We start from the raw sequence: 71,387 nt of genomic DNA, 5'->3' as shown, positions 1-71,387 counted from the left end.
TCATCCGTTACACCCCAATTTTGAAGGGAAACCGATTCTATTAATTATAATGATGCAAGGTTAAACCTTTCACCTCCTATATCCTTCACCTCCGACATAATTTTAACAACCAAACACGATTCAATAAAAAGTTTTTATTTCTTTCCATTCCCTCCCTTCCTCTACTCTCCATCCAAACAAGGTGTAAAACCAGACGGTTTCAAAAGATTCATTGAATTTGGATCTCCAAAAGTGATCCAAACTTTGAGTTTGAATATGAACCGTCCGATCAGAATTTGCACAAATATTAAACAAATATGTAAATTTTAATTTGGACCGGATTAATTCGGATTCTGATCAGACGGCCCGCGTCCAAGTTTAAAATTTGAATTAGTTTAGGAGATCCGGACACCGATTAATTTGGCACAAAAATAGGCTTGTAACGCAATACATTTCTTGCATGCTTTAGATGTCCCTGACTACAGTAGCACTGTCAATTTCTGTCTTCTTTCATAGAAGCGTGTTGGAGAAAAGCCCCGCACGACTGGAGACTTGATTTTGATTCTTTTTGTGACATTAAACAAGCTTTATTCTAGACCTCTGATTTAGCTTTCTAATCTCTTCCTGGAAAGTTAGTGTGAAACTTCTAGGAGAAGATAAGGTTTTTTCATGGTACCTAGCTAACTAGCTTGATACCTTCTAGCTGGTGCTTTGCTAGCCAGTGAAAAGAATCCAGTAAAAGAGAAAAGGGAAGAAAGACTAGTAGGTCTACTCTCTCCGGTAGTCGACTAACAGGAGACATACAATATTTCTTCAAAAAATAAAAATATATTTAAAAAAGGGATCAGGTGATTTTTTTTTTTTTTTTTTCTCATGTGTCCGGTGACTATTCGGGGATAGCGCAGGGGCAGTATTATTTTGAGCTTTTGAGTTCGTGCAGAACGTATTTGAACGGTTGAGATTTTCCAAATAGTCACGTAATAAAAATATATGAGATATCTCAGAGGATGAGATAAAATTTTAACAGAGAAGGTTTCACTTCATGCAGTGCATCTACTGTAGGATGAAAACAGCGTTGCATATGGTTGGTCTGCTGCATGAAGCAAAAGCTACTCTGTTAAAATATTTACCAGGTTGTTTGGATCATCTCCAACAACGGATGAATGGAGTAGAAACCGGTCGAGTCAAAATTGATGTATTCAATTTTTTTTTTAAATGAGAGTTGTGATTTTGTTTGGGTCTTCATAGGATCTCTGGTGCGGCAAGGTCATATCATAGACAACCTATCCAAAATCACTGGAATATATAGATATTTTTAAAAAGAATTAGGAACCAGCCATCGTTTTAACAAGAAGAAAAAAAATGTACATTTGATCAAAGAATTTTGACGCTTTCATTAACATGCGAGAATATAATTCTCATATCGATGCAAAGGTATGAGATGTTATATGTGTACAAATTTGTATTCGAATATTGGTATACTATGAATAATTGCATATGCATATGCATGTTGACTATAAAATCAACTGCTCTACTTCACGAAAGATATATTTATATATCAAATTTATAAAAATTTGAATTTATTCAATACAAAGTCGGACAACTAAAAAAAGAAAAGTAGAAAGTTTACAAGTTATTTTAATATATTTATTTTCTATAATTTTCGATAGCTTGATTTTACATTGTATAAAATTAGAAAAAAAAATAGCATATTAAAAACATTATCCATCAAATATATAGATTGGTTTTAACAATTTGAATTCGCAATCTGAAACCGATCCAATAAATTTTCGAGTTAACTACACTAACCACTTTGGTAAAATTAAAACTTTAAGTACATACTAATTTCACTCCAAGTTTATATACTTTAATTAAGATTTGAGATTCAATTGTGCATTGTGACTAATAATATGATAAAAAAAAATAGCTAATACAAAACTTCTAACTGAAAACATAATTTTGTTAAAACTATAATGTATATAATATGTATACGTTACTTTGTTTGAAATATGTGATATTCGGTCGTAATAGTCGAATTATATTATCATTTATATCGATACTTTTAAATATTCGACCATATTTAATTTACATTCATTGAACATTCAATATGTATTTGTATATGAATTATATGGTGTGCATGTATTAATTATTATTTGCCCGTATTCGGTCCATTTGAATCAATTGCTCGCAGGGGCGGATCTACTATAGCACAGGGAGGGGCGGCGGCCGTCTTTCCTGGATTTTGAGTTTTAGTTGTGATTTATTAGTACTGGTCAACTTTGGTCCTTTCTGGAATTTTTTTTTGCCCCTTCTGAATGTTTGATTTGTAATTCAGGTTAAATTTAGTGTTAAAATCAAAATAATTTTTTTGAATTATGATTGATAATATTAATTATAAGTTATAGGATCATAAATTATAAGTCATGATATTGGAAGATATAAGTCAAGACATTGTTTTTTTTTTATCAAATATTCATTTAGTTAATAGGTTTGAATCCGATTCGATATTTTTTATCTCCCTCACGGAAATCCTGAGTCCACTCCTGCTTGTTCGTATATTCTGTTTATTACCTTGAGATCTCGCATGACAAGAGGCATATACGTTACTTCTCGAAATTTTTATATAATTTATGTTTCGACCAGGAAATTTCCTGAAAACACCCAAGGCAATTTTCTTTCACATCAATGATCAATCTATCTTTATTCCATTTATGTTATCTGGAAAGAAAAGGAACATCCGAGTTACCCATTAATTCATTATAACCCCATTTTGCTAATTACTTTAGTTATTCGATCTGACCCCACAAACTTTTTATCGTCACTGAAAAAAAGATAACAAAGCCATTAGTTTCTCTATCCGTCCCTACAAACTTTTATCTTACAAAGATAACCCTCTCTTTTGTCGTCAGCAAATCTTCTTTTCCTTTTTAAAAACAAAAAGTTCATGTGAACTTATTAAAACAACTAATACCTTTTATCACGAGACACCTCGTTGGAAATTCGTCACCACTCTTTTTTACTACAATTATATCCACCCCGCATTATCTCAATATCTCTCGATCTCTGATCAGGTCAAGTTTACACTAAAAAATGACATGCCACGTTTATCTTTTCTTTCATTTTCGATTTGTTTTGGTGAATCACAGCTCACTGAGAAATTGATTGCTTGGCTAATCATGTTCTTAGATTTCCTCATGTTGCACAGGTGGTACCCACTCATCCCCTGACAACGCGTCTTGACCGTCAACGACCTGTATGGTAACCTGCATTGTATGCATTTATTTATGTTAAAAATGATACTTTCTTACAATCTTTTTATAAAAACATATGACCTTTGTTTGTATCAATCAACTTGGATCAGCAATTCAACGCTCTTCATGCATTCAACGATCGATGGATTGATTAGATGTGTTTTTTAGTACAAGCCCGTAGGTCGTCTGAAGTTTCCTTTGGAAATTTAATCCGCCGTTCAACTAATGAGCTGGACAGAAATATAATTAATTATTTGTTTTTTTTTCTTATTGCATACATTCCTGTCAGTCCATCAGTTTACTTTCACAGACTGCGGGTCAAGCTTCTTCCTCAAGTCATACGCTCATCATTATTAATTAGTTTATTGCTTTGTCCAGTTTAATTTCCAATCTCTTTCTTTCTAGAAAAAGGGTTTTCTAAATGAAGGTAGAAGACATTTAAAAAACATGGCATATTCCATGGGGAATCCGTATCACCCAGGTACGTGAGGTGCAAGCTACAAATCTGAACCGTTCTTTTTTATGTTGCACGAATCTCAAAGCAGACCCCTACAATACCAAGTCAACTGGTTCCGAATTGAGTTTGGCTCAGCTGAAATTAATCTGAACCGTCCAATTTTTTTCTAGTTGAAAAATTAATCTTTGTATTAATCTCTACCCTTTCAGAACATAATCAGACTCAAAAAAACAAAGCAGCAATTCGCCACATGGAAATACACATTGAACATGACCCATAAGACCCCGGGTTACAGGATAAGCACACTGCTCACGCAGCTCACCTTCGAACCGGAGTTCACCACAGCAGCACTCCTTGGCTTCCCCAGTACGCCCTTCCTCACTGTCGCGCCACATGTCCCCCTGACGCGTTTTCTCGTCCCGCACCGCCTCTTTATTAACCCCTTACTTCCCCGAACTAATTCCAAGAAATCTACTTTTGTGGCGGGTCATTTTTCTATGAAGTATTAGGACTTGCTTCATGTTTGGATATATTTTAAAGATGCGGAAAATCACAACAACTCGGTATCAAATCTCTCCTTCCCACTCAACTTCTCTTTAAAAAGCCAAACAAATCCCCTAATTCTCTCTCACTTTATCCCTTCACTTATACCCTAACAACTCCTCCAAAAGAAATAAAACCATAACAACTACAATTAACGAGATTTTAATCCATGGCGGATAGCTCCTCTGTTCTCGACTCCTTATTCCCGTTCCATTCCAGTTTTCTTTCTCGTGACAACGAGGCGCTTACCAGGGCTCTGCAGATCTCCATTTCTGAGCCTAACACCACCATCAATTCTCCCTGCTCCTCGATTTCCACCTCGGATTCAATCCTTAACACGTTCCAGTGGGTGGACCCGACACCGCATATCGAAACCCGACCCGTTAAGGGAACGCTGGTTCCCTCCGGTCGGGTCACGAAGAGAAAATCCCGTGCAAGTAAGCGGAGTCAAGTTACGTACATAAATGCAGATCCGGCTAATTTCAGACAGATGGTGCAGCAGGTTACTGGGATCCATTTTGAACCGGGTTTAGTCGATGCACCACTGCTTAAACCCGAACCGCAAAGGATTCCAGTGATGATGCAACAAGGGTGTCTCTTGCCGACGCTTGACACGTCAGCACATATGCTGAATCAGGCAAGAGAGAGTAGCCTGGCTGCACCAGTGCGGGCTGAGAGAACGGGTACTGGGTTCGGGTTGGAGCCCGGTATGAGCTTTCCTACATTGGAATCTTGGGGAATGATTGTGTGAGAGTTTTTTTTCCTTGCATTTTTATTTTGGGGAAGCTCTGCTTTTTTTCACTTTTCCTCCCGTGGTGTGTGTATAAGCAGTGGGAAGGGCCAAGCAGATTATCTCTCTAGTTTTTGCTTGTTAGGAGTTTGTTATTGGTAATTACTAATTACTGATTTGCACCATCTTAGTTTACTAAATTTGTTTTGCTACTCACTTTTTGTATGACTTTCTATTTGTACTGCTACGATTGCTCAGATAGAACAAACGGCTTATATTTAATCCGTAATATATACAAAAGCAGAGTGCAAGATAGGAAAATTATCCAACTGCAATCACGGATGAGGTCTTTTATTTAATCGATAATATATACGTAATCACTGCGCCTTTTTTTAAATACATCCTTCATTTTGTTCCGAATAGCATTTTAAATTTAAATTTGGAATATTTGAGGCGGCTGAAACCGTTTAATAATTAATAGTCATGTTTGTGGTTTATACTAATACCTAGTCTATGATGGGACCGAATATTGTAATGTCATTGTAACTTGCAAGTTGCAAGGTGCGTCTAGCTACTAGCTAGAAACTAGAGGCTATTTAAATCAATAAAATTAAATAAAACTTTAGGGGGTAATTTATAAATTTTGAAATTTTCTGGAGCTTGATTGTGGCCGGAATCCAGATAGTTTAGTGGCCACTTGTTTCACGTGCCAATCAATAATGTCACTTGATATTACTTAGAGGGAAACAGAGTAGTTCCGATGGACATCGGACCTATTTTGATTTTAACGAATTCACTCGCCGTCGGATTGACTTTAGGATTCGCGTCAAAATTTTTGTGTTTGCTTTAATATTTGTGCACATAATTCATGAAGCAAATTAGATGGTATATCTGTCCATCGGAACCAAACTAGGTCCGATGGACATCGGACCTACACCTTTCTCTACTTAGAGACTTATTATCCAATTTAAAATAAATGCTAAAATAATCTCTGAAATGCCTCGGAGGAAATTATCCAGCAAATAGAGGAAGTTTTTGTGCTGAAAATAAAATGAATATAGCACTTTGTTTGCAAAAAAAAATAGTTATGAAGTTATTCTAGATGGTCAAAAATCAAAATTCAAAGACAAACCGAATGGATAATGAAATGTCATGCCACTTCAGCGCCTAGTCTCTTTCCCTTTCTCTATCTCTTCTCTTCTCTTCTCTTTATTTGAAAAAAGCTGAGTCAAGATGTCAAACCGTTGGACGGAGATTTGTACCGGGTCAAAGAAGGCGAGCTGAGTTGTACGGAAACGGGCCTCTTAAGTCTCAACCAACAGCACTACGTGTGATCTCATCTTGTATGATCAGCTTTTCGTAAAACCATCTGTGGCGCCGTTTGGTGTAGTGTTTCGTACAGTGCAGATTAATGTGAGATTAATACTGGTACCACGCAGTGTTGTAAATAACAGTATGCAGTCGGACAGATATGATACCGCCAAGCGATTAATTGGAAATAATCAAGAATAATTGAAAATAATCGGCCGATTAGTCCGCCAAGCGATAAATTGGAAATAATCATGGATAATTGGAAATAATTGGCCGATTAGTCGAGAAAATCCGTGACAGTTTGATTACTGCTAACGACTAATCGGCCTAAACGGACGTTTTTTACAACACTAGTACGACGTATGTCTTGGTAATATAAGTAGAGAATTATCTGAATTTCAATAGGGACGTGTTGTCTTTTTCTTTTCCTTTATTTTTAGAGGAGCATTTTTTCGTGCACAGTATAAATACTGTAGACTTGATTGTCTATACATATGCATAGAGTGAGAAAAATAGCACAACGAAGTTGGCTCCGTCACGGAATGACACAATTTAGGCATGGAACGGCACGGCACGCATGTCAATTACGTGTCATGACTCTCATATCCCGTGTTGTGACCATTCGCGTGCCGTGATCATATTTTAAAACTTTGGCACGACACGTGAAAGATCTAATCATGGCACGACACGTGTAATTAGGACCATTAGATATTAATCAAATAGTGAATATTGAATAAACTAGCTTAAATTATGATTAAATAGTCATGTGAGTCACGCGAGGCACATTTGGGTACGCGTGACCATTTGCGTGTTGTGACCATCCCTTGACATTATGGACACGACACGACGCAGCATGTGAAAAATCAACTTGATCACGACACAACACCAAAGTTACGATGTGTTAGTTACGGGACAACACGTTTTTTCCACTCTACATATGCATGATGCTATAAATATTTATATTAGAGATTATTTTTTGTCTTATATAATTGCGGCTAACTCATTTTTTGAAATTATTTATGTTGTTGAGAAAATTATGTTATAATTATGGTAGATATTAAATTTTTTTATGTGAGATAAATAATTTGTTATGGATTCGGAAAAAGTAAGACAGTAGAAAGTTAGAGAGGGAGAGAAAATAATATAAAAAAGTTTTATTGTCTTTCTTAAATTTTCATATTACAAACTATATATTAAAACAAAATAGAAGATACATAATAGATTAATCAAGAGGTTCAATTAATAATAATTTTAATCACAACATAACGAAACAACATAATGAAACGATCTGTTGTACAAATGAAATATTTATTTATTTTTTATTTACAAAAGACACAACAACACATCTAGCTTTTATTAATAGATACATATGTCACTTTTAAAATATAAATCTTCAAAACAAATAAAATTATAATTTAACATACATTACAACCCAAGAGCAACTTTAGCTTTATTTTACATTTCTTTAACTTTCACACGCACACAAAAAAAAAAAATCTAATTTTACGCTTTCTTAGTAATGAGATGGATTTCTTTAGCTATTGCACTCATCTCGGCATCAATGAATTTACAACATGTTTACATCTAACAATAATGCTGCACGTGTCAATATATTTATCCATGTCCAATAATATAATTAAATTACCGTAGTATCTAATGGCTTTGTTTGTTTAAAATTTTCTTTTATCAATTATAGTTATATTTCTTTCTAAACAAACTGATCATAGCAACGATGGACACTATTTCAATATGTTTCTTTTGATTGCTTCAAAAATTAACAATAGCCAAACACATTTCTCTAATACGATATTATTTTGTACACTATTTTTAATATGAGGAGGGATCAAATTACATCATGTTTCGGTGACACCGAATTACACCCTATGTTTACAAAGTCCAAACAGTCGATCTAAACCGTTCAACTCGATGGATATGTTAAAATGTGCTTGCAAATCAAATTTTACATTTTTCTGAATTTTTTTACTATTTATTAAGATGGGTACAAAAATTCAACGGTCTGAATATAGCGATTTTGTTAAATACTTAATAAATAGTAAAAAAATTTCAAAAAATGTAAAATTTGATCTGCAAGCACATTTTAACACATCCATTATGTTGAATGGTTTGAATCGACTGTTTGAAATTTGAAAACTTTGAAAATAGAGTGTAATTTGGTGTCACCAAAAAATGGTGCAATTGGATCCCTCCTCTTTTAATATTTGCTTTTATATATATGGTGAGAAAGAGAGTATTTGTCACATAAATACTATAAGTCAAATAAAATATATAATTATACATCTTAATATCGATTACGTAAGAAAAGCATTCAATTCAACGTAATTAAATGATATCAAAAATCACATTCGCATGAAACAATAAATGAATGTGGAATCTGATGCAAGGTAGAAGGGACACACGGTTCTCGTGTAAAACAGTAAATCTCCCATAAATACATACATAATACCCCGTCACAAAACTTCTTGAGCTACACAGTGGTGTCCCCCACGAAGGACAACATGTGAAGGTTGTTTTCGCGACGGGGATTGGGAGGCATGGCCGCATGGCGCAGCTGATGACGTGTGCTGTTGACATGGATACGAGTCAAATCTTTTAATACTAAAATAAATAAATAAAATTAAACACTGATACCAGTCGTACCTTACCACACCACACCAGCCACATGCTGCGCTAATGCTATTGCTTGATTGCTTGTGCAGTTGGGCTATCCCAATAAAGTCACCGCCTAATTTATTTGCTAGAGGCTGATTGTTTGGCATTCTCCAGGCGACCTTGGTCTGTGCGGGACGTCTGATCTGATGTCGATGTAATCCTTTTTATATTCTGATTATTCTCCCGCAAAATTTGTGGTAGTTGGGTTGCTAACGCACTGCTCGCGTCGCAGTGACGTCAGGTTTGTCAGGTAACCAGGACAGGTTTGATATGGGCTCGCTGGACTGGACTTGGTTCAACTAGGCCGAATCTTTTAGGAAGGTTTATACGATGTATACAGTGGGAAAAACGTGTTGTGCAGTGTTCTCATTAACACGATGTGACTTAGATTTCGTGTTGTGTCAAGTTAATTTTTTATATGTTATGGTGTACCGTGATTAAAATATTAAGGAATGATCAAGCCACGTGGGTTACGTTATGCCCAAACATGAGTTAAGGGACCATTTGATTATATTTTAGATTAGTTTATTTAAGATTCATTATTTGATCAGTATATAATGGTCCTAATTATACGTGACTAGATCTTTCGCGTGACATATTATGATGTGCCAAAATTTTGAAAAATGGCCACAGCACGGGACACGCGAGTCACGGTACGTAACCGACACTTGTATTGTAACCGTGTCGTTTCGTAACGAAGTCGACTCCGCCATATTATTTTTCCCACTCTAGATACAACTAGAGACTATTCATCGGGTCCAGTTTAATTGGTTTTAAAACGAACCGAGAAAATCCGGATTAAATGATTATATTTTTTGGTTAAATGGATCAAAACGGTTTATTTTTTTTTAAATTGATTTAATTGGTTTGTTCAGTACGGTTGGATTTATAAACTTTTAAAACCAGTTAAACCGAGCAAATGAAAAAAAGAAGTATAATTCTTTCTCAAATAACCAAACCGTAAATTCTAATTCAATTTTGTGTATTGAAATAAATATTTATTTGGAGCCTGTAAAAAATTAAAAAAATTAAAAAAAATGTATTTTTCATTAATCTTCTTATTTCGGTTCAATCGATCAAACCTCAATTTATTTCGATTTTAATTCGATTGATAAGTTTATTTTAATTTATCTATTTTATTTCAGTTATAATCAAATCCAACTGATGAACATTCCTAAATACAACAACAAACCATTTAATATCATTCAAAGATGCATCATGTCTTCTATGGGACTATATAACATACTTTTTGCGGTCATTTTTATTAATACCCTAAAAAAAAGATTTTTTTAAAACTGCTCCCGTATTCTGTTTTTTTTTTTTAAACTGTCCTGACCGCCAGGCCCACGGGCGGCCCAGATCCTCTAGCAGACTGCCCGGGCCAGGGCCGGTCCGTTAGGGACCAAACCACGTGGAGGCCGGGCGGTTCTCTGTTTTTTTTTACCGTTAGTTATGAATTTCCAAAGTTTAGCTTTCGAAAAAACTTTAAACAGCCATAACTTTGGCTATGAAAGTCGGATCTGCGCGTATGACCACTTTTTGGAACGGGGGGGGGACGAGACGGATTCGAATATGACCCGGAAAAAACCTCGGGCATTTGAAGCATCAGAATTTCAAAAAAATATCATTTAGTGCCTCAAAAATTCAGTTTAAGTTTTCATTCAACAGTAGGCATACAACGATCGGTATTTTGTTTAGTTAAAAGCCTAAGAGATTATTTAAAAATCATCCATATAATTATTTTAAAATGCATTTACTATTTATTGTGTTTGTTTGCCTATCTCCAAGCAAACAGTATATGTTGACAATAATCAAATAATTCAATTATTCTCTCTCTCGCTCTCCAATTATTCTCTAAAAAAATAAAGAAGTTGACATCATTGATGTAATCTAACCATATTTTCTTGTGTATATTTGAATAAAATAAATTATTAAGAATCAATGCCAAGTCCTTAATTAGTGTTATCTTTAGACTTGTGATATCCAACTGACAAATCAAATCAAAGTTATAAAGAGTTACGACATCACTTCATAAATATATCAAATGTCTTATTTTTTGGCATACAAGAAATTTTTTTCTTCACAAAATTATTTAAATCAAAATATTAAAATCTCTAAAAAAATAAACAGAGGACCGCCCGGCCCCCAGGTGGTCTAGTCCCTAGCGGACCGCCCCTGGCCCGGGCGGTCTTCTAGAGGATCTGGGCCGCCCGTGGGCCTGACGGTTGGAGCAGTTAAAAAAAAAAAAAAAAGAACGCGGAGGCAATTTTAAAAAATCTTTTTTTTTAGGGTATTAATAAAAATGACCGTACTTTTTGCAACTCACGCAAAAAATAAATTAATTAGATTTTTAAAATAATTCATTCAATATCCGACTTATTTTTAAAATTTTACGAATAATACTCTTATTATTCATAATTTACACCTGAATTATTGGCGTAATGTACGGAAATTTTTTGTTCGCTTTCTAAGAATATCACTATTTTTGTAATTTATTTATACTAGTGATACTTATTTTATGATTAAATCATGGCTTTAAAACCTTGTCATATTATTTTCTAATTTGAATTTGTCATTACGGCTAAAGGCGGTAAGTCTACGCTATTTCAATTACGAATTTATATAAATATGGTTAGGTTTTAAAAATCCTAGGTGCATGTCGGAACAGAAATATAAGATATTAATTATATAATTATATATTCATAATAATTATTAATAATAAGATACTAATTATATAATATTAATATCTTACTAACTATAATATATTATTATATTATCATAATAGTTATTTAATATATTAACAATATAAGATATTAATTATATAATTATATATCAATAATAATGACTAATAATAAGATACTAATTATATAATATTAATTAATATATTAATAATAATTACAATATATTAAATATTATTATTATAATTATGTAATATATTAACAATATAAGATATTAATTATATAATAATATTTTATTAATAATAATATACTAATCATATAATATTAATAATTACTACAATATATTATAATAATTATTTAATATATTAACAATATAACATATTAATTATATAATTATTAATAAAAAGATGCTAATTATATAATATTATTATAATAATTATTTAATATATTAACAACACAAGATATTAATTATATAATTATATACAAATAATAATTATTAATAATAATATACTAATTATATACTAATAATATATTATTATAATAATTCGAGTTAGTTCATGACTTGCAATAAAATTAAACTACCATGTGAAGTGGTTTAATTTAGCCGGTCTAAAGATCTGCTTATATCATCTTAGTCCGGCTTAATTAATACTCGTTTGATGAAATAATAAGAACTAAACTCCTTGTTCCACCCTTTAGGCCACAACCAAACATAATTAAGTTGGAAGGTGTATTTCAAAAAGTTTCTCAATTATGTCAAAATAAGTAAATAGCAATTCTAGCTACTGAGGTTGATGGTCTCCGGTTCTCAATAAAAAAAGAAAAAGGAGGTTATAGTCTCCATAACGACCCCTCTAAATCTATCATTACGTAACGAGCAACAATTTTCCTTTTTTCTTTTTTTTTGCGGGCCATAAGGGATGCAATGCATGATTCCGGATCCTCTGCATTGCCTCACTGTTTGAGTTTGAATCCGGACCATCCAATTAGAATTTGGATCAACCCTTATCTTTTTCTTTCTTTTTTGCTTTTTGAGAAGTTAGCAAAGAATGCTGTTAACCTACTAAAACCAAAGCAATTAATTAAAAAATTAAACAATATCTAGTGCAGTTAAATATACCAATGTTTTATGTAACTCAATCAATTCGAGTTTGATGAAAAACAACTTTCCATTACTCAACAGGGAAAAAAAAATACAATTCTCACGAATATTAAAGAATCCCCATGCATTCCACCTCAGGCCGGATTGGTCCAGATTTTGATCGAACAGTCTGATTCTAAACATAAATATTCTGTTACCTCAGAGGATATGGAGTTGGGGTTTCTCTGGGAAACCAAGAGAAAACGGGGAAAGGGTTAATGTCGTTGACGGCTCATTTAAACATTTAGCAGCGATTCTGATAGCGCAGATCACAAGGAAAATCGAACGGTGATGATCACTCTACTTCAACACTCAAAATTTGTTGATTAATAATAGGGGTGCCAATGGGTACGATACAGATACAGATAGGGTGGAACTATTTTCATACCCATATCCACTAAGAATTGATATTATCCATACTCTACTCATATTTGTTAAGAATTTGTTTTACCTTACCATACTAATACCCGTTAAGATTAGCTGGTAACGAAATGATAGTGGACGAATAACGAATAATACAAATAAAATAGTTTTATTATTTTTACAAATAAACTATCAAAACTTATCATGTCATACATACGCAATCACAATTACTAATATATAAAATTAAAATACAAATATACAATCAATTCTAACTAATAATTTTTTTATGAAGTAAAACAAATCAAAATCACAAATAACTCTTCTAACAAATTCAATTCGTTAACTAAATAACAAAACATTCAAATAAAAAAATAACATGTTTAGCATAATATTCTTCTTACAGTAACATGCATACATTTTCTCATGGTGTAATTTGTTTTATATAACTATCCGTTATCCAATAAGCTAACAAAAAAATCCTTACGAAATAGCATTTACCCGTATCCATACCCGTTTATCTAACGGAAAAAAAATCCTTACCCATACCCAATAAGCTAACAAAAAAAAAAAAAATCTTGCCCATACCCGTCTTATCGAATGCGATACGGGTAGGATAAACGGGTATCATTGACACCCCTAATTAATAACTTCTCTCTTCCTAACGGATGACTAAATAAAAATTAATTTGCTAGTTCGAATATAACTGTGCAGACTCAGGCCGACAAGACGGATAATTATATTGGCAAGAAGTCCAGCCTAAAAATACGATGTTGGGTCTAGTGTTGTTTGTAGAATAGGCCCGTTTAAAGCCCAAAAAGATCCACAATTTTGTAATTGAACCAGTAACTTCTTTCTTGTCGTGTTTTATGGGAGACGTGCACTCAACCTAGAAGAACATATTGGCAAGAAGTATTGTTTGAAAATCCGATATGCAGTTTTCAGACTTTTTTCTTGTATATATGTAATTTTTTTTTTCCAAACTATGTTCGATCAATTTTTTGTTCATCCATGTATTAGATTTAATTCTGAGAAATATTATTGTAAGTCAAAAGGATGCAAAATGAAAATTAAGATGAACAAAAAACAATTATTCCCGTGCTGAAAATAAAAAAAACGTCATGAAGTAGGTAAATAAAATAAAATTTAAGCATTTGTTTCATAATTAAATAATATAATCATACTATTATATGACAAGTCTAATAGTAAATACAAGAAAATAAAATTAAACACAATGCTTTATGCTTCGGAATGAAATCCGCTATTATCCAAATTTGCTGCTCTCCCTGCTATCCTCTCTATCTCTCTACCTTTTCTCTCCCCTCTCTCTCCTCCTCTTTTAAAGACAGAGATAGACACACAAATGAAGAGCAGGAAGTTGCTATTTTTAGAAGAATAGCAGCAGATTTGTATCCTTATACTTCAATTAATGATTAATATTAAAATTCATCATTTTGACAATCTTTTTTTCATAAGTATATTTTTTATATTGAACATTATTATATATATACGAACTTCATTTAATTTGCTTAATTTTGATTCTATTAAATTGAATGTTAATTCTATTTTTTATTATAATTTATATTAATTGTTTTTGTTTTTATAATTAAATAAATAACATCAGTTCATACAAAATAAAATAAGAATATTTTCGAATTTGTATAATTTTTCATCACAATTATTACAGATCGGATAGTTAATTAATTTTGTCTCTGAGTTACTAGACGCATACATATATACATTGTCAAGTGAGAAGCTTTTTTGTTTCAGAAAAGCCAAGTGAGATTCTTCTTAGAGTGGCTTAAAAAAATGTGCACGCATATCATTAAATTAGTACAATTATGACCTAGATATACTCATTATCTCTTCTCCTTATTAAGAAGCTTAATGTCTAGATCCTGTAAGAGTTCTAATTTACTGTTTTTTTTTTCGAAATGATACTCAGCCGTTGAATTTTCAAATCGCACATAGATGAATTTTCCAAATTATGAGCTTCAACACTTAAGTATGCATTGGTCGCACCGCATATGATCCCAGTGCCCGTAGACCACGCGCCGCACCTGTAGACCACGCTTCTGAACCACGCACGGCACCTGCGGACCGAGCCTGTGCACCGCGCACCCTTTTTCTTTTTCTTTTTTCTGTTGAATGCGGGATTCTGTTGGTGTCAAAATTCTTACCACTACACTAGAGTTCACATGTGTTATCTTGTAGATAAATATATCATTTAACTATTTTTCTCTACAAATTTAATTTAAATTATCTCTCATGCTTATTAAGAAGCTTAATATTTTCTACTACATAATTTGCTCCTGTTGCTGTGCACGAGCACGATTACTAGTAACTAATAAGGATATTTACGATGAACCACAAACTTTTCTCTTGTCATGTATGTGAGACGTGCGCGCAACCTAGAGGACACATTTGCAAGCATTGTTTGAAAATATGTAAATGCACTATAAATTTTAATAGCGTATGTACGTACACATGTGATTTCCTTTACTACATTCATGAGATTTTATGAATTTGACGACCTACAGCATAATTTTTCCCAAATTGTGGTTAGACTGACACCAACTTTCTACATCTTTCTATTGGAAAAAATAGGGAAAAAAAATAATTAAAGTGGACCCAAAAATAAAAAGTCGGGGAAACTAATTTAAAGTCAAAACAATTGGGAAAAAAATTTAAGTGGACACCATCTTTCTACATCTTTTTCCAAACCTTTCCACACGTAATCAAATTATTAAAATCCTTCGTCTGAAAAATACTGTCAAATACATTGTCCTGAATTATTACACAAGAAGTTTTTTTTGTTTGTTTGAGAAAAACCAAGTCAGAAAATTAACTCTGATCAGGGAGATTTTCATAGTGACTTAATAATAAACTGTGCATGTATATCATTAAATGATACAATTATAACCGAGATACACTCATTAAATCATTGTACATCGTTTACATTTATTATTTCTTAAATCACCAGTTTGCAATCGTTGAATTTTTTTACTTGTGTCACCGTAGACAATGTTAAATGGACTCGTATCCTCTGTTATTAAATTTCAGCTGAGCGATTAAAATTCAGTGTCTATTTAAACATAAGGGATCTGTTTTGAGATTCGTGCCAAGTGAAAACGACTTAGATCCAATTGTACTCAGTCAGGTATTGCACTGGATATGAATCCATGTAAATGATATTTTTTTACATCTGTGTGTTCTTATCTTGAAAAAGTGCCATCACTAAATAATAATATTTTTTTTGTGATTTTTCAAAGTAATTCAAAGAAAATTGAAAACTAAAAAGTAAATTTAGAAGTGTATTTTTATTTTTTCTTACATATAAATGATCTAACAGTCAAATTTTCATAAAATTTGAGTAATGATTGACATTGCATAAAAAATTGTAAATTTCAGACCATTGAATTTCAAGTAACTTGATATAAAGGAAAACATGTATGGATTTTCTCATTTTTTTTTTATAGACATGATATTTTTGTTGTTGTTCATATCATGTCTATAATTGTTGGATTTCAATTTTAAGCTTTATTTTTTAAAAACTAGTATGGAATTCGTCACATTAAGAGGGTTCGTGAACTTAAACTGTTATAATAGCTTTAAAAGATGAATTTGAATCATTTAACATTTTGAGAATGCACAATACTATTATACTTCTATTCCAAATTATACTATTCTATCAGAAAATTTAATTTATTATTCAGAGCATCCCACTATCACTATTCCAACGTCATATCCTAGTTTACCAAACAAGATTTTAATTATTAAAAAATGCTAAAATCAATTAAAGTTTGTACTATGCTAATGATAATAATCGCGACTTGAATATTAGCACTTGAACACCCTCCCCCTCCCAAAAAATAAAATAAATAAATAAATAAATACCAGCACTTGCAAAATGTAGACATGTTGGTCCAGACACGCAACATGACATGGTAGACGAAGAAAACCCAAAAATTTAATCTCAAGCGTAGGGACGCACTGTCAGTCACGCTACAACAGAGGTAAAGATATTAACAGAGTAGTTTTTGCTTCCTCCAGCGCACTATTCATATTCGGTTCTGTTTTGATTCTATAGTCCGTGCGCTGTCTGACGTCAAATCTACTCTGTTAAAATCTTTACCCCTGTGTATCGAAATTGGCGATTAACGATTCTATCGCTCGCTGTTTTTTTTCTTTGGGGGAATTTCACGTATACCCCTCAAAAACTTCAAAATTACGTATTCCCCCCTCTAAAGTTTGAAATTACGTATTTCCCCCTCTAAACTTCAAAAAATCACAAATTTACCCATTTTATTGTATTTTATATTAAAACTCATTCTAAAATCTTAAAATACCTATTTTACCCTTTATTAAAAGCATATAAAGCCCATCAAACTCAAAATTGAATCTGGAAATTTTTTCTACCATCCAAATTGCTTTTAAATATGCATGCGCAAGATCAGCACGAATCTTGATGTGAACACGCACGTATATTGATGTGATCTGCACAGATCTTAATGCGATGCGCACCAATCAATATTGCTTTAAGATCCGTGCATGCTAGATCAACACAAAATTGAAGCACTATGCACAGATCTTAATGCGATGCACACGGATCAAACGGTAGATGAACCCTTTAGATTTAAATTTGAGTTTGATGGGCTTTATATGATTTTAATAAAGGGTAAAATGGGTATTTTAAGATTTTAGAATGAGTTTTAATATAAAATACAATAAAATGGGTAAATTTGTGAGTTTTTGAAGTTTAGAGGGGGAAATACGTAATTTCAAACTTTAGAGGGGGAAATACGTAATTTTGAAGTTTTTGAGGGGTATACGTGAAATTCCCCCTTTTTCTTTTTTCTCTCGCTTGCGTTTGTTCCAGGCCTCAAAGGGACTCCCTTTTAATTTTATTTTGCTATCTTTCTGTAAGCTGGATACACAGCCCCGCACACAAACGCATCGTACTATTCACGCCACACCTCTCAGGCTCAGCCTCTCTCTCCTCTCCCCGGATCTGAGCCTCAACTATTTAAATCCTTTCTTCCGACAGCTATACGATCTAGACAGAGAGAAAACAAAAGAGAGAAGAAAAAATAGAGCGAAAGAGATAGTAACGAACTAACAAGGGTCTCCTCTCAACAAGGTATCCACCTTCTCCCCAATCCGACAAGTACCTCATCTACTATTTCTACCGATTGGAGATTGCGCCTCTGATCGTGTACTGGATTGAGGTCTTAGAATCGTGCTGAATTTTATTGTTTGAGGAAATTCTTTGATCGAGAGATGGGAACTTTTCTTTAGATTTCGTCTGGTAATGTTAATTTTGGGGTTTTTTTTAATCAACCCAGGCAAATGTGGGGGAAATTTGTTGGCTGATTGGGCAAAGAAGGCCGAAATAACAGAATTTGTTATACAGTAAACACTGGAGATCTCAAAAAGAACGAAATTTGATCATAGTTGATTAAAAGTTTCGACTAACTTTTTAACCAAGTTGAAGCGCAAGGCTGATGCAAGTTTGATGAAAGTGAAAATGGGGTTTTCTTTGGATATTTGATTAGTCTTGCCATGAAAGGAACTAAACAAAGTGATGCTCTTTTAGTTTCTGTTTTCATCAAGAATAGAAAGAATGGCAAAATTCTAGTTTCAATCAACTCAAGTTAATGGAGATAAATCATTTTTTTAATTCATTTTTCAAATGTGCATGAGTGTGAGTTCTTTCTTCACTAAATTGATAAAGAGACATCTGAAATCTCTCAAGCAATCAACCATATTTAGAAAATAATCATATTTCCAAAAAAGTTTTGTTAACCAATTAGAACTTATTCTTGATTATGCCTTAGATATTTTTTCAAATGCTATTTGGTATTTTCTAAAATGTGTTTTACTGAGCCTTGTTAGGACTATAGGTATAGGTTTACACTGACGATTATATTTTCTAACTTTTGATATTCAAATCAACATTGGAGAACGTGATAGTATTTCATGGAGTTACATTTGGCCCCAAATTCTTAATCCTCAACGATGTATGGTACGAAATAAACCATAGATAGGAATAAGTTTTCACACTATTGACTGAATATCATTTCCTTTACTTTTGCAGATTTGTATATTTTCCTCTCGAGCATTGCACTGAGGATTCATTTAGGAAACAATTACTTGACGGGGCCTTTTTCTCTTTTTCTTTGAGCTTCTCTTGATAGTGTATTGAAATTGAAAGTATTATTGTTGTACACTAATGTAATGCAACAATCCTGAATAAGTAAACTTGTTCTTTTTTGAAATAGTTTCCCTTCCTGAATCCATTTGTTTTTGCTCTTGCAACTTGCATTTCTCACTGGTACTTGTAACAGCAATTGGTTTGCATTGCGTGTTGGTACAATGGAGAGCCTAGCACAGCTGGAAGTGCTATGTCAGAGGCTCTACACTTCACAGGACTCGGTGGAAAGAGCACATGCTGAAAGTGCACTCAAGTGCTTTTCTGAGAACTCAGATTACATTGCACAATGCCAATACATTCTAGACAATGCTTCAACTCCTTATGCGCTCATGTTGGCCAGTTCAAGCCTCTTGAAGCAAGTTGCCGGTCAAACTCTTTCTCTGCAACTGCGCCTTGATATCCGTAAATTTCTTTTTTTCTGATTACATATAATTGTTACATGCTTTTTGAGTCCATGCAAAAATATAATTTTTTTGTTTGTTTGTGAATGTCTTTGATAGAAATATAGGATTACCTACTTTGTATATTAACCATAATACCCTTTACATATTGTTCTGGTTATTTATAATTGCATAAATTTGTAGCTGTCTATGTATATTTATTATGCACATGCATGTGGATTAATATTTTCGATGCTTAAGTCAGATTATGCATTATGCTTGACTTCTATGATTGATCTTTCAACAGCACATTCTACGATTTATCTATTTTAGACATCAAAATTAGGTCCCATAAATTAACACAGTATTGACAGGTTAAGTGAAGTTCACCTATTTCTCGAGCTCCTTTACATAGACTTCTCTATTTTTTTTTTTTTTGTGTTTAAAATTGATCCATTTGTGGTCTATGTGAAGGGAATTATGTTGTAAACTATCTAGCTACCAGAGGATCCGAGTTGCAGAGCTTTGTGACAGGATCGCTAATACAGCTTTTATGTCGCATCACAAAATCTGGGTGGTTGGAGGAGGAACGGTTTAGAGATATTGCTAAGGAAGCCACAAATTTCCTGAGCCAGGTTCATTTGTTATTTCGATGAAATTAATTAACAACTTAAGAAAAAAATATAACATCCTGCAAATAAGAAACCTTGCTATTTTTTTGGTGCTAAAAATTAGAAAAATGCCTGGCACTATTTCTCAGGTGAAACCTAGCTTATGAGAGAGAAGTATTTTAGGGTCTCTGTTTAAAGCTTATTCAAATTTGATCTGACCCTAATATTGCTGTTATTATTTGTTGTTTTATGAATATACGGATGCATACTCTTTCTTTTTCAAGAATTTCTTGGTCGTTCTAGTTACGAAAATAATGATGCACATTTTTTTATAATTTTGTTAGGCACTTTGTATGACAGAGGATTTTTAAGAAATATCTTCATTTTTGAAAGTTAGTGACGGTCAAATAATTCCTTTTCTAAGTCCAGACAAGGCATCCACAAATTGCTTGTCAGATCTAACAGTGAATATTTGGAAATCTGATCAAGCAACTAAGTATGTGGGAGGCCATTCTCATAACCAGAAAGCTGGATATTCTAAAGCTAAAGAACATTACATAGCAACTGAGCACGTGGGAGCTCATTTCTGGGAAATCTAGAAAAAATAAAATAATTAAAGTAATATGAAGGAGATCGAGCTTACCTTAGAGAGAGTCTGAATACCAAGATTAGGTTTTCTTGCAAATCATGAAACCATATAAACTGAGATTAGGATTTCCCATGTTTGCAGTTTCACTTGAGTAGGGACACGTATTTTTTTGCCATTGATGGAGATCCTGCTGTTGATTATAGATTAGTGAAGGCAAGCTTGTTTTTCATTACCAAAAAGGAATATGTTAAAGATCTCAGTGTAGAGTTTTTACCTTAGTGGTTACCGGGATAGTGGCCATCTGCTTTTTGGCTAGCAAGGGAGCGATTAAGAGTTCAATTTTAAGATTATGTTCTATGCGTGCTTGTATTATGCTCAAAATCAAAGGTCTAAAAATACCTTAAATTATTAGGTTATATTGTTTTTGACTGGGTGGGAGAGTAAAGGGATGCTATTCGGCGGCGCGTGAGATTAGGGTTAGAAATTAGGTTTTATAGGATTTTATAGTTCAGAGATTATTACATAACATATATACGGCTTGAATTCTATCATAAATGTCGTGTCGGGTTAGTGTAGAATCAAGCCTCTCTTGACCACCCTGCCCACATGACATAAAAGTTTATATTTAACATGTTAAAAATAAATTAAATGCTTTAGACCCAACTACTAAATTCTTTAGTTGGGTTTGTGTATTAGACACTTGACCGACTTATGCCTATCCAAATACCAAATCTACATAACGAGCTTGTGATTATATCCTCCTCCAATATTTCCTGTATGGATGCAGATGTAATTTGTTCCATTCTTATTTGTTATTTTAAGTTTTGTATTTCTTGATTTTCTTTTAACGATATTGGTCGCAGACTCTAGTGTTATATAATTTTGTGCTCGTTTCAATTTTAGGCATCCTCTGATCACTATGCAATAGGTCTGAAGATATTAAATCAACTTGTCTCTGAGATGAACCAGGTAGTTTTAAAAAGATGTGAATTTCTCTCACACTGAACATTTTATTCAATCATGCAACCTATCTGTTTGTGTGACCGATTGTCTTTTCACAAGTACCAAAAAAAAAAAATATATGTTAATATTTGAATTGTTATTTTGCCGAAAACACTGTTTGCCGTTATGAGCCCCTATTGATTCATGTATCCCTATATATACTGCGTGTAAAATTTATAATCTCCTAGACTGACATTATTATTGCAACAGGCAATTCCGGGGATGCCTCTTTCTCTTCATCGCAAAGTTGCTACCTCATTTAGAGATCAGTCTCTTCTACAAATCTTCCAGATTTCTATCACCTCCTTGCACCAACTCAATAGTGATGCAAATGTGCAAGGTATTGAAGGTTTTAGTTAAAGACTTCCTCTTTTACTCTTTGAGTTTTGTTGCATTTCATTCTTGTCTGATTGTCATACAGTACCTGCCGCTTTAAGGCAGCTCACTCTGTCACTTGCCTTCAAGTGCTTGTCTTTTGATTTTATCGGCATGTCTCTTGATGAAAGCTCTGACGAGTTTGGTACAGTACAGGTTTGTAAATCTATGAATTGGTCTTGGTTTCTATTTTGAACAGTTATTTCTTCCTTTTCCCAATCATCCAGTGCTATAATTTTTCCCTGTGATAATTTATGTAGATTCCATCTTCATGGAAGCCACTATTACAAGACCCTTCAACTGTTCAGATATTTTTCGATTACTATAAGACCACCGAGCCTCCCCTTTCAAAAGAGGTAGGTTAACCATACTAAGGATTTCCTTTTCCCCTCTCATGCCTTTCCTTCTCAGATCTGAACAACTTGTACAATTTATTTTCTTGTTTACTTTTTTTTCAGGCTTTAGAATGTTTGGTTAGACTGGCTTCCGTAAGGCGCTCTCTGTTTACTGATGATCCTTCAAGGTCCCAGTTTCTCTCTCATTTGATGGGCGGCACCAAAGAGATACTTCAAACTGGCCAAGGTTCAACTTTGTTGTCTGCTTTATTTTACTTATTTGTCATCTGTTGCTATATGCAGTCAACAAACGCCAATGGAAATAATTTTTTATTTATATTATTTCATCTTTTAGTTTTGCTCTTAAGTTAAAATAACAAATACTCTCTTTGCTGGTCCTGCTGTCGTCTTGCACTACACAAATGGAATATTGTTGGTTTTCATTGAACTCACATATTTATTTTTCCCCTGTTTCAGGCCTTGCCAATCATGACAACTACCATGAGTTTTGCCGCTTGCTGGGTCGTTTCAAAGCTAATTATCAGGTAAACCCTCTTTATCAGTTTATCAAGAGTGGAAGGCTTTTGTCGCTTGACTTACTAAGGCATTTTGTTCAATTAATAAAAATTAAGACATAATTAATTCTTCATCTTTTGTATCTTATATGAAAACTTGTCAAAATCGCATGCTTGCTTGACATTTTTTTGTTCGGTTTAGTTGTCAGAGCTGCTGAGTGTTGAAATTTATGGTGAGTGGATACGGTTAGTTGCGGAATTTACTGCAAAATCACTTCAGTCATGGCAGGTTGGTTTGCTAAATTTTTGTTGTTGTTGTTGGTCTTGTAATTTAGTAATTTTTATTTATATTCATGTTTTCTCTCTTTCCCAGTGGGCCAGCAGCAGTGTCTACTACCTTCTGGGTCTTTGGTCAAGGCTGGTAACATCAGTGCCTTATTTAAAGGGGGACACACCAAGTCTGTTAGATGAAACTGTGCCAAAAATTACAGAAGGTTTTATCAGCTCTAGATTTAACTCTGTTCAGGTATGAGTTTTATCCTGTTGGTATTAATATCATTGCTTTATATGATATGTTTCTTAGCCGTAGATTGAATGTCAGGCTGGTTTCTCGGATGACCTGGAAGATAATCCTTTGGATAATGTTGAACTTCTTCAAGACCAGCTTGAAAGCTTCCCTTATCTCTGTAGATTTCAGGTATTTATCAACTTAGTTTCTTAGTTTTGGCTTCTATTTTCCTGATGCTTATCAAACATTGTCTTTCTTTGTTTTCTTTTACATGGGAAAAGAAAATGATGTCAGAACAAGTTAATGTAATATTCAACATTTATGTGAACTGCAGTATGAAAGAACCAGCCTCTACATCATAAAAATCATGGAACCTCTTCTCCAAGCTTATACGGTATGACAATTATTTAAAATACTTCTAAGTGCTTGGAGCAAGAATTTTTTTTTTTTGTAGTTTGTCTTACTGCTTTGCTTATTAGGCCACTAATTATACTGTGAGGTATCACAATACCAGCTATGGCTGTCTGCCAACCTGTTCAGTCCAAATGCTGTAGTTGAAGAAATAAAGTAAAGCAAACAGAAAATGAAAGATTTATTTATTTTTTTTTTTTTTTTGCAAATGGGAAAATTATCAACAACACATAAGATCACATTGGGACTGAAAGAACAAACATATGTAAAAAACCCTGGTTATGTGTTTGCTTATAGGAAAGGGCAGCAACACCGGCTTCAGGAGATGGAACTGAGCTGAATGTAATTGAAGGGCAGATTACATGGCTTGTTCATATTATTGCTGCTATCCTAAAGATCAGACAGTCTATTAGTTCTACGTATGTTATAGTTGACACTTTCAATGAATTTACCTTTTATTGATCATCTACTTTTTGTTTATTGTGAAGTTGATAATTTGTTTTTGGATTCGATTTTATTATTTATAGCACTGAGTCACAAGAGTTAATGGATGCGGAGCTTGCTGCGCGGGTTTTACAGGTGATCAAGATAACGGATAGCGGTCTCCATGCACAGGTAATTAGAGAATTGGTTAGAGACATACTTTCTCGCAATTGTAATTTTTACTATTTTATTTTTTTTGTTTGAAAAATTCTTACATGAAATATTTCTTTTCTTGCCAGAGGTATCATGATATAAGCAAGCAAAGATTAGACCGTGCAATACTTACTTTTTACCAGAACTTCAGAAAATCTTATGTTGGTGACCAAGCTATACATACTTCAAAGGTAATGAGCAAAAACCTGATACAATCAAAAGAAAATTATCTGATTGTAATTTGGTTGCATCGAGTGTCATTTCCCCTACCTTTTTCTTACTTTCATACAGCAGCTATATACAAGATTGACTGAGCTTATTGGTCTCAATGATCATCTAGTTCTTCTCAATGTGATTATTGGTAAAATTGCTACTAATCTCAAGTACTATACTGAGGTAATTGTCCCGGTTATTAATACTTTTAATCAATTAGCGACCCCCCCCCCCCTTTCTCTTTTTCCTCTGTTCTCCCCTCTAATAAATTGCATTTGTACTGCTTTATGGTAGTGTGAAGAGGTGATTGAGCATACTCTAAACCTTTTCCTAGAGCTGGCATCTGGGTAAGTTTTTTCTTGTTTCTTCTTTTTTACAACCTGTTTATATTTGTAAATGTTCTGACTTATTGGAATGCTTGCAGTTATATGACTGGAAAGCTGTTGCTTAAGCTGGATAGTATAAAATTCATAATTGGAAATCACTCTGTGAGTTCCCCCTATCCTGTTATCAGTGCTGTATTATTCTATTCTGTGCCTTTGCAAGGTACTAATAGTTGTTTTAATTCTACAGAGGGAAAATTTCCCTTTTCTCGAGGAATATAGATGCTCGAGAAGTAGGACTACATTTTATTACATCCTCGGTTACTTGATTTTTATGGAGGAAGGTCATGTGAAATTCAAAGCTTTCATGGAGCCCCTTTTACAGGTATATATCGTATGCACTGCTATGTGCAGATAGAGCTCTCTTTTTTCATGCTCTGATGTGGCAAAGTATGCATTTGTAGGTCGTGGTCGGTCTGGAGGCAACGCCTGAAGCTGCTTTTCGCACTGATGCGGTAAAACATGCATTCATTGGCCTCATGAGAGATCTAAGAGGAATCACCATGGCAACAAACAGGTGCATTCTCAAGTAAAATATTTTGGTTAAGATATCTTTGTAATGTCTATGTATTATTGAATATTATTTTCTTTGCTCAGCCGAAGGACATATGGGCTGCTTTTTGACTGGATGTACCCATCTCACATGCCACTGCTTTTGAAAGCCATCTCTATTTGGGCTGATGTACCTCAGGTCGTTATTAGTGTTTTTATTTTTGTAAATTTTATATTGTGATTTTGTAAGGTGAGTTTATTAACCATTTTGCAATGGAAATTGTCCAGGTGACAACACCTCTGTTGAAGTTCATGGCAGAGTTTGCTCTGAACAAGGCTCAGAGGCTGACATTTGATTGCTCTTCTCCAAATGGAATCCTTTTATTTAGAGAGGTTAGCAAGGTGATTGTGGCTTATGGCTCAAGAATTTTTACCCTTCCCAATAGTGCTGAGATGTATGCCAACAAGTACAAAGGGATCTGGATTTCTCTGACCATCCTCACAAGGGGTAATTTTATATCTTGTGCACTAATTTTATTGTTATTTGTTTCATATAAAAATTTAAAGAAAATAATACTTTTGCAATGTATGTGCAGCCATGGCGGGGAATTATGTGAATTTCGGTGTCTTTGAGCTGTATGGGGATAGAGCACTTGCAGATGCACTTGATGTATCTCTGAAAATGACACTCTCTATTCCTTTGTCAGATGTATTGGCTTACAGGAAGGTATATTTTGGCTTTATAAATGAGTTCCATTCTATATTCCATTATGCACTTGATGTTGAATTGTTGTCCAGACTTAAGATTGATTTTTAATTATTTACTTTTTCTATTTTTTTTTTCTCGTCTTTCAGCTATCAAAAGCATACTTCGCATATGTCGAGGTTCTATTCAGCAACCATATAGCCTTTATTTTGAATCTTGATTCAAGTACCTTCATGCATATTGCTAGCTCGCTTGAGTCAGGGTTAAAGGGTTTGGATACTGGCATAGCATCCCAGGTCTGTGTCTTTACATATTTTTTCGGCTTCTCAATTTTGGAGACTAAAATGCTGATTTTGTCAATTGATATTTCTGTGCAGTGTGCATCTGCTATAGATAACCTGGCCTCATTTTATTTCAACAACATAACTGCCGCAGAAGGACCTCCATCTCAAGCCGCTCTAAATCTAGCACGGCATGTAGCCGAGTGCCCAAACTTGTTCCCTGAAGTTAGTTTTCCATTATATGCCCCTTCAATAATTAGTTAATTAAATTTTTAATTATTATTTTTAAATAAGTTTAATAATTTGTTAATTATTTGTTATATGTATGATAATGTGGACTGGATTTTGTAGATGCTGAAGAGCCTGTTTGAGATAGTATTATTTGAAGATACAGGAAATCAGTGGAGCCTTAGTAGACCTATGCTTAGTATGATTTTGATTAGCGAGCAGGTAATGTCCACTATCTCTCAAAAAATGGGTGGAGCGTCTCTCTCTCTCTCTTCCCACCCTGTTTTTTCGTTTCTTTCCTTTTTTTTTTTTTTAAAAGTTGTATTGTTTCCGTTTCTTTTGACTTTGGTGAATGTTTCTTTTGGCCTGCAGATTTATGCTGATCTGAGAGATCAAATTTTGGCTTCACAGGTTTGAGAAAACTTGAATCTCTCTAAAGACATTACTGACCATTTCTCTATTATTACAATTCCGAGTTTCATATTTTCTAATGCAGAGAAAAATTCTGTTTAATTTTGAATTTACAGCCAGTGGACCAACAACAGCGCCTCTCAGCATGTTTTGATAAGCTAATGGCAGACGTCACTATGAGTCTAGAATCAAAGAACCGTGACAAATTTACTCAAAATCTCACTGTTTTTAGGCATGATTTTCGTGCCAAGTAGGAAAGTAGATTAACATTCTGCAAAAGGAAAAAAAAAATGAAGAAAATTAGACTTGACTGCACTTTCAGTTTGTAAATACCATTTTGTGCCATCTCCAGTGTTAGCTTTAACATTGATGACTAAGGATAGGAGGAAAAAAAAGTGATATGCTGTTTTTGGTTTTTTCTTGCTGCTTTAATTCATGGAGGAGAAAAATAGTCCCGCGCTGTGCGTGTAAATTAAATTTATGATGTTGTGCTGGTTATATACTGGGAATGATGAGATGTGGGAGAGGTGAATTGGGGCTTTTTCGTTGTATAGCAACTGTACTAAATTTGTGCAACAGGTAGAATCGCTGTTTCTTATGGTTTGGCTCGAGGAAATCAGCTCTGACCCTGTTATCCTTAAATTCTTTTCTTAGATAGGAGAGTAAAAAGGGAACATGTGCACTTGTGAGACGTGGTGCTTATTTGAATGTAAAATCAAATTTGTTCGATTTAGTGTTAGAATTATTTTATGGCTTTATCTATCAGCTTATATGGATATTTTGATCATTTTCTTGTAAGATGCATAGATGTTGATCATTTCCTATATTTTAGTGCATAATCTTTTCAAATTTAGTTGGGTACGATTTATTTGGGTTCGAAGTTAATGTTCGGTCTGGGTAGGTTCAGATTTGGTTCCAGTAAGGTTTAGGATATGGCTTGATTTGGTTTGGTTCAGATTAATTCAGGTTGGTTTATCATAAAATGTGGTAAGTAATAGACTTGTATATGAAGAAAAATATACAAATACTTTTTCTGCTACTTTACCTGCTTACATATATAGTATTAGATGCACAAGTACTACAGTAAAATATAAGATTTTAAGAATGTCCATTACATTTCATCAAGGTTTAATTAGGTTGCACAGTTATATTATGAGAATGTATATATTAGATCATTAGAGTTTTAAGCCTTTAACTATTCAGAAGTATTAAATTATTTTGTAAAAGTATGTCATTTCTCAGAGATTCATTTTTTTTCTTTTCTTTTTTGAAAAATAGGTATCACTAAATGAGACGAACAAAACCTGCATAGGAAGAAAAAGAAATATATAGGTTTTATGTTTAATAATGTCGAATTTGTTTTTCATAAAGCAATCGGAAATTTAATGTCACTTTTCCGGGAACGAAAATGACAAACCTATTTTGGAACTAGAATGGCGGGATAAGAAATGCCAGCCAGAACTACTTATTTCCCCGTGACGACTGACAAGTGTCGGATAAAGGGTAGAACTTGGGTGTTTTTAAGTTCACCAAGTTTATTTGTGAATTTAATTCAACACGAGCTAAGATCGCTTTCTAGAGAAAAGTTTGGATCTGATATCTAAATTTGAGTTCGATGGACATCAAAACCGTCCGATACATTTTAAAATTTATGCGCAAAAATTTGAATTCAATGGGCATTCAAGCAAGGAAGCATATCCTCTACGGAGCTAATTCTTGCAGAGTTGTGCGGAGTTTTTAATTTGGTCCGTTCATTTCGGATCGAACGGATCAGATTAGATCTTGCAAATTTTGAAAATATATATATATTTTTTTCAATTCGGATAAGATTTGATCTGATCCGTTCAATCCGAAACAAACGGACCAGATTAAAAGCTCAGTAGAAATTGGCTCCACTGAGGATACACTCCCATCCAAGCATGCGCTTTAAGATGGACATTGGACACAAACTGCACTACACTTTCTGATATTCCGGTCAAAGGATGAATTGACTTCAAATAAATAAATAAAGGCCCAAGCATGGTAGGTGTTATTTATTCACCCGAACCAAGAGAACGGGCAGTAGAGAATATGAATATGATTATCAATTTCCATTTGAGTTATGTTGAATTTAACAATAAGGCCGTAATTTCTTTAATCGGTCCATTCCTTTCAATTAAGAAAGTGGCCCCATTATCATTATCTGACCTATGGCGGGTACATCATAGCCCGGCCTTAGAAAAAATAAAATAAAAAGACAATTAATTTTCTTTTTTTAATCGCTGGTGGCCTATTCTGAAAAAAATGTTCATCAACTTTCTATATATTAAACTTTGAATTTTACATTTATTAAATTAGAGAAATTGGGATTCGGGACCCGGATGCTTGACATGGTTATAATTTCCTTTTTAGAGAGTACACATAATCAGTTAATGAAAAAGAATGGAATTTTAAAGGAAAAAAGAGACATAAACCTAAAGATGGACAATGAATTTAAAGTCTAAAAAAAAAAAAAAATCAATTCACCGACAGGTGATGGCCCAAAAATATGATTGGTCTCAATTTAATTGGAACCACTCAACATTGCAATTTTATTTCCTTTATATAAAAGACACAAAAAAAAGGACAAAACTTAAAAGTTGAACGTTTTGTAAAGACAAATCACCATACCCCAAAAAAAAAAAAAAAAAAAAAAAACAAGATACTGCAAGCGTCATATTTAAAAAGAAAAAAGAAAAAGAAAAGCAAATGGCACTTCAAAGGACGTTAACTGCAAAACCCGTCCGAACCGAGTGGGCCCCATCAGACCAAGTAACAGAACCGTAACTGTAACCCTTGGGTGCACCAGAGTCACTGAAGCTGATCTGATAAGAAGCCTTCAGCCATCTGTTACCGAAAACCAACTTCTCTGGCGAAATATTAACTGAAACTCCTTCAGGCGCTTTGATGGTTGCACCATAAGTACTGTTATGTGGGCCCACATTGGTCAGGGTCCGGGGGACAGTCACCGGCTTCTTGTTGCTGAGTCTCGGGATGGAGATGGAGGGATAGTTGATATTTGAAATGAGATCAGGGGACGGGCCCGCGGAGGAGCAAGAGAAATTGCTGCCGGAGACTTTACGTATGATTTGCTCCTTGTATCCATAGTAGCAGAGAAATTGGAGGTAGTCTTGTGGTGTTGTTTCGTAAACTAGGCCTGGACTGAGGGCGCGCAGCGGGCTTATATCACCGGCACCCGTGTCATGGTAATTTGCATTCCCACCTAAACTGGTTGTTAGTGGCTTTCCATTATTGTTGTTAGTCAAAGCTGCAAAAACAATGTTAATCATTAAAATTTCTAGTTAAGGATGAAACTTAGTAATTATGGTCCTAACAATAATATGAGTTTGGCTACGGTGCTTCGGGAAGTGTTTTACTTCCCGCACAAATATCTGTTTTCCAAGTGTATATAGTTGATCCAAATATTCAACATGATCTCCATATTAAAATGTGTTTGGAGACCAAATTTTACATTTTTTAAAACATTTTTTTTTTTTAGAATTTTTGAAATCACTACTTTTCAGAAAATTCTGGACCATGAAAAAAAGTTATTTTCTACCTATCTAAAAAAATAGTAACAAATTTTAAACTAAAATTTGGTCTTCAAGAATTTTAATATGGAGATCACGTTGAATGGTTCGGATCAACCTTTTGAGTACAGGATGTCCCATTTCAATTAATAACAGGACCCCATTAATTGTTTAGTACCATATTATCAGTATAAGAGTTCAAAATTGATTTTTTTTTTCTTTTTTTTTTCTGAATATAGTTACTTAATTTGTCTTGAGAAATGTACCAGTGGTCATGAGTGCAGATCTAATCATAGAAGGGGACCATGCCCTGTGTGCTGATTTGATGAAAGCAGCAGATCCCGCAACATGAGGGCAAGCCATGGAGGTGCCCGACTTGATTGCAAAATTCGACGGTTTCTTTCCAGATGGAACGGTTCCTGCATCTGTTGAAGGCATCGATGCGGCAAGAATGCTAACTCCAGGTGCCATGATATCAGGCTGTTACAAGAGTGAAACCTCGTCTTAAATTATAGAGGAGAATTTTTATGATGCTTCATGCACAAATCAAAATAAAAATAAAAAATTTAAGGAACTTTTAAATTTTGACCTTCAGAATTCCTTCGGTGAGTCCTCCAGGACCTCGTGAGGAGAAATATGCAACTTCTGGTGCTGGTTTGAAGTCCTTGACATCAGCAGTAGGCAAAATCACAGCCGTTGCGCTCCTGTATATTTTAAAAAGAATATTGCATAAAATTTGCCGGAATTATCGCAACTGTTACATCAGAAAATCGGCATAATAAAGTAATTGTATGCTTAACTTACTTGGTTGAGTTGATGTACGCAAGAATCTGAGAGCCGGCATCACTACCTACTTGTGAGAAAGGGAAGTTGCCTGAATCAAATGGCACTCCTTTTGTAGATTCATCAATTAAGATTAAACCTTCAGCGCGGGCATCCTCTGCAACCAACCTTTTTACTTTTCTACTCACTGTTGAATCTGTACTGACGCACACTACGATTTTACCTTTGGTTTTGCCCACATCCAGTGAGCCGGGATAACAATTACTGAAATGTAAAGTAAAGTTTGTTTAAAATGCAGGAAAGATTGTTCAATTTATGCATTCCCTTTGTAATGCAGAGCTTTAGATGTCAAAATTATAAAATTCAATTTTTAGTTACCTTGCTTCTGCTACTGGCGTGTATTGTGCTGCAACCTCTGATCCCAAGACAAGAGGGTATTGAACAGAGCTAGTTAGATTGGAGAAATTTATGGCACTTCCCTGCAAGTTTTTAAAAATTACAAATCTCGGGCAATGAGACAAAATTATACCCAGGAACTAGTGAATTCACATTAATTTTAGTACAAGTTCTTATTAGTAATTGCACCCTAGATTCATTTGTCCAAAAAATGTTAAAGTTAACTAGTTAAAATAAAACCAATATTGAACAAAAAAAGTACTAAGGAAATATTTTGTCAGAAAGGAATGAAAATGTACATTAATTATAAGCTAGGTTAATGCATAATAAAGCAGTGGCCAAAATCATTTCTACTTCAGAAAAAACTAACATAATATTGTACCTTCAAAACAACCCCATTGCCAAGTTGAATGTTAGACTGGAAGCTCCGATCAATACTCGAAGCTGCCACTGTAACAATCCATGGTGCCGTGTTAACCACAGTAAATGGTTCCGGCCCATCATTTCCACCAGAGCAAATGACCAAAACGCCCCTCTGGTTAGCATGAAAAGCGCCAATCGAAATAGGATCACTCAGAAAATCAGCCTGGAAAACTGAGCTCATCCCAATGGAGATTGAGATCACATCCACGCCATCATTTACTGCATCATCAATTGCCTTCAGAAGAGCCGAGCTGGAGCATCCACCGAGAGAACATGCCTTGTAAATGGCTATACGACTTGATGGCGAGCCTCCCTTGGCCGTACCTATTCATTTGCAAATGCAATGTAATTATTTGTTCTCACAATGGATAGTTTCTTAAATAGTTCTCAATATTTTACAATTGTTGGTGCCTACTTGAGGCAATAGGATGATAAAAAGTCTTGATATAAGTAATTGCTCAAAAAAGAAAAGAAGAAAAGGGTTCTTTAGATACCATGTACATATTATGTAATGGCACCAGGCCTGTATTGTAATTATCAGTTTATAACTCGATCAATTATATATTAAAATGAGTCTTGCCCCATGTTTATAAAGCTTGAAAAATGCACCTTGTGCTAGACCATAGTAGTTTGCATCGGTTATTGCTGTACCAGCTGCAGTGGATGCGGTGTGGGTACCATGACCCACAGAATCCCTTGGTGATCCCACAGCAGTGGTTTTATTTGACGGATCTAGGGCCTGGTTTGATTCTGCTTGGTTTGAGTAGAATCTTGCTCCAATTAGCTTCCTACAGTTTGGATTTACATGAACTGTCAATCTCCAATTTAACCAGTCGAACCAAAGTGTCTTCTACAGTATGCCCAATTTTTTTTTTTTTTTTTGACAATGTTGGTAGAAGCCCAAAATTATTTATTAATGATATATTTTTGGAACTAGTTTACATGATCTGTGATATACTTTTTACACTTACAAGTAACTAACTTTTTCGTTGGTGTTGATAAATTATAGTAGCATTATGAACTTACTTTCAAAGAGTGAGGCTATGGTACTATGCAATGCGCACAAAGGTCTGCGGCTCTGCGCTATGGATTCATATTTTTGTTTTAAAAGTTCAAACAGTCAATCCAAATCGCTCAAGTTGATCTTCCTATAAACATATACTTGGAGAACAAATTTTGCAGTTTTTACAAATTTTTGCTATTTTTCTAGATAGGTAGAAAATCACATGATCTAAAGATTATGGTCCATATGAAAGTAGTGATTTTCTCTCCGTCTAAAAAAAAATCTTATAATTCCGTAGTACGGGCTGGTCTGCACATTGCAAAGTACCATAGCCTCACTCTACTTTCAAATGTTTACAATTTTAGAACTTTCACTATTTAGCATTAGCAAGAAAAAGAAGTTCAACTAAGAATGTTTTTTTTATTTTTTGAAAGATAACATCGCTACATGTTTCATTGGGATACACACAAAAACAACTAAGAAATGTGACCTGTTGCAGTCTGTCTTCTTAAAATCAGATGCTTCCATGCACACTCCTTTCCACCTAGTAGGAACCTCTGTCATACCTGTATCGCTAAAGCTAGGCGATTCGGGCCAAATTCCTGTGATGTCAGGATTTGTCTGTCAATATGCATCTCAAATACATTCAATTTTCACATACCAACAGATCCATACCGAATAATGATAGATGTTAGAGAGGGGTCATAAAAGGACATGAACTGCCTGTATCTATGATGCTGATAATATAATGATAAATGTTAGAGAGAGGTCATAAAAAAGAAATATGGAGTGCCTGTATCTACGATGCCAATGATGACATCACTAGAAGCTCTCTTGCTTAGCCTCTCCGACCGAAGACCAGACTCCGAATTCAAGAAATCCCACGATCGAGTTGTGTGCAGCTCAAGAACTCGGTCTGGAAAAACAGATATGACGTCCTCATGCCCTAACATTCACAAAATAAAATAAAATAAATATACATATGAACAAACGAAAAAAGGGGTAAGCTTAGCACGAGCACCATTGCCAAAGGCACAATTTAGTATGGTACATTTATGAACTTGGCAGGTGGAGTACTATTAGAAGCCTTATTTATTTTATTCAGTAGTTGTAAGATGTAACATATGATGCTGAATTGCTTATCAAGGCCATTGTCAGCAAGTTTATGGTACAGTAGGATCGTACCAGTGGCGGATTATCTTTTTATTTTTAAAATCTGTCTTAATGGATTCTTTTCCCAATACAACAATATTATTAAAATGTATATTTATAGGCCATGTAAATAGTAAACAAACCAGATAATAAGGCAGCTTCTTTCTCAGTAAGCAAGGCAGAGAAACCCACAAAGGCATGATGATAGCTTTGGGTAAGAGACACCCTTTCTTGTTCCTCACTGTAATGCAAGACACATTGCATTAAATTGATCTCACATTAACATTTGTTACATCCAAAAGTTAAAAAGAAAAAAATGAAAACTTTTAAGAGCAAGTTAATTGCCTTGGAATAATGGATGACAGTATTTGCAAATGGGATGCTTGTAGTACTTCTGGTGTTTTAACCTCAGATGCACCCCCCAAGTAGACCACATATGACTGAAATAAGAAAGTAAATTTATTAAGTTACATGTGGTGCCAGTTCAAAAACTATGAAATTACACACAACCAATGTTACCTCAATTTTGATATCTGGAGTAGCAAGGCATATATTGGAGACCAGTAAGAAGGTGATAAATTTTAATAGTTTGGCCATTGTTGGAATGGAAGCATAGAAAAGGGTGTAACCAGTAGAGCTTTAATAACAAGGGTAACAGGGCCCAATTTATAAGAAATTTCTTAAGCATATATTATCTTTACCTTTTTGTGTTTTAGAATCAGATTCTTCTATTTAGATCAATCAAGCTTTTGAATTTTTAATGGCTCGTTGGTTCTTCTTCTGTCTCTACTTTCCTTTTAAGATTTGTTGGAAGCAGACTACCCTTTAAATGTAGCAAAAAAAAATGCAATATGCGTTTCCATTTCCTTATATAATGTTGTCTTTTTTTATAAACAACTATATACAGTTGTTAGCTTGTTACATCAGTCTCAACCGACTTATCCATTCACATTTCACAATAATCATGTCCATTATATATGCAACAAAAGATTGGAAATCGGTGACTAATTAATTGAACTAGCAATATACTTCAAATTAATATTCTTTTTTCTTTCTAGTTTAGTTGGCACAAAGGGGTCAGTGTCACTGGTAACTAGCAATATACTGACTCAGTGGTCACATGTCAGAGCTTGCTTGATATGGAGGATTGGAACAAGGTGTTTTTGTCCTCCCCATTCTTTTATAGGAACTCAAAAGAGGATCGCTTTATACTTAATAAGAAGAATGTATATTGAATCACCATTCGTAACGAAAATGCAATATTTGGTAAAATTTAACATATTACGTTATATCTAGAAGGTACAATTAGTCTGTTATTTTTTATCATATTTATCATATATAGTAATTAAGTCCGGCTGATGCAATTACATAAAAATATTATCATATATTTTAGAGTAATTATAATTTTCCTTACCTCTCCATCCCCCAACTAACTTTCTATTTTAACTATAATTATAACTATTATTTCTAACAACTTTTATTTCTTTCCTCTTTCTCCCTTTCTCTTCCACCTCCATTTTTTGCTTTCACCTCCATCTTCTTCTCCCACCTCCGCCTTTGCCTCCCTCTCCCACTTCTGCCTCTCCCACCTCCGCCTCCCACCTCCCTCTCTCATCTTTGCCTCCTACACCTCACCTCACCTCACCTCACCTCCGCCTCTACCTCCCTCTCCCACCTCCGCATCCCACCTCCTCCTCCGCCTCTGTTTTTCTATCGATAAGCTCCCCTCTCTCTCCCACCTCGAAATGGTAAATACAATAAGCTCCCTCCCTCTTACACTTTCACCTCGATTTTTTCCCTCTACGCCTGCTTCTCCCGCTCCAGCGAACATTTTGCCGAAGATCATCCGTCACTCCATCCCAATCAAGCACGCCTCTGCCAGGAATGAATACTTCAACGTGTATGAATGAATACTTCATTGTGTATGAATGAATACTTCAATGTGTATGAATGAATACTAGAGCACGTCTCTACCGGGTCAGATTCGTCACTGTCGATCGTATCAAAATAATTTTGTATATGTATATGCAATTAATCCCTTTCATGTTTATATTCCCCTTCCTCATGAAGTAGCGAGTTTTGCAAAGAACAAAGCTTTATTAATGGTAAATTAGGCCACTGCGTATTAAATAAATGACATAAAAACAAATTTTGAAAAAAAAAATAGAGATATATGAATGAATACTTGATGTCTTAGATATGAATACTTCAATGTGTATAAATGAATACTTAATATCTTAGGTATGAATACTTGCGTGACAAGATATTAATACTTGTGCAACGGACAACTCGAAAGTATGTCATCATGGATCTCATTTGAAAAATAAAATTGTGTAGAAAACGTTCGTGGTATTAGATTTGCAAAATTCTTCACAGATCGTCAGAAATATTGGTTAGATTGAACGGAGAAAAAAAAATCCACCTCTAAAAACGTGTAAAAAATGGATGAGTGATGTGTCCAGTTTTTATATTTGCATTTACACGACGAGGATTAGTACTTTCTCGATAAGAGATGAATACTTGTGCAACAGACAACTCGAAAGTATGTCATCATGGATCTCATTTGAAAGATGAAATTGTGTAGAAAACGTTCGTGATTTTAGATTTGCAAAATTCCTCACAGATCGTCAGAAATATTGGTTAGATTGAACGAAGAAAAAAAATCACTTCTAAAAACGTGTAAAAGATGATGAGTGATGTGTCTAGTTTTTATATTTGCACTTGCACGACGAGGATGAATACTTTCTCAATAATGATGAATATTTGTACAACGAACAACTCGAAAGTATATCATCATGAATCTCATTTTAAAGATAAAATTATGTCAAAAACATTCGTGGTTTTAGATTTGCAAAATTCCTCACCGATTGTCAGAAATATTGATTAGATTGAACGAAGAAAAAAAATCCCATCTCTAAAAACGTGTCCAGTTTTTTTTTGAAATACTTGATATATTAGGTATGAATACTTGATGTGTTATATATGAATATTTGATGCATTATAGATGAATACTAGCGTGCGCCAGTTGTAAAATCTTTCAAATATTATGTGGTCCCCAAATAGTAAGTGGTCCCCCTAAGTAGTTAGTAGTTATTGAAGTAGTTAATGACTGAGGGATGAAATGAGGGATTGTTACGAGGGGATAGCTAGATGCTCCCTATATTTTATTGTCTTTTTCATCATATTTATCACTTGTATCATTAATATTAATATTAATATTACTGTTTAGTAAAAGATTGTTACTATTATTATTATTATATTCTACCACCATAATAATTGTTGTCGCTGTGATATATATATATATATATATATTTTTTTTTTTTTTTTGTGGAGGTGTGTTATTATTCCCCTTTCGCAATGGTCAGTGTGGGTGGACAAAATAGACCGTGATAAAAACAAACTATTAAGACGACAAGTTTCAAAGGGGAATACTGAGGATTCTTAGCCATGTGCTTTCATCATTTAACAACCTGGTTTACCCATAATTAATTCTCGTTTCTTTAATTAGCGATTTGTTTAGTCCTAATCAGCATGATACAGATAGTTGATTAGGCCAAAATATTTAACAATATTGTGTTGAAAATGACGCCTAAGTTTGACTACACACTTGAAGGTATCAACATGTCAATAATTGTCAATATATATAAGTATTTCCCGATTTTAAAAGAATTCCTGCCAAGATGACGGATCCAGCCGTAGGTGCCTCCACATGGGCTTCTGGTAACCAAATATGAACTGGTACCATAGGCACTTTGACGGCGAAAGAAGCAAAAAAAGCATCAATAGAACCATGTAAAAGGTGTGTAATAATTGGTAAATTAGTATTATCTTCTTGTCGTGTTTTATACGACTATTAAACCTTAGAGTAATTATTTTTATTGTCTGAAAAAATAATTCATTTCTCGCAAATGCATTTCGATGTGCACAAATTAATATTATTGATACTCCACCAGTACGGTAAACCATGTAAAAGTATGCGTGTGCAAATTCAAAATTGTATAAATGAAGAATGAACTCTCTATAAATTGACAATTTAAATTAAGTATACAAAGTTTCAAAACAAACCTGAATTTCATACATAACTCACATTTTTTGTGCATTAAAATTTGTGTGCGTGCATAACTTTCCCTGAAAATTTATGTATGCGCATCAAATACCGCGCTATTGAGAGATGGACAGTTTTCTGTTGGCAATTATAATTAAGCTTTTCTCTAAAGTTACAGCTGAGACTTGGGCATCTCTGACAAAAATTTCTGCAAGCCTACTCATAATCACAAAAACACGAAACTTGAAACTTAAGTAGTTCTCTTCACAAAAAAAAAGGAAATCTTCTTAGGCCAGTTCAACTTTCCTTTTTTCTTAAAAAATCTTTCTTTTACATAGTTATCATTAATTTATCCTTTTTTTACATCGGTTCAGCATTACTTTTGTTGTATACACAACACTTTCTTATCAATTGTGGGATTAGCGCAGCAAGGCAACATGGTCAGATCCAAGGCATTGAGCCAAGTGAGAAAGCTTCAAAAAGAGTGAACTACACTCATCAATGGTCACGTGACCAAAGAAGATAGGTTGCCCAAGGCTTTAACTAGACATGATTCTTCCTCCCTTTATTCCATCACATGGCATGAACCGACTTGTTTAATTTCTCATTGGGTCACCAGTACACTATTTAATTGACCATATCTTGTAAACCATGGAGTTCGATCTTCTGATCTCCAATTGATTTTTTTTATGGGGGAAAATTGTCAAAATGCCACTTCAAAACTTTTGAATTGTCAAAATGGCATTAAACATGGGTTTAGAGTTTAGGGTTTACTAGTAAAACTCTAAAAATATTTGCAATTATAGCATGTTTAGAATTTAGGATTTAGGATTTAGAAGCAAATATAGCATGTTAATGCCATCTTTTTCTTAAAGTTCCAAGTTCTATTATTTTTATGCCTACAGGCTATTGGCTATACTTAAATTGGCTGACTTATATCTTTAAATCTATCTAACTTTTTCTTCTATCTAAATTGTTCATATATGTTGTCCACACAAAGCCCGTTGGTTGTCCATATATTTTTGTCCAAACAGGGCTAGTTTATATTGGGGTTTGTAATGATCTGAGTGGATGGACCGAACATGGTCAAAAACTCCTCAAATTCGGACCGGTTATGGACTGGACATTTATCATTCAAATTTCGATACGGGCCGGTTATGGACCGAAACCCGCTCATTAGCAGGCCTACATCAGAGGCTGTCCTCTACCCACGGATTTGCCCTCGTGGCATCTCTCTTCCTCTAACTATTTCCGCTCCGTGCAGAGCTCGAGCTTCTCCCTTGCGACCATCCTGAGGAAACATTCTATCTCTCTCTCCCTTTCATGATTTGTGCTCCCTCAAGCTTCAAGTTGTGGTTTTTTCCGAGGTACTTGTTACATATATAAAGAATTAAAAATCGTGTAAATTTTACCAAATAGTTCTTCTCAAGAACTACAATTTGACAGGTTTTTTTTTTATTTTGTCGTGTAGTTTTGGAGATGGTGTCATCTTGCTTGTCTCATGTTCAAAGAGTTCCTGCACTTTTCAATAGGGGTAGGTATAGAGCCTTTAGTTCTATCTTCTGATTCTGAACTTAACTTGATAATTTTCTAACTTACTAGTGGCGATTTTTGGTAGGCCGGACTTTTAACTGGTTGGATGGTTCATTTTTGAAATGTGGTTGTGAAAATATTTTTCACAAGTACTTAAAATTTCCTTAATCCTTATTCTTGACCTCAAATATGATCTAAAATGATTTTGAAAATGGTGCTCTCTCTAACCTTATATTTTCTGCTTTTGTACTTGTCAGTCTTGTATGTGGAACAACTTAAAGCTTTCAAAAGTTAATGCCTCATGTCTCAAAACCAATCAAAGTCCCTTATCAACAGATACCAATGCCAAAAGAATAGAACCAATAGTAAAGATGTGTGGCATTGCATCAGCCAGAGATGCAGAAACGGCTGCAAGAGCCGGTGCAAATCTAATTGGTATGATTCTCTGGCCCAAATCAAAACGATCTGTCTCTTTAGAGGCAGCAAAGGAGATATCAAAAGTCGCAAGAGAATGTGGGGCTGAGTCAGTAGGAGTTTTTGTTGATGATGATTTGGATACTATTTTGCGCGTTGCTGATGCTTCTGGCATTGAATTCATTCAGGTTTATTTTGGTCTCTTTATTTTCTACTGCTCCTCCTTTTTGTACACTGAGGCTAAACTGTAATTAGTTTGATTAAGTTGATGGCAGTTAAAGGTCAGTTGCATCTGTAGTTAAATTAGGGAAATTGTAACTTACTGGTCTGACATCTATTGCTCAGGTCTATTGTCAGTACTTATTGACCAAAATTGGAATTATGTAAACAAGAATTGTTTTGGTTCCAAACCCCTAACAAGTTTTTTTCTATGAAGAAATAATAGGAAAAAATAATCCTTGTTAAATTGCTGCAAATCCTGTTTCTGTTTTGTAGGTGATATTCTTTTATAGGCAGTTTGGTTTATTCCATAATTTTCCTAACATGTAGCTTCATGGAGATGAATCTCGTGTGTCGCTTCCCCAGCTATTAAGAAAAAGTAGAATCATATATGTGCTTCACGCTGATGATAGTGGTTATCTTATAAACAATGTGCCGTCTGAAGATTGTTTGCCTGTTGATTGGTTTCTTGTTGACAGTGCGAAGGGTGGCAGGTCAGATGTTATTATAGTTTATTATATAAAATGGTTTAGCATCAGATAAAATGGTTTTTGTGCTTTGATGGACTAAATCCTAACTGACTTCTAAGTGTTAAACCCTAAACCCTTATTTCTAAGCACCCAAGCTTTACAATTACTTGCAATCATCTTTATTATTTGCTTCTCCTACTAGAAATCTGACAAATTTTTCTCAAAATGACGGAGTGTACTTATAAGATTTGTGTTTTTCTAACTGCTGTTTGCAGTGGCAAAGGATTTAACTGGAAAGAGTTCAAATTGCCACCGATTAAAAGCAAGAATGGGTGGCTTTTAGCAGGCGGCCTCCATCCTGACAATGTCAGTGAAGCTGTATCTCTACTTCGACCTTAGGGTGTAGATGTAAGTAGTGGGATTTGTGCTCCTGATGGGATTAATAAAGATCCTCATAGAATTGCTTCCTTCATGAACAATGTTAGATCCTCAAAGAATTCCTTCATGAACAATGTTAGAGCAAGAATTAGAGCTAATCTCAAGTTTTGAGAATAGTAGCTAACTTAACTTTTGATTGGGCATATAAGACAAACAAATAATAGTGGGTTAATGCTATTCTTGCTCCATCCAAACATCGAATAGTTCAAAAAAAATAGTGCTATTCTTGCTCCATCCAAATGCACCTGTAGTATTTATCTTCATTTTTTTTTTAATTTGAAGTCGATTAATTTGTATTTTTTATGGAATGATAGATGTCTGCGTGAAATAATAAAACTGGAGAGTTCTGTAGTCACCAGGCCTGAATATTTACTGAAATTTCTGCTTGTCTATGACGAACAAATTATCTTAGCTTTTCAATTGAGATTAACAAGATAATTCTTATCATTTCAATAATGGGCTGACGAATATTAACGTTAAAAAAATACAAAAGTAATACGATGCATAAATCCATATTAATTAAAATAAAAATTTATACAAAAAGAATTCTAAAGACCTACAAATTTGAGAATATGTTATTATTATAAAAAAGAGAAAATTGGTTATTTGCCACTCCGAAACCTTCAAATTGTCAAAATGCCACTCTAAACTTTGAAATTGTAAAATTGTCATTCTAAACTTCATTAATCCCTAATTTTGTCATTTATACTCAATTCTTATACTATTTTTATTATAAAATTAACTGAAAAATATTGTTTTGAAATACGTATTTTAGAATTGCACCACCCGGTACAGAAATATGTATTTCAAAACAGTATTTTTCAATTAATTTTTAAATAAAAATAGTATAATAATTGAGTATAAATGACAAAATTACAAATTAATGAAGTTTGGAGTGCTATTTTTACAATTTCAAAGTTTAGAGTGTCATTTTGACAATTTGAAGGTTTTGAAGTGGTATTTTTATAATTTTTTTTGTTAAGGAGCGGCTAGTGAGAGAAATTCAAGTTATATTTGTTGGCATTTTATATGATAAGTAGCCTGGTGGGTTCAGTAGCGGAACAAGAAAATTTAAATAGAAGGATTAAAATATAAAGAGAAATTTAGATATATGTCCATCATATATAACTTCTTAATTTAGATATTTTTCCATCAAAACTTTAAAATTAATTATTTTCCCATCTAAATGTATTCATTTTATTAATATACCCATTTTTTAGTTTAATCAACAAAAAATAAATATCAATATTGATAAAAAAAAAATTAAAGGACAACTTTGCCCTTAGATGTAATGTTTAACTAAATTGTTTCGTCTCAAATAATTTGGTACAGATTAAAAACCAAGCTTTTTTCTTCAACGAATCAAAATTCACCAAACTTTGGGCAGCCATGCCGAGTAAAGGGAAGAAGACAGATGCGTCAAAAATATCGAGTCGGGAAATTGCAAGAGATCTCGCAGGCTCCTCCTACTTCTCGACCTGTTGTCGCCGACTCCGATTAGACCCCCTGGTTATGGTGAAGAGATACCTCAGTTAGCCCAACAAGTTGCGGGGTGCATCAATTCTGCATCAATGGCCTTTTCTTCATTGATGGAGGTGCGGAAGGGGGTCATGGGTTGCAAGTGGAGTTGCATGTTAACTTTTTGGTGAAACAATTGGGTATTTGTTTAAAGAAATTGAACTTGAACTTTGAGGTTGAAATTTGGGTTAAAATTGCTGTCGTATATATCTTCTTCTTATTATTTTTTTAATCGTGCTTGCATCTTTGTTTTTTCTTGCTTTCTTTTGCAAACAAAAATTATTCTTAATCAATACTAAAATTGAAGCTAAATAGATGGAGAGTGAAGTACGCATAGAAACAAATGCAATACAATGTTTGTCAGAAACCCACGATCAACTAATCAAGGAATGAGTTTGTCAAAAGAAAGATATGAACAACTAAACAAGCTATCAAATTGGAAAGAAAAACAGAACAAATTGGAATTAGTTTAACAACCACATTTTGCAATTTGCTAAATATAATATAACAAACTAAGGTTGGTAAAAAATCTGAAGGAAAGGGGGAAAGAAAGTAATATTGATTTTGCAGTTAAAGATCTGTAACTTTTACTATCAAACACACATTTGAAGACCAACCAGTTAATGCGTTAAAAATTAAAAAGGAAAAATAGAAATATACAAACAAGAGAGAGACATGAAATCACATGCTAATGTTGGGATGGGAAATAAAAATGGAACAAGAATAAAAGGAGCGAAAAGACTGGAAATTGAGAGGAGAGTTAAAATTCAAATTTAGAGGAGTTTGATCAGAAATGAGTAAATATGTCATTTCAATTTTTAAATTAATATTAATATGTATGTTTAATTGTTTAAGATGGGAAATGAGTATATTAATAATATAAGTGATTTTAGATGGGGATATAACTAATTTTGAAGTTTTGATGGGTATATATCTAAATTTCTCAAATATAAAATATATAGATATATAACAAGGTAGGTGTAATTTTAATTCAAATTTCTCACAATCACAATGAATAACTTTAAACTACTATATTATAAGTAAATATTTGATATTTTATACGGATGTTAAAGTATAAAAAATTTAAAGAAGAAGAAAATACAATTAAATTTTAATATAAAAAATTAAAATCATGGGGTGGTTAATTACCCTTTGAATTACACACTACAATCCTGGTTGGATTATTAGGGCAATTACACATTAGTGTTTAAGAGTTCATCTACCATAAAAAGTCAATAGTTTTGTCTTATTTTTTGTTTAAAAATTAATATACGATAAATTTAATACATTATTACATGTAAACTGGTCGTCAGATGTAAATTTTGGTAAAAGGAGAATGGAATGAGCCGACTAGTTCTGGGGGAAGGAGTGGATGCAGAGGTAATAATTAGGTCTATAAATAATAATAAGAACATTTAGTAAAAACTGCACCAGTGGTCTAGTGGTAGAATAGTACCCTGCCACGGTACAGACCCGGGTTCGATTCCCGGCTGGTGCAAACTTTTCGTATTTCTTGTTTTTTCCTCATTCGAATAATGAATACAGATCTGGACTCGATCCGTGGGTTAAATGAATCCAAACCCTAAACCCTAAACTCATGTACATGTAAAATTTTAAAAGTTTTGAATTTATTTGCTACATGGCCAAGTGGTGAAAATAAGTAGTTTTATATATTTATTTTTCATCATTTATTTAACCGCTTAATATTGTAGCAAATGAATCCAAACCGCTTAATATGTTTATTTTTCATTCATGAAGTACATAGATTTCAACGGTTTGGATTCGTCATTTGAAACTGATCCAATATATTTTTGAAGTTGTGCTCGTCAAATCCTCTTGTTAGCACATGTACACTCTAGCTTTGCTCATTAATTTATTTTATTTTAAGTGGCATCTACTATTTGAAAATTGACTTAGGTTAGTTGTTGGTCCTCATCATGCTAATACAGTTAGTGCTTGATAGTATATTAATTAGTATGTTACAATATCTCTGTCACCAATTATATATTATTCATGCTGATCAACTGCCGGTCAAATATACGCCGGAAGAAGAACCAATTACAGATGGCATTTTATTATTCTTGTAAAAAAAAAAATGAACAATGGAATAAAGTAGAGTTGAATAACCCCACAAAGCACAAGGTTGCCACAAAAGACAAAGTTAAATGACACCACCACTACATACCCAAAAGAGGATTAGAATTTAGAAACCAACTCAAACCCAACTTTCATAAAACCCCACAAAGGCCCCGCCACAAACCATACAAATTCGTGATCTCATGTTACATTAAGCAATGCGGCAATCTGTGTGGCATTACTCTGATATGCCTTTTTAGATAAATCAAGTAAAAAACTAAGCTGTTCTCTATTTGATATACACTTTGTCAGATCATATGATTCCTTACAAGACCAAAACTAGTCTTAATTGAGTAGTCTGTCAAAAATTTGGAATCTGTCCTTGTCTAAATCATGAGTAACATTACCTCAAACCTCCTTCATGCTCGCCTCAAAACCCAAACCTAGTTGCAAATCACCATCACTGCCAGAAATATGATCAACCCCACCAAACATCAAGTGATCCTTGCACACAATTTTTGTTGTTGTGACCCTCTTCTTCACACACCTCTTCCAAGCCCTAACACACCTATGCACACAACAGGAAACCCTACAATCAAATGGTAACCAAGCTGGCCACCTGATGCACTCAACCACCTTTTGCAACTCCTTCACCACCTCTCTCATCAACGGCCGCCTTTTGACATTTTCCGACAAACACCGTGCCGCGATGTTTAAGATTTGCGCAACAGCTGTTTTCTCGGCATTACTATATAGAGGCAACCTCTTATCGCAAACTTCTTCACATTGAAGCGCCTTAATTAGAGGTATAGCCCATGAAACAATACTAGAAGGTTCAGAATCAAAGTCGAAAACCTTCCTAGAGCTCATGATCTCTAGCAACAATATGCCAAAGCTATACACGTCATTCTCGGGACCAAGTTTCCCTGAGTCGGTGTAACAAGGATCAATGTAGCCTATCGTGCCCGCAGGCATCACAGACTGGTGTATTTGCCTACCATCATTAGAAATTGCTAGACCAAAGTCACTTACTCGTGCTTTCCGTTTAGAGTCTAACAAAATATTGGTTGATTTAATGTCACGATGGATGACAGAACATGGCGAGCCCTCGTGTAGTGAGAGAATCGCATGCGCAATTTGAAGAGAGAGAAGCACACGTCGTGCCCATGATGGAGGGGTCGGAGACATGTGTATAAGGTCATGGAGAGAACCATTAGGCATAAACTCCATGATAAGTAGCTTAGTTTTGTTTGGAGTATGACAAAACCCTAGGAGATTCACTACACTTGAGTTGGTTATAGAATCAAGTATGTTGATCTCATTTTCTAGCTTGGACTCACCTTCAATTGATGGCTTCTTCACTGCTACAACCTTCCCACCTCTTAGCATCCCTTTGTATACACTTCCATGGCTTCCTTTTCCTATTAATCTCTCAAGGGCAAATTCGTCAGTTGCCACTTCAATCTCCCTGTAGCCATATTCTTTCATTATCTTTGGTTGTTTCTCTTCTCTCTTCTTGAGAGGAGGAAGGAATGACTCTTATAGTATAGATATAGGAGAGAGAGAAGAGAGAGAATAATGGTGGGGTGGGGGGTATAACTGTGTATATAAAGAAGGGTAAAGGCTAAATTAAAGGTATATAGAAAAGGAGAAAAGCAAGGGTATCCAATCTAAAGTGGAGGCTAAAATAAATAAAGCAGAGACCGTAAAAAAAGGTATAAATTAATCAATGAATAAGTAAAAGAGAGTACGTAGCAGGTTAATGTGGCGTCTCTTTTTGGTCCCCAAAAGAATGAACTGTGATGCATGTATTCTGTCTTTCTACATTAAATTAATAAACAAATTATTATTGGGTCTTGCAATAGCCGTGTGCGCTGTTTCCAAATAAATTTATTTTACATTAAATTAGCATGCTCCCGAGTTTCTTCGAATTGGCTACGTACTGTTTTTATAAATGTACGCAACTATATACATGTACATTTTAAATGCTACTGTTTTGGATTGTCACTGATTGAGAAGTATTTCTACACATTTAACTCAAAAATAAATACATTAAATAACATAAATAAGTAACAGAAAAATCCCAAATAAATTAAATTTCCTTACTATACATTATACATAAATTAATTATAAGATTTTTTTTAATAGAACAGATATAGGGTACATGCAATTAATAGGAGTTTAGCTAGCTATTTCATGTAGGTCACACTTCCAACCTACCAAGCTAGCTTACTTCTCGTGCATTCATAACTATAACTCAAAATTTTCCCATGAATGCATGTACTAGCTAGTAATATATGCTGGTCAAATATAGGTTCTGATTTTGTTTTAATTAATTTTTCTGACGCTCATGTGATGAATTATATACGTTCTAAGTGCCTACAGATTTAATTAATTTTTTTTTTTTTTTGGGAAGGGGAGTAGGTGAAGTTGTAGCATCGCCATTACTTAATCTAATAGCGATCTCCTAAATTTTAGCATTTTGTTAGCAACTAGTGTCTGACTACATATTACAAAATTGTCAGTTCGTTGCGAAAGATGCCATATGTCTGAATAAAAAAAATGTTTGTTAGAAAATAATATACCATATCATGAAAATTAACAATAATATATATTTAATGAAGAATAATGGGTCGACCATTCTACTTTATATGCTTTATAAAATGAATGAAATATATATTATAACTGACTCTAATAATATTATAAACCTAACAACAAAAAATGGTTCAACTGCTGCGAATTAAAGGCTAAAATACAACTTGCATGTGTGGTACGGTTTTGGTACCGTCTACCGTCAATAATTATAAAAAAAATATCCCATTAATTTCTGCATATGTGTCTCTCATTTGTGAGTCTACAGTACCACTAAGTCAATTACAATATTTAAATTTTTTGTAGTAATATATATATATATATATATATGTCCACTCTAATTTAATTATTTGTTAATTTCAGATCTCCTTATTTTCCTTGATAGCTAGTGTCGTTTTCATTTGGGGGTGATGGTGATGCAGCTCATGCAAGCATTGAATCCCTCACAAGTACTCGGAAACTGAATAAATATATTATTTCGCTTAATGATTACATAAAAAGTTATGTTGGATATATACGATCAAGCAAGTTATCATAAATAGAATTTGAGATATACAAGCAAGGCCCGGAGGCAAAATGAGCGCTAATGAGATGTTAGCATAAAAAATTCAAAAGCATGGAGAAATTGAATATATATATACATATTTATGTTCGTATGATTAGTTCCACCGCCTCTTTGAATATTCTGAGATGATTTTTCTAAACAATTAAATTGGGTTGGTATTTTTTTTCTCGTGCAGCGTAACGACTTTTTTCTTCCGTGTAAAATAATACTACGAAATATTCTAATTGTGGAAAATTCTTGTTTGAATAGTGTGAATCTAGCGAGTTTGAATTTTACGTTGTTTTGACTTTTGAGCATAAATGAAGTCGAGGAATTTGAAAATTCATTTTTATTGTCAGGTGGGGAAAGGTAAATTAAAGCTGAGTTAGAAGTTTTTTTATATCGGTATCATCAGCTTTTTCTTTATCTCAAGATAGTGTCAATGTGAACTAAAAAAGTTGAAAGCCATTTGGCAAGTGATACAAAATGTTTCCCCAGCGAGCACCACGGACAGTGGATTGGTTAGTAATAACAGCAAATTGATTCTAGATCCAAACGGAAGGTGGATCCGAGACCCAATAAAGGCCCATCTGCCGTTTTGTCTTTGACTTCAATAACATCTTCTCACAATTATCCCTCGAGATAGATATTATAATGTAAAGAGAAAGACAAATACAAATTTAATTGATGGGTTAGGTTGGGGTTATTGAACCCTACCCCTAGATATATATATATAGAGAGAGAGTAAGGCTTAGGTGCTATGGATAGTATAGAGGGCTACAGTGCTACAGCTCAATATTTGAGTTTTCAAAATCCTAATGGTCAATCCGAACCGTTCATCTTGTTCTCTATATTAATATGTGTTTGGAGACCAAATTTTACATTTTTTGAAATTTTTTTACTATTTTTTAAGATAGGTAGAAAATCAAATATCTGAATGGTGCAGAATTTTTTAGAGTAAAAAATTTCCAAAAAATGTAAAATTTGGTCTCCAAACACATATTAATATGGAGAACAAGTTGAACGGTTCGGATCGACCATTAGAATTTTAAAAACTCAAATATTGAGCCGTAGCACCGTAGCCCTCTATGCTATCCATAGCACCCAAGTCTTACTCTATATATATATATATATAGGACTTGGCTACGGTGCTATGGGTAGCTAAGAGGCCTCCCGTGCTACGGCTCAATATTCGACTTTTCAAAATTCTAACGGTCGATCCGAACCGTTCATCTTGTTATCCATATTAATATGTGTTTGGAGACCAAATTTTACATTTTTTGGAAATTTTTTACTATTTTTTTAGATTTATTGAAAATCGCTGTTTTTCAGACAAATCTGGACCATAAAAAACAGCGATATTCAATAAATCTAAAAAAATAGTAAAAAATTTCCAAAAAATGTAAAATTTGGTCTCCAAATACATATTAATATGGAGAACAAGATGAACGGTTCGGATCGACCGTTAGGATTTTGAAAAATCGAATATTGAGCCGTAGCATGGGAGGCCTCTTAGCTACCCATAGCATATTAGCCAAATCCTATATATATATATAGAGTTAGGCTGGGGTGCTATGGATAGCATAGTGGTCTCTATGCTACGGCTCAATATTTGAGTTTTCAAAATCCAAACGGTCGATCCGAACCGTTCATCTTATTCTCCATATTAATATCTGCTTGGAGACCAAATTTTATAATTTTCTGAATTTTTTTACTATTTATTAAGCCACTTTGAAAATCGCTAATCCAACGGTTTTACTGTTTTGTGCAGCAACCGTTGGATCAACAATTTTGTAAAATACTTAATAAATAGTAAAAAAATTCATAAAAATGTAAAATTTGGTCTCCAAGCAGATATTAATATGGAGAATAAGATGAACGGTTCGGATCGACCGTTTGGATTTTGAAAACTCAAATATTGAGCCGTAGCATAGAGGCCACTATGCTATCCATAGCACCCCAGCCTAACTCTATATATATATAGAGGAGGGATCCACTTACAACAACTTGAAAGTTACAACATCTTACAACATCGTTTTTTTTCAATTTCAAAGTCCAAATCGTCGATCCAAACCGTTAGATATTCAATCTATATTAAAATGTGCTTGGAGACCAAATTTTACATTTTTTGAAAATTTTTTGCTATTTATTAAGATGGGTACAAAATCGCTGTTTTTTAATGGTGCAGAATTTTAATAAATACTGCGATTTTGTACCCATCTTAATAAATAGCAAAAAAATTCCAAAAAATGTAAAATATTGTCTCCAAGCACGTTTTAATATAGATTGAATATCTAATGGTTTGGATCGACGATTTGGACTTTCAAAATGAAAAAAAAACGATGTTGTAAGATGTTGTAACTCTCAAGTTGTTGTAAGTGGATCCCTCCTCATATATATATATATATATATATATATATCTGATGTGATTAAGTGAGATAGTTTTATTGGGAAGATGAGAAAAGTTAATAAGGAGACATGAATCATTCCTTTGTCTCTAGCAATTAGCAAATAAGATTTTGCACTAGTGTAATTAGTTGTGATTGTCTATTTGTCTCTACAAAAAAAGGTGCCAAACATATGCGGTGATAATCACTGTCTTAATTGTCCAGCTTGGTCCCTTCATGCATTATTTTATTACAGTTATTATTGCCACATCAATAGTACAAATAATTTGAGAATTGGTCCTTTTTTGAGTTATTAGCACACGGGATTTTCCGTCTAAGGCATACATGGTTTTAGATCCTATAATTTAAACAGACAATATACTTCTCAAATAAATATATTAAGAGGAGGGATCGGATGACACCCCTTTTTTGTGGCATCGGATAACATCGTGCATTTTCAAAGTTTTTCAAAGTCCAAACAGTCGATCCAAACCATTCAACATAATGGATATGTTAAAATGTGCTTGCAGATCAAATTTTACATTTTTTGGAATTTGTTTACTATTTATTAAGTATTTAACAAAATCGCTATATTCAGACCGTTGAATTTTTGTACTCATCTTAATAAATAGTAAAAAAATTCATAAAAATATAAAATTTGATCTGCAAACACATTTTAACATATCCATCAAGTTGAACGGTTTGAATCGACTATTTGGACTTTGAAAATGCACGGTATCATCCGATATCACCAAAAAAGGGTGTCATCCGATCCCTCCTCATATATTAAATCAATAAACTCCCAGACTTAAAAAGGCACTGATGGAATCATGATTACTATAGGTTTATTTTTTTTCTTTCAAAATAGCACTTGAAATCTGACATAAATTAGATTCAAGATGACTCATCACTCATGGTACATATTTAACTTTTTTTGTAAATTTTTTTTTATATTAAGATACACTTGCTTTAATATATGATATATTCCAACTCAAATATTTTTTAAAAAATTTTAAATTTTTTTCTTCTTTATTTTGATACTTATAATTTATTAGTCTATTTTAATTAAAATTGTTAGCAATTTTTTTATTGATGTTTTGTAATTAATTTATATTTGTTAATTGAATAGATCTATCAATCCCCTAACTTATCAGAAGAAAACCTTGAAAATCAATTTTTGAATTATGCAAATGAAAGCAATCAACTTCTTAATTTGAAGTTTGAAAATTGTGATGATGTACTTCTTGTTGTTCATTATTTAATTATATGGTGCTAAAGGCTATGTATGCTAACAATTTGCGGATTGGGACCAAATAAATTTGTTAGTTTGTAGTCTTTTGTTGTACTTTTAATTTATTATTTTAATTATAAGTTGAATGTCAAATTATTCATGATAATTTGCATTCAATATGTTTTTTTATATAAATAATAATGTTGTTTTCTTAGTGTTATTGCATAAAAAAAGAAGATAAAATGTTAATAGACAATTTTTTTTATAGTAGATTGTTAAATATTTTTTTGTGAAGTTGTATAAAATAAATCGATATATACAATGTTGATAAATTTTAATAATATAATAAAATCAATTCACTATATCGGTTCCGGTTCGGATCCAGGTCGGATATTAAATTATTAATTTTGTAACCATACCCATAATTTAATCGGTTATATTTTTTAAACCATACCCTATCCAAATTAATCGGATCCGGGTCGGTTCCAGGTCGGATCCGATTTGGTTCCAAATCGGATCCGGGTAATCGGGTAAAAGTAGCACCTCTAATGAATACTTATTATACGATAACATAAAGTTTATAAACATATTTTATTGTAACTTTTAAGGAACATATTTTAAAATAATATATGATAAAAAAAAACATATTTTTTATGAAGTAACATACTTTATAAAACATAATTTTTAAGAAAAAACAATTATGTGCTAATATATGAGAGAGAATTGGTTTTTAAAGGAAACACTTAATGAAGGATAAAATTGTCTATATAGTACAATATTTTGATGATGTTGTGTTAATATAAAATTAAGTTGTTTTAATATCATCACCCCCAAATAATGCTATGCATAGCCTATAATAATTGCCATAATTTAGGTAGCATCTAATTTCTTCCGATTTTTACTTTAATGCCCTCAATTAAAAAAAATAACAAATATGTCCTCGATTTTCTGAAAATTTAGAAACTGCCCTCACCGCTCTCACATGGGGCAGTTCTCTCTTCTTCTTCTTTTTAAAAAATTTCAAAATAAAAAAAGTAAACTAAATTTTTAATAAAACATTAAAATGAATCTCATTAATTGCCTTTTTTTTTATAGCATATTTTAGATTTGAATATCAAAGAACAATGTCTAAGAAGAAGTGTGGTAAATGACAAAAGAAAAAAGAAAATTAGACATGAAAAATGTAATCGAAAACTTCAACTCAAGTTTTGAGACTCTTCCCTTTTTCTTTTCTTTTTTTTGTAATTCTGAATTTTGGAAAACGGTATAGTGGTCACCAATGCATGCATCTTCTTGCAAACTTTCCAAAAAGTGATCATTTGCTAAAATCGGACACTCAAACGCCATTTTTATGTCCGTTTAAAGTTTTATCGTTATTTTTCGTCTTCTCATTGAAAATATCATCTCTCTTACATTATCACTTGCCCTAACTAGAGTGGAAAAAAATATGTTGTGTCATGCCGCACTGTGACTAATACGTCGTGACTTTGGTCTCGTATTGTGCCGTGCTGTGACCAAGCTAATTTTTCACGTACCGTGTCATGACTAAAATATCAAGGGGTGGTCACGGCATGCGAATGGTCACGCCGTGCCCAAACGTGCCTTGCGTGACCATTTAATCAATATCTAATGGTTCTAATTACAAGTGACTCGCATGACTACGTGTCGTGCCGTGACTAGATTTTTCACGGGACGTGCCATGCAGTGCCAAAGTTTCAAAATATAATCACGGCACGCAAATGGTCACGGCACAGGACACGTGAGTCGCGGCACGTAACTGACACACGTGCCGTACCGTTCTGTGATGGAGCCGGCTCTGCCCTACCATTTTTTCCACTCTAGCCCTAACCTTGCCTCCTTACGATAGATACATTAGATAAATACATGTACAACTACATGTGCTTTAGAAATGAGAAAAATAAATTACCAAAAATAGATAGAGATGTATTATAACAGGAAGACACAGATCGATAACATGGAAAAATATTATTTTTCTTTTATCTAGTGTTCTAAATAGCACGCTATAGTGACGCAATAGCGGTGCTACAACGTTTTCGGACCTCAAACGCTATGCTATGGGATAAAAGTGTACTATTTCAACTACGACCACTATAACAGTAATAGCGGTCCACTATCTGTGCTACACGCTACATGCTAGAGCACACGCTATGCTACATAGTATAAAAATCCAAACTGAAAATTAATTTTAAAGATCAATTTTTTCAAGCTCTAGATTGATTTTGCTTTTAAATAAAAAGAGATAGATAATTTATTGCATGATGCCTATGTTTTTTTTAATAGAAAAAAAAATATAGTTTATGCTATGATGCTTAGGTTATTTTGAATGGAAAAAAGAAAGATAGTCTACGATATTATTACGGATATTTTGAATAGCAATTTGGACTTTATACTAGTTCAATATGAATATTCTAATTCCTTAATCAATTTTGCATTGCTTATTATTCTATGAGACTTTAGATAATGCTGATAATTAGTAGAAATATAAAATATAATTTTTTAAACACAAAAGCTATGTAGGATAGCTTTTGCTATAGCTACGTTATTTGCAATAGCTTTTTTTAGCCTTTCCGCTATGACGCGATAATCGCTATTTAAAACCTTGCTTGATTTCTTTTAAGAATCCGAAGTTCGTTGATCTAAGTATTTTTCAGAATCATTGATGGTTTTGTAAAAACCTATGAGATAAACGTGAACTGGTTGATAAATTTTTAAGTGTTTGTGCCAAAAGCACAAGCTATACATCAGTCCGAAAGAAGGATGTTTCTCATTTTTTTAATTGAACTAATACAATATTTATTTGTTTTGTCAGTCAGGATTTTATATCATCAATTTGATATTAATCATTAAAAAAAATTAATTGATTGAACAATTTCACTACTCAATTACTTCAATTTTAGTAAAAAGAAAAGAGGAAACAGCCCACTCGCGGTTGGACATTTTTCGAAAAATTTAAAATCAGAGGACATTTTTTTAGGGCATTAAAAAAATCGGTAATTTGTCTGGCAAAGTCAAACAACATTATAACAAAATTCTGGAGGTTTTACACTAAATAATATTTTTATATTTAACATAATTGCAAAAAGAAAACCTTCATTTCCATATTTTTTTTAAAAGCTACTCCCCAAGATTTACAGAAGAAATCCCTACATTTTTCATTCTATGAATAAATAAAGAATTAAACCCAAGAAAATGAGAATTCAGATCCAGTCAGGTACCTGACCTGGTGAAATAAGATCTGGACCATTTATTTTGTTTTGGCACGAATCTTAAAAACTGCGTGCGTCTAATACAGACAGGTAGAATGATATTTTGTGCCACCATGTACAAGTTTGCCATGTCATTTTGGCTTCTCCACTAATGCATCAAAAATAAGAAAATTTACACAAAATTAAAACCACATTCCCATTCATCTACTAAAAAATAAAGAAAAATGTGTTCTTTAAATATACCAACTATTATAAGTTATAACCAAAATAGATAACTCGTTCCCATAAATATATTGGAGGTTGGCTACTTGACTTAGTATATAAGGGTATATACTTATAAGTTATTTTTATATTTTTAAAATTCAAATAGTTAATATGAAGTGCTCAATTTATTCTCCATATTTAATATGGTTGGAAACCAAATTTTACAATTTTTTGGAATTTTTTTAGTAATTTTTCAAAACAGTGTTTCAATATGATAAAAAAAAAAATGAAAAATAGTGAATTTCAAAAGTTCTAAAAAAATAGTAAAAAAATTCCCAAAAAATTGTAAAATTTGGTCTCCAAGTACATTTTAATATGGAGAATATGTTGAGTGCTTCAGAACGACTATTTGAATTTTGAAAACACAAAAATAACTTGTAAACATATGCCCTCTATAATAAGTAGAGTAGCCAACCTAAATGAGATATTAAACTAGATACTCGTAATCAACATTTCACTGCGCATGGACCAAATGAACAATTCACCAAAAGTATTATTTAGCAAATTGAGATTTTAGGCTGCTAGTGGACAGAAACAGACAAATGTCTCAGGCGCTTATACAACTTATTCAGTTAACTGAGTAGCTTCAGTTTACCAATAAAAAAAAAATGGTTCAGTTAGTCTAATTTAAATTTCTGTTAAATGGAATACTTTGGTTTTGGCTAACAATGGTTTATTTCGGTACAGCATGCTTACCACGAAAACTCCACAAAATAACAACTAAAAAAAAAAAGGGTATGGTACAGTTATTTCCTTGTTAGATTTATTTCAGAACACTTGGCAGTGATTTAAAAAAAAAAGATTTATTTCAGAATATTTTATTATGCACCAAATATAAGTGTTGACAATGGAAAAGGTGGCACCGTAGCACTGCACAGGAGAAATTGATAAATTTCCTATTTTCCAATGTATCAAAGCGAGAGAGTACATCAAACAATCAATTCAAAACAACATCTCCGAAAATAGGAAAAGAAAAGCAGAAAAACCTCAGACCTGGTTTGGAAAATAAAAATTATTCAGAAAGCAAACTTTAGTACTTTCTCTTCTTGCCCTTCTTCTTCTTGGCTTTGGTTTTCTCTCCCCACTTCTTCATTTTAGCAATCGTCCACTTCCCCCTCTTCCTCAGCAGCCTCTTCCTCCATAGCCGCGCCTTCCTCCTCCTCAAAATACGATTTGTTTTTAGTTTCTTCGCCAATTCATACTTCTGCTGCTGTTTTGACTGGAGTGGGAGGTTTTCAACTGAGACTGATTCTTCTATCTTTTCAGGCAGGGGGAGAGCGGATTCCTCTCCGGAAGCTTCTGAAGAAGCTCTGGTGAGAATCTGCATCTTCTTTTGGAATGGAAGAACCGAGTTGCTGAGGCTCTTCCATGGTAGCCTTATAGCTGGAGAATTTGAATGAATATGTAAATGGATAAAATACTCAGGCAAATGCTCAGTTCTTCATTCTAGGCAGAATTGGTTGCAACTAGTAAATCTCAAGAATGGCAAAGAAAGAAGCAATTCATGGGTTAAAAAGGATCTTAGTTTAAAGAATGGTAATCCGTTATGTCTAGATTTTATGGCATATCATAGAATTTCTTAAATGGAAATTGAGTTTCATAGATTTAATGGCCATTCATGGCGCACCCATGTCTGATTCTAAGTAATTCAAAACAGTACCTCTAGCTTTGTGACTACCTAGGGTGCATAAACTTAAATGTAAGAATCTGAAAATAGAGCAGGTGAATTTCTCAAACCATCTATGAAGATTAAGTTTAGGAAATTTCAAGTTAATAGGAAATTCATTATTAATACTTTGGACAAAATAAGCCTTATAAAAAATCAAAGCATGCTTTGACTAAATAATTAAGTAGGAATAAGGTGACCATGTATATGTATAGTAAACCGGTCTACTTGGGCAAATGTTTAAGTATGTGTGGAATAAAAAATACAAGATTTACCTACTAAATGGTGGCTTGAGGAAGGAGAAAAGGGGACTTACGAAGTTAAAGAGAATCTCGCTTTAATTAAGCAATGTGATTGGTTGTGTGAATTGTATGTAGAATTGATGGAATAGGAGAGAAATTGTTCAAGGGAAATTTTGTTCAAAGTGCATTAATATTCTGCAGGTAAGCAATTTCTATCTTTCTAGAAATTTAACCTGAGCCTTCACCTCATTACTTGTGAATATATATTTGATTAATTGTAAGGGATTCAGAAAATGCGCAATTGAATTTTTTATGGTACTAACCCAGTTGTGCAGATTGAATTGGAGGAGAAATCAATCTTTTACATGTAACAAACAACAAATGTCTTGGTACAAAATAAGCCTTCAATTAAAAAAGAAGCAAGCTTCGGGGTTAAATGACTTAAGAGTATTTCTATCCACTATCATTACTAAAATCTCAATTACCTCCTCCTATCAAGTAAGCCTAATATAGCTTACCACGTGCTCGTCAAAATGCCTGAATGAACGCAAGCTGTAAATTCATACCAATCAAACAACAATTGCAACCTAAGCTAATCAACACAGAGTCCCAAATTATCTTCTAAACACAGAGTCCCAATTATCTTTCTAATCAATCAATGTATGACGTAACAGAAGTACTTGCGGAAATCCATGCATCAGAGAATTGAGTGAGAAAACACATACCGATATTGGGGGAGGCAATGGGGAAGCATCGGTGAGTAGGAGAAACCAAGGAATGGGAAGAGGAAGGAATGAGAGCGAGGGAAGAAGGAAGGAGGAGCGCCATTGGTGGTGTACTTCTCTCTCTTGTCACTCTTCCATGCGTCAAAAACCAAATAGTTAGTAGTTTGGTCTGGAGATAAGCCTCAACCTTATCCCGCTCCTTTTGTGTAACAGCGCCAGTGGCTGAGGCTCAACCTTCGCTGGTGCGGCTTCAAAGGGATAAAAACAATGGGCCGGAATAACTGGGCCGGTCTATTGGGTTCTATTCGGGCCGAAATACTTATGTAATATCATGTTTTTATCTACTTCTAGTTAATGAATCCGACTAAACTAATTGACAATTGGCAATGACCTGTTTTTTTCCTTTTCAATTCTAACCTTCTAAAACAAATTTACACTAACGTCGTAGAAAATTCATCAATTTTAGATTGGATGGTCCAAACGAAATGATACAATCATGCAATTGAATTTTACAATAATAATAACACCTAGCAGCCTCTGCCCGGATTCATTCAAAAAAAAAAAAAAAAAGAATTTTAGAATAATAACAGATACAACTCTGAATGAAGCACAAATACCATGTGAGAAGTTTGCACACGAATTATAAATACAGTTAGAAATCAAATAATATTTTGTAGTTAATTAAGAAATGTCTCTACACCTGACTAAAGATGTTCTCCCAAGTCAAGCCAAGAAGAAATTTTCTCCGAATAAAGCAGAAATTCGTAATAATTTTCACAAGCACTGCAGAAGGAAATTTCCCAATAGGAACAAATTATTGATTAACAGGAAATGAAAAGTAAAAGTAAATTGACAGGAGGTGATTAATGATTAATAGAGACTATATGCAGCCTCCCCTTTGAAATTTTAATAACTTGTCCATCAAAAGATTGGAAGTATATTTCATCTCCAGCGACATGTTCTTAGAAAACGACTTATTTACAGAGTTTGGATTCTCCAGAGCAGCAAGGTATGGGTGCTGTGTGGTGCTAGTCACTGGCCTATAGATTTATAATGCTTCATTTACACATAGATGCTGCCTTTAATTTTGATCCAAAAGAGGCTATAGCTTTTGAGCGACGCGCAATGGAAAATAATTTAGCGAGAATTCATTGTGAAGTGATGAGAGACATGTTTATCCTCTCGTCAATTCCACAATATAGAGATTTCCGACAAGATATAAAATCGCTTTCTCGTTATATATGTTATAAAAGCTAAAGCGACAATTTTTTTTATAAATTATGCAAAATAATGGATAATTTTTTATCAATCAATTTCAAACCAAAATCATATTTGTTCATCTCTTTTCTCACAAATGAATGTATTTCTCATGTTTATTATTTCAGAGCGTTATTTATATTAAAATGAGTTGGTAAATAGATCTTGTATTTTGAATTGGTTTATAATATGTTTTTGTATTAATTTGAAGAGGAAGATTACATGCCTATTAAATGTTAAAACAGAATAATGAGCTGTAAATAAAACAATGTAAACAGGGAAACAAATCTGCTGGAATTCTCGGGGATTTCAGGGTTCCTGAAATTCTAAATTCAACCATCTATATGTTTCGAGATTTGTGCATAAAAATTGTCTGTTTTGAGATTCGTGTAGGAAAAAAAATTAGATTGTTCGATTTGAAATTTCAGGTCCCTGAAACAGATTTAATTCCTGTAAACAGAACCTGTTATTCTCAGTATTCAATGAGAAGAATCAAGCTTGATTTGTTGTCTCAAGTCTTGGGAGAAATGGAGAACTCCAGTACTTACTATTAGTTGGATATTGGATCAAGAAAATTATCGAGCTTCTCAATACTAAGCTTTAATTCATACAAATATTTTATAATTAAGTTTGAAATAATATTAGAACGTACCAATCGGGTATTTTATTGTATTGCTCTTAAATTTACTCACAATAGCATCTTTACAAAAATAAGAAAACAAAATAATACTATGAGGATGTGTTTGCTGGATGAATCATGTGATTTCTTTTTCACTTTTGAGATAAAGATGGATAGTAAGTCCTACGATTTATACAAAATAATAATATAAATAAAATAAATAATTATCAAGTAAAAATAGGATACCGTTGGGGACGGACGTGACTCGTGAGAGCATAATAAAAAGCAAAATATGAAATAGCACACACAATAGGAGCACAAAAAAAATGGAATCTGACAAATCGACACTCGGTCTTTCTTATCGTTTTCGTGGCCTACTCAGTTTGATGGCAATGCATTGCAAGTAGTCTCCAAAATCCACCAATTATTAGCAGAGTATTTACTGTGGGCTTTATTTGAGTGGCCTGATCACTTGGTGCAAATGGACTCATTAATTTCTCTATTATTACATGTTCTTCTTGTGGATATGATTTTTTTTTATTTAGAAACCTTGGCAGAGGCTTCTTGTGGATATGATTACATGACTATTCTTAGAGTTGATGAATATTCTGATAGTACAAAAATTTTCTCTATATACAGATGATAAACTCTAATAGTGATTGGTAATGGTCCATCCTAAATTAGAAGTATTAAAATAATATTAAATACAATTAAGTTTTTATTGGACTATCTGTATTTATTTAATCGGATATTTCTATCATAATATTCTTTAATTTAGGCAAAGCTCTCCTATTTTTGAATCGACTGTCTGAATTATTTTTATTTTTTAAGAAAAGATAGAGGTCAAGCCTCTAAATTTTATTACAATAAAGGATTTTTTTATCTGAATTTTTAATTTATGACCTCTCAAATTAGAAGTTATGTGTATTTATTATTAGACTAAAAATTAGTTCTTGACTATTTAAACTTTAAAAATGAAGATAAAAATATAAAACACATGTGAATGAAAGAACTATAGGCATTTGAACCTGATCATAATTAATTTAGAAAAATCAAACGGCCATAGGTTCATTGATTATCGAATCAGTTTTTGGTCCGTTAGGACCGTTATACATCCGATTCCACCGAAAAAGTGACGCCTAAAATCACTATTCAAATGAATTGAAAGTACAAACTTATTTTTAATCTTTTGTACTAAAACAAGAACCAGATCCTCTCGCTACTTCGACATTATTTTTTTCTATTTATCATCCAGCAATACTTGTTTTTTTACGCCGGAATGTAAAATATTTATAATATAGTCTTATAATTGAGAAGTCCAATTAAGAAAAAGGAGCATTGTACAGCATAAAGATTTTTTTTTTTTTAATACTTGGAAGCGACTAAGATTTATTATTTTACAAGCTAGTTTTGTTTAAACTTTTTTTGTCAATCTTAATTAAAGATAAGTACACACAATTTGCTTTCGATAAAGTAAAAGTAACGTATTTTTTTCTCGATTGGAGCGCAGCGGTAAGTAGATCCGGTTGCCGTTGGAGTACAGCGGCTGTCGAAGAAACGGATCTGGTCATGGAGCGAGATGAGGATTAGAATACTAAATTAGATTTTATGATAACAAAAGAGTAAATTTAGGTAGTACGGTCATTTGACCCATTGTAAATATATTTTTTATCCATGAAATTATTAGTTGATATTTAAAGTCACTAATTTAAAAAAAAACGTATTTTTTCTGTATTATGTTGTTAGTATGAAACACTAAAAAAGATTGCCTTGTTTTTATTAAAATGAAAAATAACCATTACACTTAATTTTTCATATTATTTGATTAATGCGAAAGTAGCAACTTAAGATTCTACAAACCTAAAAATATAATATTTTAGAGTAAAACTTAATATTTCACATTTGTCAATTTAAAATTTTATTATAGAAAATAAAGAGCACAGATTTTTTTTTCCTTGTACTATATTGTTTTCATGAAAGAAATAGTTTCATTTATCTCTTTATAATAAAAATTATGGTTACCTTATTTCATATTGTTACTTGAGTAATGTTAAAACGCAATCATAACTTGGTTAAACTATATTGTTCACATTATTGAACTAATATAAATGCATAAGGACACATGTATACCTATATAGACCAAAGTGAAAAATAAAACATATAATGAAGGCTATAAAATATATTGAATATTGGACGTACGCAGAAAGATGAGGTGAGCAATAATAAAAGTGTCAAATAAAATTGCACATGAATGATTGTACAAAAGAAAAAATATTTTCCCTTAGTTTTAATTAATAAAATAAATTTCAGGGGCTCAGAAGAAAAACATCATCCTTTTTCCCGGTCTTTGAAATTAAACTCTGTATTGATGATATTGCGAGTAAAAAAAACAACTGTTTTAGAGTTTCAACACGAAAGCTTTATGAAACCGTTTACAGCATATCCTAAGATTCTAGATCTTGGTTCACAGAGTCAGCCGACATTTTTATTTATATCCATTATTTAATATATTGATCAGAAATAACCAAAGTTTTGAAGTTTTATTGAAAATATCCAAACTGCAGAAATTTTCTGCGACTTGGTTTTCTTTTTTTGATTTTTTACACTATAAAAAAATCCGTTTCTCTCTCCTCCCTCACAAACTCAGCAGAACTCAACATTCGAAGAAAGAAAGGAAGAGAAAGAGAGAAGGAGAAAGCGATTTCTAAGACGATTTTTGGGTATTTTTAAATTTTTTTTTCCTGCAACTGTTAGAACTGAAATCAGTAAACTGACAAAATATTTATTATTTACGAATGTAGTTTATTGACCATGTCTATTGCCATTTCAGTACATTTTGAAGGAAAACTCATAACTGACTGGTATGGGGTTCGTTAATTCAAATAATCATACAATAAATATTTTATTGAGGAAGATTACTCATTTGAGGAGTTGAAATCACTTATTTACGAAGCGAACGGTTACAATAGGAATCATTGAGACTTAGAAATAATAAGCCGAATAATTCAAAATGGAAGGTATATCAAAATCACATTGGGAGATGAAAGGGCAATGAGATGCATGATCGTGCGAGTTGTGAGGTCCTGCGATAATGGCTTCGAAGTTTTTGCCCGCAAAAGCCGTAGAGAGTCAGGGGCTGGAAGTTCAATCCAAAATTCAATTGCAAAAAATAATCAACAAAATTATGAATCATACGCTCCTTTAGCAAGGTAGGCAAATGAGGCACCGTCCTCGCCATTCCACTTCTGACAGGCGTCAGCGAGGTATGTAACATTCATCAGAAATTATATTTCATTCCAATTTTGAATAGCTTACTAACTAACAAATGCACTGCAGAGGCTCATAACGCAGCAAATGCAGCAGAAAATGAGCGAGTTATGGTAGAGACAAGTAGCTCGCAAGGGTCGCGGCGAAGCACAGCCAGAAGTCGTACATTCCGTGAAAATACAAATCAGATGTTTGCAGAGGCAATGAGAGAAGTAATAGCAGGAGGAGCGGTGGTTGGGATGCAAGCAAGGCCATTTGGTACCCAGCGAAGAAGGTCAACTACAGGACGTGGCCCTGGAGGGAGAAGATGCACATCGCAAGCAAGGCCATCAGGTACAAACAATACGGTACCCAATTAGGCGCAAGCAGGACCATCAGGTACAGCTAATACGGTACCCAACCAGGCGCAAGTAGGGCCATCAGGTACAACCAATACTGTACCAAACCAGGCGCAAGCAGAGCCACAAAGATCATCTATGGGAACTGGTCGGTTCTTTAGAATGCATTTAAGGTTAGTAGAAATTAACTTGCAAACTATTTTTATGTGTTGAGAACTTATTTAATTAGATGAAGGTTTGCGAACTATTTTATTTGATGTTTGTACGAACTTTTTATTTGTATATGTTGAGAACTATTTTGATTAGATGAATGTTTGAGAACTTTTATTTGATAACTTGCGTTGAGAACTATTTTGATTAGATACAAGTTTAAGAACTTGACAATTTCATCGAAACCGTCTCCTCTATACTCTAAGTTACAAACATGAAATACTACAATTCATATTCAACGTAAAATGATACAACATGAAATTCTAGTTAGTTTGAGAGAGAGGAGAGAGAAACGGAGTTTTTATAGTGCAAAAAGACAAAAAAATAAATAAATAAATAAATAAAGAATCCAAGTCGGAGAAATTTTCTACAGTTTAGGTATTTTTAATAAAACTTCAAAACCTTAATTATTTCTGATAAAATATATTAAATGATGGATGTAAATAAAAATGTCGGCAGAGTCAGTGTAACAAAAAATTCTGGAAAAAATCGGACAATTTTTTGAGAGGAGGGAGAAGATGGTCAGCACTCGTTGAAAATTAAACCATGGGGTATTATCTAGCTAGTATGACTTTTCCCTCTGTTTTATGGCTATATATACTAGTGCTTAAAGGCACCACTACCCACCTTCACTGAGTGAGATTTGAAGAAGGTGCGAATTTTCTTTAGAATCTTAGTGTCACATAGAAATTAGCTAGAATGACAAGCACTGCTGGAAAGGTCATCAAATGTAGAGGTTGACACCTCAAATCATTTTTATTTAATTTGTTAATGTATTAAGTGATTCTGGAGATGTTAGTATCTAATTCTTCAGCACACAACTACAATTAAATTTAATAGTATGAGCAAAATCATAAAAAATGTGTAATTTACAACTTGATCCTAAAATATATTAATAATTTGGATAACAGCTGCAATAGCATGGGAGGCAGGAAAGCCACTGGTAATAGAGGAGGTAGAGGTGGCACCACCACAAGCCATGGAGGTGCGCATCAAAATTCTCTTCACTGCCTTATGTCATACCGATGTCTATTTCTGGGAAGCTAAGGTCAGTAATAACTTTATCATCTTTACTAAAAAAGTAAGGTTATTTTTCTTGATCTATAAAGGTTTTTCAAAATGTATTTGTGTTTATGTGTACGCATGTGTTCTAATGATTTGTGATTAATCTGTATATTATTTTGTTTTTATCAGGGTCAGACCTGTGTCTTTCCTCGGATCTTAGGCCATGAAGCCGGAGGGTAGTGCCCTTTTCTTCGATTTTCTTCTCTGTTATAAATTTTGGCAATGATCATTTAAAGTATGACAATTATTGCTTAACTAGCTGCTAAGTATCCTGTTAATTAGCTTAATAATTTTCCTTTTAATGGAAGGATTGTGGAGAGTGTAGGCGAGAGGGGGTGGATGAGCTGGCGCCGGGGGACCATGTGCTCCCGGTATTCACCGGCGAATGTAAGGAATGCGCACACTGTAAGTCTGAAACAAGTAATATGTGTGACTTACTGCGCATCAATACCGATCGAGGTGTCATGATCGGCGACAAACAGTCCCGCTTCTCTATCGATGGTAAGCCCATCTACCATTTTCTCGGCACCTCCACCTTCAGTGAGTATACTGTGGTTCATAGCGGATGCATTGCCAAGATCAATCCTGAGGCCCCACTCGACAAAGTCTGTGTCCTCAGCTGTGGATTTTGTACCGGTAAGTATTGTATTAAGCTCCTAAATCTCAATCCGGTCCCCCACATGTTGTTTTCAATTTGGAAATTGGATTGATAGTGTGAGAATTGATCAATATATAAAAAAACCTTCTTATTTTCTGTGTTAAGGTTTTGGTGCTACTGTAAATGTTGCAAAACCACCAAAGGGCTCGACCATCGCAATCTTTGGTTTAGGGGCTGTTGGTTTGTCGGTATATTTCTTTCTTTTTTGGCCTCATTGTTTAGAGAAGTGTTTCAATTTTAAAATTTTAATATTATTTAATCTGTTAATTATGTGATTAGGCTGCAGAGGGTGCCAGGCTATCAGGAGCATCAAGGATTATCGGTGTTGATGTGAACCCAAACAAATTTGTACTTGGTAAACCTATCAGAATTTTGTTATGATGCAATTTAAGAATCCTTTAATATTTAATTTATCATTTTCGACTATTTCTATTTCCAGCTGGAAAATTTGGTTGCACGGAGTTTGTGAATCCAAAAGACCATTCTAAACCAGTGCAGCAGGTTGGCAACTAGCTTGAACAGAACCTCTCATCCTCAGACATATTATTATATAAATTGCTGAGTAGATTACGGAAATTGTAAATTCAATTCTAATTTTCACTTTCAATAATTTTAGGTTCTCGCCGAGATGACTAATGGCGGAGTTGATCGGGCCGTAGAGTGCACTGGAAACGTAAATGCTATGATTCAAGCTTTTGAATCTGTTCATGATGTAAATTTCATAATTCATCTTTCTACATACCAGCATTATATAAATTATATAATTAATTAAGATATGTTAATAGCTCTTTCTAAGTTCAAACACTGTTCAATGTTTTAGGGATGGGGTGTGGCAGTGTTGGTTGGTGTAGCACACAAGGATGCTGAGTTCAAGACGCATCCGATCAATTTCCTTACTGAGAGAACATTGAAGGGAACATTCTTCGGCAACTACCGGCCTCGTACCGACCTTCCTTCGGTTGTCGAGAAATACATGACCGGTGTATGCTATAATATGCATCTCTTTTCATGAACTGATTTCTTGCCATTTGAGTTTTCAATTTACATCTCCGACATCGATCATACTTTATGCAGGAGCTGGAGTTGGAGAAGTTCATCACGCACAGCGTGCCATTCTCGGAGATAAACACGGCATTCGACCTCATGCTCAGAGGAGAAGGCATTCGTTGCATCATTCGTATGGATGGTTAAAAGAAAGTAATAAATCATGTTGTAATAGCGTTAAATAAATGGGGTTGGATTCAGTGGATTCGTATTATTTTGGTGCGCATGTGTGTAAAGCTGTATTATATATTTCACCGCCTGATTATAACTCAGGTTTGGTTATGATATGTAAATGAAATCCGAGATTACAATAAGATATGGTTCTGGCATGATGCTATGTGAATTTCTTGATCAGAAGTTTAATCATGACTCTGCTTGTGAATTAAGTCAATTAAGGGCACAGATTGCACGCTCTCTCTCTCTCTCTCTGTTTGGGCTGTACAAGCCCAACACTAGTTAGGTTAGCACATAAATTTAAAAAGGTCGTAGGCTAGTTCTGATTTACAAGAAAAATAGGGGGTTTAAATAAAAAAGCACTATTTAGGCCTTAATTATAAATTGGTTGAAGTTAAAATGGAGTTGGATAAATTAGGGTCTCGAGCCTAACATTTATATAAACGTGCATCGAGATTAAAAGTATAAGGGCGTGTTCGGTTGCTAAGCGGGAACGGGAATGGGTTTGGGTTTAGATCCAATTTGAATGGTCAAAACACTATTCGTGTGGAAAAAAAAAATTCACTCTGAGTGAATTTTTTTTCCCGCGGGCACAGTGGCACGCCGAACACGCCCTAAATAAGTGACGATTTATTTATTTAAAAGGTCGAACTAATAATTAGAAAAATAACGTAAACTTAAAGATCGAGAGATAATTAGTAAAGTCCTAAATAATTGTCTCATAACATAATTTGAGCAGATACAAACATCCGGTCGGACAATATATGATCTCGAAACACATTAAAACGCCCCACTCAGTAGATTAAATAAAATAATGTGTACGAATTTTAATCCAAAAATTGAATTTATAAGTTATTAATTAATTAGAATAATTAAATTAACAAACGTATTTCCATTTTACATGTATTAAAGATAGATTTAAATATTATAATAATTAAGTTAAATAATTAACTAACTTAATTTTTACCGTATAAGTAAATTAATAGACTTAATTGTTTTTCAAATCCGAATTAGAATAGTCGGATTTTATTATGACTTATTTTATTTAATTAATTATAATCTAAATTAAAACAATCGAAGTAATTTAAAAGTTCATATTAAACTTTTACGGGACGCGTTAGACTGACTAAATCGATTGAGTGTTATAAATCGTAGTTAAATTAAATAAATTCGAACACTTAAATAAAAGTAATAAACGGGGAAGAGTGTTACGGGAATTAATGTATATTTTAACTTAATTACGTTACGAATTTTAGGTTATGAGACTTATTCTTATTTTGGATCGATTATGCGGATGACTGTACCAGAGTAGGCGTGGATCCTGCAGGCTACACCTGCGATTAGCTCTCTTGCTCGCAATTCTAACTTATTATACATATATGGGATATCTGAATTATTCTTTTTGTGACGTACTCTTACGAGTCGATTCATCTGACCTGTCATATTTATTTAAAATTAATTAGGCTGATATATTTTAATAAGAACTTGCATAGATTTGTAATGCCACCAGAAGCTATCTCAATGGTGAAACATGAGCTGTCAAGTTACGGCCACTTTTGAAACAACTAAAGTTTTCAACAAATGGCTGTAATAAATGATACGTAAGGTAAATTTGAGACAATAACAAGAAGGACACTGAATGTCAACCAATTAATTTTTTTTTTTTTTTTTTTATTTAAAGCCCGTAGGCAGGTACAAAAAACCACATGCATTACATAATATCAGGCTTAATGCTTCCTAAACAAAAGAAACACCAAAACCATGAGTTATAAAACTGCATTCTCTAGCTCCGGTTCTATCATTGAACCAGTCCTTGCTGATCAGAACATAGGGAAGGTGTATCCCATATATTTCCACCCATGCTCCCTTCCCTTCTTTGCTAAGCAATCAGCCACGTCATTTTGGCTTCTTAGAATATGAGAACACTTCAGAGAAGAGTTTTGCTTGATCAACTTCCAACTCTCATAGCACTCCTTATACGCCCTCCAATCAGCCTCTGTTGGCGGTTGGAGAGAAGTGACCAATTCTACCAATGCCTTGTTGTCTGAATAGAAAGTGCACTCACTCAGTCCGCTCCCTTTAACGTACTTGATAGCCTCCAGAAGAGCCACAGCTTCAGTTTGAAAAGCGCAGCAAGCTATCATGTGTGCAGAGTAGTACGCCGATAGGTTTGAACCATGCATTAGCACAAAACCAATGCCACCTTGCCACTGTTGTATCCATGAGCCATCAATGTAACATTTATAGCCATTCACATCCTCTAAGCCTTCATTTTCACGAGAACTCAACTGCCGTGGCAAAGCCAAACATTTAGTAGAGCCAGCCATCAATGCCTCCACCGAAATATCAGAAAAATATTTTTTGAATTTCCCAAAACTCGGAGTGACACCTGAATATGCCCGCTCATTTCTACTTCTCCACAGAGCCCACATTGTATTTGCGAAGATTGGCCATTCCTCCTCTGTCATTCTCTCATTCACTAACACTACAATTTCTTGTAAATTCTGACCGAGCGCATCAGATCTAATAGCTAGCGGACCTGCTATCCAACATGCCCTTGAGAAAGCACATTCGAATAGCAGATGCATCACATCCTCACTAGCATCACCACAGGTTGCACACAACGGGTCCCCTCTGCCCGTTCTATCACTTAGAATTTTCGCCAAAGGCAAAGCCCTGTGTAAGAGTTTCCAGATGAACAATCGTACCCTAGGCACAATATTTCCCCTCCTCCACACTTTCTGCCATAACTCTTTTTGCTCCTGACTTCTATATTGGGCCCAATTTTTAAGATGTGCATAGGCTTTCTTAACAGAAAAAATTCCATTCACTGTTTTTATGAACACTAGCCTATCTTGCCCTCTTCCCACAACAGGTGGCTGCACTTCTGCCATAATTCTAACACAATTTTCATACCCAAAGAATTCAATCAAAGCCGAGATGTTCCAATTACCTGATTCTGAATCCACCAGGTCAAATAGAACCATGTTGCGCTGTGCTACTGAATGTGCCCGACTTTCTGTTGCTCCTTGAAACCATGGTTGTGCAAAAACTTTACAAATGGTTCCATCCTCAACCCTCCATGATAGCAGGGGTAGGAGGCTCTCCCTCACCTTCATAATACTCTTCCAGAACACCGAACATTTGTATGTACGCTTAGTGTGCCATAGCTCACTTTGCGGTAAATACTTTGCTTGCATTACTTGCACCCACACGGCCTTTGATCCAGCAGCTAATTTCCACAGAAATTTCATGATCATTGCATCGTTCATTGCACTCAGATCTCGTATCCCCAGCCCTCCCATCTCTATTGGCCTTGAAATTTTTTCCCAAGCCACATATGCCATATATCTCCCTTCATCTTTCTTTCCCCAAAAAAACCTTCTAATTTTGTCATTCAAATCTTTAACAACCTGTAACGGGAGCTTTGCTGTAGCCATGTGGTAAATCGGAATTGCCGTTAGAACTGATCGGATGAGAACTAAGCGACCTGCTGGAGATAAAAAATGACCTTTCCAGTTCATGTAACCTCGCATTGACCTTTTGGATTAAAAAGTCATATGAAGATTTGCAAAGGTTGATTGGGGCACCTAGATAGCTTTCCTTCTCTGTATTCTGAGGGACCATAAGCACCCTGGAGACATCTCTAACCTCATCTTGTAATGTCGGTTTGCTAAACCAGACCGAGCTCTTATCCGGCCCTACCTTCTGACCTGACACAGTTGAGAAAACCTCGAGTACTGACATGATGGTTGATGCCTCTTGCACTGTCTGGTTTTTAGACTGAAATTTTAGTATTTATTGCGCAATTCATTTTAAGAATTTGCACACAAATCTCTCTTTAAACTGATGATGTCCAGTGGCAGAGCCACATTAAATCAGAGGTAAGTAGTTGTCTAGTTTTTGAATTTTGTAAACTTAATAATAGAGTTAAAATGCACCATTGGTTTTGTGCCCAACCATACCCCATGTCTCTATCTCTGTTTACAAAGTTCAAACAGTCGATCTGAACCGTTCATCTTGTTCTACATATTAAAATGTGCTTAGAGACCAAATTTTATATTTTTGGAAATTTTTTTACTATTTTTTTAGATAGGTGCAAAATCACTATTTTTGGATGGTCTAGATGCAGTCATTTTGTACCTATCTAAAAAAATAGTAAAAAAATTCCAATTCCAAAAAATATAAAATTTGGTCTCTAAGCACATTTTAATATGTAGAACAAGATGAACTGTTCGAATCGACTGTTTGAACTTTGTAAACGGAGATAGAGACGTGGAGTATGGTTGGAGCACAAAACCAATGGTGCATTTTAACCCTACTCATAATAAATCTATATATAATTGGGTTGTTGTCTACATATAGACAGTTCACAATCTGAATTGATTAATTTATAGCAGTTTGTAATTTATTAGTCATATTAGTAAAAATATTTATCTTTTTCTGATA

General features: G+C 33.8%; 6 protein-coding genes, 1 non-coding gene and 1 pseudogene across 11 annotated transcripts; 5 read left to right on the top strand and 3 right to left on the bottom strand.

Moving 5' to 3' along the window:
• The first annotated feature begins 4,075 nt into the window (after positions 1 to 4,075).
• LOC144547622 (calmodulin-binding protein 25-like) lies at positions 4,076 to 5,172 on the top strand. Its single transcript, XM_078296313.1, has one exon. The coding sequence runs from the start codon at positions 4,400 to 4,402 to the stop codon at positions 4,979 to 4,981; it is 582 nt and encodes a 193-aa protein (XP_078152439.1). The 5' UTR covers positions 4,076 to 4,399; the 3' UTR covers positions 4,982 to 5,172.
• A 12,877-nt stretch (positions 5,173 to 18,049) lies between these two features.
• Positions 18,050 to 28,168, top strand: LOC144547621 (ARM repeat superfamily protein). 4 transcript variants are annotated; one of them, XM_078296312.1, is made up of 30 exons: positions 18,051 to 18,260; positions 19,218 to 19,354; positions 19,468 to 19,736; positions 20,189 to 20,349; positions 21,818 to 21,883; positions 22,127 to 22,256; positions 22,338 to 22,447; positions 22,552 to 22,647; positions 22,750 to 22,873; positions 23,104 to 23,171; positions 23,344 to 23,430; positions 23,515 to 23,667; positions 23,743 to 23,838; positions 23,984 to 24,043; positions 24,358 to 24,479; positions 24,588 to 24,675; positions 24,783 to 24,887; positions 24,991 to 25,092; positions 25,204 to 25,256; positions 25,334 to 25,397; positions 25,483 to 25,617; positions 25,697 to 25,809; positions 25,890 to 25,983; positions 26,073 to 26,292; positions 26,381 to 26,511; positions 26,640 to 26,786; positions 26,868 to 26,996; positions 27,123 to 27,221; positions 27,372 to 27,410; positions 27,527 to 28,168. In XM_078296312.1, the coding sequence occupies exons 3-30, from the start codon at positions 19,496 to 19,498 to the stop codon at positions 27,662 to 27,664; spliced, it is 3,171 nt and encodes a 1,056-aa protein (XP_078152438.1). In that variant the 5' UTR covers positions 18,051 to 18,260; positions 19,218 to 19,354; positions 19,468 to 19,495; the 3' UTR covers positions 27,665 to 28,168. The 4 variants fall into 4 exon arrangements, with proteins under 4 accessions (XP_078152435.1, XP_078152438.1, XP_078152436.1 ...); XM_078296310.1 differs by having other exon boundaries at positions 24,988 to 25,092; XM_078296309.1 differs by having other exon boundaries at positions 18,050 to 18,260; positions 19,218 to 19,736; positions 24,988 to 25,092.
• Positions 28,169 to 29,940: 1,772 nt separating this feature from the next.
• On the bottom strand, positions 29,941 to 35,330 carry LOC144547344 (CO(2)-response secreted protease-like). The gene is made up of 12 exons (XM_078295971.1): positions 35,235 to 35,330; positions 35,061 to 35,155; positions 34,859 to 34,956; positions 34,357 to 34,509; positions 34,054 to 34,165; positions 33,170 to 33,348; positions 32,520 to 32,884; positions 32,120 to 32,220; positions 31,763 to 32,005; positions 31,548 to 31,662; positions 31,225 to 31,438; positions 29,941 to 30,696 (listed from the first exon to the last, which is right to left on the bottom strand). The coding sequence occupies exons 1-12, from the start codon at positions 35,310 to 35,312 to the stop codon at positions 30,146 to 30,148; spliced, it is 2,304 nt and encodes a 767-aa protein (XP_078152097.1). The 5' UTR covers positions 35,313 to 35,330; the 3' UTR covers positions 29,941 to 30,145.
• A 4,602-nt stretch (positions 35,331 to 39,932) lies between these two features.
• LOC144547486 (N-(5'-phosphoribosyl)anthranilate isomerase 1, chloroplastic-like) lies at positions 39,933 to 42,099 on the top strand. The gene is made up of 5 exons (XM_078296152.1): positions 39,933 to 40,127; positions 40,232 to 40,294; positions 40,551 to 40,895; positions 41,257 to 41,420; positions 41,672 to 42,099. Exons 2-5 carry the CDS (start codon positions 40,262 to 40,264, stop codon positions 41,793 to 41,795), a joined length of 666 nt encoding a protein of 221 aa, XP_078152278.1. The 5' UTR covers positions 39,933 to 40,127; positions 40,232 to 40,261; the 3' UTR covers positions 41,796 to 42,099.
• A 2,680-nt stretch (positions 42,100 to 44,779) lies between these two features.
• Positions 44,780 to 44,850, top strand: TRNAG-GCC (transfer RNA glycine (anticodon GCC)). Its single transcript has one exon. It is a non-coding gene; the product is annotated as a tRNA-Gly (tRNA).
• Positions 44,851 to 45,836: 986 nt separating this feature from the next.
• Positions 45,837 to 46,916, bottom strand: LOC144547192 (serine/threonine-protein kinase-like protein At5g23170). The gene has a single exon (XM_078295778.1). The coding sequence runs from the start codon at positions 46,914 to 46,916 to the stop codon at positions 45,837 to 45,839; it is 1,080 nt and encodes a 359-aa protein (XP_078151904.1).
• Positions 46,917 to 56,544: 9,628 nt separating this feature from the next.
• PSRP5 (plastid-specific 50S ribosomal protein 5) lies at positions 56,545 to 58,529 on the bottom strand. Its single transcript, XM_078295970.1, has 2 exons — positions 58,307 to 58,529; positions 56,545 to 57,056 (listed from the first exon to the last, which is right to left on the bottom strand). Exons 1-2 carry the CDS (start codon positions 58,407 to 58,409, stop codon positions 56,704 to 56,706), a joined length of 456 nt encoding a protein of 151 aa, XP_078152096.1. The 5' UTR covers positions 58,410 to 58,529; the 3' UTR covers positions 56,545 to 56,703.
• Positions 58,530 to 64,586: 6,057 nt separating this feature from the next.
• On the top strand, positions 64,587 to 67,093 carry LOC144547358 (alcohol dehydrogenase 1-like; annotated as a pseudogene). Its single transcript, XR_013509075.1, has 10 exons — positions 64,587 to 64,733; positions 64,909 to 65,045; positions 65,192 to 65,238; positions 65,371 to 65,698; positions 65,826 to 65,908; positions 66,000 to 66,075; positions 66,160 to 66,221; positions 66,337 to 66,432; positions 66,541 to 66,702; positions 66,795 to 67,093. The product of XR_013509075.1 is annotated as an alcohol dehydrogenase 1-like (transcript).
• Positions 67,094 to 71,387: the final 4,294 nt, after the last annotated feature.

The sequence above is a fragment of the Carex rostrata genome, chromosome 31 (genome assembly GCF_964058835.1).
Source record: "Carex rostrata chromosome 31, lpCarRost1.2, whole genome shotgun sequence".
NCBI classification, from domain to species: Eukaryota; Viridiplantae; Streptophyta; class Magnoliopsida; order Poales; family Cyperaceae; genus Carex; species Carex rostrata.
The sequence above is the reverse complement of the archived record's forward strand: the minus strand, read 5'-3'. Positions and strand labels throughout refer to the sequence as shown.

Bases quoted from the DNA above. Each gene is read 5' to 3' on its own strand.
- PSRP5 (XM_078295970.1), bottom strand. From the start codon at position 58,409: ATGGCGCTCCTCCTTCCTTCTTCCCTCGCTCTCATTCCTTCCTCTTCC. The intron at 57,057-58,306 runs GTATGTGTTTTC...CAAATTCTCCAG, and splicing joins CATTGCCTCCCCCAATATCG to CTATAAGGCTACCATGGAAG.
- LOC144547621 (XM_078296309.1), top strand. From the start codon at position 19,496: ATGGAGAGCCTAGCACAGCTGGAAGTGCTATGTCAGAGGCTCTACACT. The intron at 22,874-23,103 runs GTTCAACTTTGT...CCCCTGTTTCAG, and splicing joins GATACTTCAAACTGGCCAAG to GCCTTGCCAATCATGACAAC. The intron at 27,222-27,371 runs GTAATGTCCACT...TTTGGCCTGCAG, and splicing joins TGATTTTGATTAGCGAGCAG to ATTTATGCTGATCTGAGAGA.
- LOC144547344 (XM_078295971.1), bottom strand. From the start codon at position 35,312: ATGGCCAAACTATTAAAATTTATCACCTTCTTACTGGTCTCCAATATA. The intron at 34,957-35,060 runs GCAATTAACTTG...CTTGCATTACAG, and splicing joins CTGTCATCCATTATTCCAAG to TGAGGAACAAGAAAGGGTGT. The intron at 32,221-32,519 runs GTACAATATTAT...AAAAACTTGCAG, and splicing joins GCAATGGGGTTGTTTTGAAG to GGAAGTGCCATAAATTTCTC.
- LOC144547486 (XM_078296152.1), top strand. From the start codon at position 40,262: ATGTTCAAAGAGTTCCTGCACTTTTCAATAGGG. The intron at 40,295-40,550 runs GTAGGTATAGAG...TGTACTTGTCAG, and splicing joins TCCTGCACTTTTCAATAGGG to TCTTGTATGTGGAACAACTT. The intron at 40,896-41,256 runs GTTTATTTTGGT...CCTAACATGTAG, and splicing joins CTGGCATTGAATTCATTCAG to CTTCATGGAGATGAATCTCG.
- LOC144547192 (XM_078295778.1), bottom strand. From the start codon at position 46,916: ATGAAAGAATATGGCTACAGGGAGATTGAAGTGGCAACTGACGAATTT.
- LOC144547622 (XM_078296313.1), top strand. From the start codon at position 4,400: ATGGCGGATAGCTCCTCTGTTCTCGACTCCTTATTCCCGTTCCATTCC.